The 72,089-nt window shown below is 42.5% G+C and overlaps 1 protein-coding gene across 1 annotated transcript; it reads left to right on the plus strand.

The window, feature by feature from the left end:
• The first annotated feature begins 9,235 nt into the window (after positions 1-9,235).
• On the plus strand, positions 9,236-56,192 carry LOC132866142 (ribose-phosphate pyrophosphokinase 2). Its single transcript, XM_060898737.1, has 7 exons — positions 9,236-9,540; positions 28,758-28,941; positions 29,606-29,704; positions 34,510-34,634; positions 40,176-40,349; positions 44,438-44,597; positions 54,494-56,192. Exons 1-7 carry the CDS (start codon positions 9,419-9,421, stop codon positions 54,584-54,586), a joined length of 957 nt encoding a protein of 318 aa, XP_060754720.1. The 5' UTR covers positions 9,236-9,418; the 3' UTR covers positions 54,587-56,192.
• Positions 56,193-72,089: the final 15,897 nt, after the last annotated feature.

The following is a 72,089-nucleotide window of genomic DNA, read 5'->3' on the forward strand; positions in this document are numbered from 1 at the left end:
TAAGTAACTGGGAATCAACTCTTTTTTTTTCCCCCAGTGGAAGTTTACGTAATTATTCATGCACAATTTACATATTGAAAGTCTTTTCGACTTTTGCAATGGCCAAAAGATCGTTAAGGTGTCGATAATTGTAGCCGCCGCTACATACATAATATTTATATTTCTATACACACACACACACACACACACACACAGTGGTGCTTGAAAGTTTGTGAACCCTTTAGAATTTTTTATATTTCTGCATAAATATGACCTAAAATATCATCAGATTTTCACTCAAGTCCTAAAAGTAGATAAAGAGAACCCAGTTAAACAAATGAGACAAAAATATTACACTTGGTCATTTATTTATTGACAAAAATGATCCAATATTACATATCTGTGAGTGGCAAAAGTATGTGAACCTTTGCTTTCAGTATCTGGTGTGACCCCCTTGTGCAGCAATAACTGCAACTAAATGTTTGCGGTAACTGTTGATCAGTCCTGCACACCGGCTTGGAGGAATTTTAGCCCGTTCCTCCGTACAGAACAGCTTCAACTCTGGGATGTTGGTGGGTTTCCTCACATGAACTGCTCGCTTCAGGTCCTTCCACAACATTTCGATTGGATGAAGGTCAGGACTTTGATTTGGCCATTCGAAAACATTAACTTTATTCTTCTTTAAAAGTTCTTTGGTAGAACGACTTTTGTGCTTAGGGTCGTCTTACTGCATGATCCACCTTCTCTTGAGATTCAGTTCATGGACAGATGTCCTGACATTTTCCTTTAGAATTCACTGGTATAATTCAGAATTCATTGTTCCATCAATGATGGCAAGCTGTCCTGGCCCAGATGCAGCAAAATAGGCCCAAACCATGATGCTACCACCACCATGTTTCACAGATGGGATAAGGTTCTTATGCTGGAATGCAGTGTTTTCCTTTCTCCAAACATAACGCTTCTCATTTAAACCAAAAAAATTCTATTTTGGTCTCATTCATCCACAAAACATTTTTACAATAGCCTTCTGGCTTGTCCACATGATCTTTAGCAAACTGCAGATGAGCACCAATGTTCTTTTTGGAGAGCAGTGGCTTTCTCCTTGCAACCCTGCCATGCACACCATTGTTGTTCAGTGTTCTCCTGATGGTGGACTCATGAACATTAACATTAGCCAATGTGAGAGAGGCCTTCAGTTGCTTAGAAGTTACCCTGGGGTCCTTTGTGACCTCACCGACTATTACACGCCTTGCTCTTGGAGTGATCTTTGTTGGTCGACCACTCCTGGGGAGGGTAACAATGGTCTTGAATTTCCTCCATTTGTACACAATCTGTCTGACTGTGGATTGGTGCAGTCCAAACTCTTTAGAGATGGTTTTGTAACCTTTTCCAGACTGATGAGCATCAACAACACTTTTTCTGAGGTCCTCAGGAATCTCCTTTGTTCGTGCCATGATACACTTCCACAAACATGTGTTGTGAAGATCAGACTTTGATAGATCCCTGTTCATCTCATTATCTCTAGCCACTTTATCCTGTTCTACAGGGTTGCAGGCAAGCTGGAGCCTATCCCAGCTGACTACGGGCGAAAGGCGGGGTACACCCTGGACAAGTCACCAGGTCATCACAGGGCTGACACATAGACACAGACAACCATTCACACTCACATTCACACCTACGGTCAATTTAGAGTCACCAGTTAACCTAACCTGCATGTCTTTGGACTGTGGGGGAAACCGGAGCACCCGGAGGAAACCCACGCGGACACGGGGAGAACATGCAAACTCCACACAGAAAGGCCCTCGCCGGCCACGGGGCCTGAACCCGGACCTTCTTGCTGTGAGGTGACAGTGCTAACCACTACACCACCATGCCACCCCACACAGATATGTAATATTGGATCATTTTCCTCAATAAATAAATGACCAAGTATAATATTTTTGTCTCATTTGTTTAACTGGGTTCTCTTTATCTACTTTGAGGACTTGTGTGAAAATCTGATCATATTTATGCAGAAATATAGAAAATTCTAAAGGGTTCACAAACTTTCAAGCACCACTGTGTGTGTGTATTATATATAAAGACTTTAAATACAAATTCTACAACTGAATTACAGTTTTTTGTTCAGAATTACAAACATGATCTTGTAGTAAATCATTTGATTTAAAGTTGTTTAAATCAGACAGTAGTAGTCCTACTATTTCTCATTTGGTTGTTTACATGTTTGTTTGCTGTTTATATCAGACCACACGTTGTCCGTAGAAAACATACAATCTTTTAATTTACAGTTAGGTCCATAAATATTTGGACAGAGACAACATTTTTCTAATTTTGGTTCTGTACATTACCAGGTGGATAAGGTGCCATACCATAAATCCGAGGACCCGGGTTCAATTCCGGCCCGAGGTCATTTCCCGATCCCTCCCCGTCTCTCTCCCGCTCATTTCCTGTCTCGACACTGTCCTATCCAATAAAGGTGCAAAAAGCCCAGAAAATATCTTAAAAAAAAAAAAACAATTCAGATGCAGTTGAAGTTCAGACTTTCAGCTTTAATTCAGTGGGTTGAACAAAATGATTGCATAAAAATGTGAGGAACTAAAGCATTTTTTAAACACAATCCCTTCATTTCAGGGGCTCAAAAGTAATTGGACAAATTAAATAATTGTAAATAAAATGTTCATTTCTAATACTTGGTTGAAAACCCTTTGTTGGGATAAAACTGCCTGAAGTCTTGAACTCATGGACATCACCAGACGCTGTGTTTCCTCCTTTTTAATGCTCTGCCAGGCCTTTACTGCAGCGGTTTTCAGTTGCTGTTTGTTTGTGGGCCTTTCTGTCTGAAGTTTAGTCTTTAACAAGTGAAATGCATGCTCAATTGGGTTGAGATCAGGTGACTGACTTGGCCATTCAAGAATATTCCACTTCTTTGCTTTAATAAACTCCTGGGTAGCTTTGGCTTTATGTTCTGGGTCACTGTCCATCTGTATTATGAAACGCCGACCAATCAGTTTGGCTGCATTTGGCTGGATCTGAGCACACAGTATGTCTCTGAATACCTCAGAATTCATCCGGCTGCTTCTGTCCTGTGTCACATCATCAATAAACACTAGTGACCCAGTGCCACTTGCAGCCATGCACGCCCAAGCCATCACACTGCCTCCGCCGTGTTTTACAGATGATGTGGTATGCTTTGGATCATGAGCTGTACCACGCCTTCACCATACTTTTTTCTTTCCATCATTCTGGTAGAGGTTGATATTGGTTTCATCTGTCCAAAGAATGTTCTTCCAGAACTGTGCAGGCTTTTTTAGATGTTTTTTAGCAAAGTCCAATCTAGCCTTTTTATTCTTGAGGCTTATGATTGGCTTGCACCATGCAGAGAACCCTCTGTATTTACTTTCATGCAGTCTTCTCTTTATGGGAGATTTCGATATTGATACGCCTACCTCCTGGAGAGTGTTGTTCACTTGGTTGGCTGTTGTGAAGTGGTTTCTCTTCACCATGGAAATTATTCTGCGATCATCCACTACTGTTGTCTTCTGTGGGCGTCCAGGTCTTTTTGCATTGAGTTCACCAGTGCTTTCTTTCTTTCTCAGGATGTACCAAACTGTAGATTTTGCCACTCCTAATATTGTAGCAATTTCTCGGATGGGTTTTTTCTGTTTTCGCAGCTTAAGGATGGCTTGTTTCACCTGCATGGAGAGCTCCTTTGACCGCATGTTTTCTTCACAGCAGAATCTTCCAAATGCAAGCACCACACCTCAAATCAACTCCAGGCCTTTTATCTGCTTAATTGAGAATGACATAACGAAGGAATTTCCCACACCTGCCCATGAAATAGCCTTTGAGTCTATTGTCCAATTACTTTTGGTCCCTTTAAAAACAGGGTGGCACATGTTAAGGAGCTGAAACTCCTAAACCCTTCATCCAGTTTTAATGTGGATACCCTCAAATGAAAGCTGAAAGTATGGACTTTATGTCCATGTCCATTATATAACTATAACTTGAATATGTTTCAGTAAGCAGGTAAAAAAAACAAAATTTGTGTCAGTGTCCAAATATATATGGACCTAACTGTATATTTAAGAATTATTTTGGGTAAAAACTGCTCTGGTGTGCTTTAATATGATGCTTTGTCGCATTATTAAAAGCTATTCTGACATTTCGAAATCTCTCACTCTGAGACAGTTAATTTTGGTTAGCATCATAGACATATAAACATAGATGCCGCCTTCTGCATAGAATCATACGTCATCCTCACCGCCATATTGGATGTGGCAAAGTGGAGATTCTTCAACCGTCTCTGGTATAGCATCTCGACAGTAGCCGAGAATAAAGAAGCCTCATTCATGTGCTGCGTTTAACTGTACCAACAGGTTTACCGTCCAAACGAGATCACATGGGATTACCTTTCATGGAAAAATACTTTTCATTGTATTTGGTCATTATAACGTAATTTTACAAACAGATTTTCCTGACTTTGTGGCTAATATGAAGTCTCGCGCATAATAGCCACTCGGTGAAACCTGTCTCCAAACAACTAAGTATTTCCTTCGTAACTACGCTGATTGTTGTTAGTTGCTTAGCTAACTTTTCACATACTATGTAGGTTTCCCAAAAATAAAGACATGAAAAAGCAGTGGGAGACAGCTGTGCGACGGGAAGGGTTTTCTGCTACTCCGTCATCCATGCTCTGCAGTGAACACTTCAGAACGGAGGATTTTGACAGAACAGGTCAGACAGTCAGGATCAGAGAGAGAGCTGTTCCTTCAGTCTTCAGTTTCCCAGCTCATCTAGGTCACACCTCCCACGGAATATAGACCTCTTGCAGTCATGTGACCGGAATGTAAACAGCCGCCATCTTGTCGGTAAAAAACACAGCTGAATACTGCTGCACTTGTGTACAAAATGGATCAATTTAAACCGACGGACTACACGGCTCATTTTTCTAATGAACAGATAACTAGATATATGTCTAAAATAAACAACCTACAGATTTGTGACCCTTATCGATTACCGGACATAGTTTTCATGACCATGTCAGTGGATATTGAACTGCCAGAGGTGGAATACCCAGATGTGTATAATTACCTCATTAACTTTCCCTCGCTGTTCAGTGGTGAAGCACTGCATGCCTATAAATCTCTGGACAGTTATCTTTACAGAAATTCAGGATTTGTCAGCCACCCTCAGATGTGGCATCTTGTAAACAAGAAAATAACAACCCTCATTGGACAGGTAAGTCACTTAAAGGTGGGGTATGAGATTTTTTTCAGGAGTATTTTTTACCATATTGCTTGAAAAGCTCCTCACACCCATGTTGCAAGCAATACAATAGAAGGTTTGACCCAAAAACGAAATATTTTAATCCAGTCTACAGTGTAAAATAAAGGAAAAACGCCATCCAATCCTATCGAGATACCACCTCAAAATGATTGGATACTGACACGTTAATCAGACTGAAGCCCGCGAGCAGCCCAGCCCTTCTGTGTGTGTGTGAGAGAGCGAGCAGCCCCTCCCCCAACCCACGCGCTGCGAGCAGAGTGTCACACAGAAACCGCAGGATTTTCTCAGTGCACCCTCCAAACAACGGGGATTTACACGAAAACGGAAGGACATATTCACAAAATTCTTTCACAGTGAGCGCCACAAGGCTCTCCTGAACACACTGATGTAATTTTTTTGTTGGTAGTGTAAAAAAATGAGGTCACTAGAGTGAGTTAAAAACGAATGGCTTTTCTGCCAAGTTTATAATGGCAGTCTATGAGGCTGCGCACCTGTCCTCTCCTCACTTTCAGGCTTCTCATTCAAAAAACTGCAAGTCCTATCGTGTAGGTAGACACATTGTGTGAATCAGGACAAGTGTGGCTACTACTTTTGAGAAAATTACGTGTCTGGAGTAGCCTGGCAAGCCAGACTAAATGTGAATATTTAGTCTGGCCTCGATCCGTAGATATTTCCGAAGCGGGTAGGAGGAACAAACCGCTGTCTTTCAAACTGTCTCTGTGCGTATAGGCCAACGCTCTGACCAATCAGCGCAACAGTGACTGTGACGTAGTCAGAGCGACAGAAAGCAGTGGGGGAGACCTTGAAATTAAATAATTTTTCAAAATGCGTATTAATTAATAAACAGGTTCTAGATATTAAGAAGTTTGGAGATAATGACCACAAGTTTGGAGTCTGTACCACATACACATTTTTTTCCAAGTGTTTTTCAAGGGTTTGCTTAAACTGTTTTTGAGAGTTTTTATTTAGTGGTGTTTGGTGAAATAATTTCCCTTAAATTTAAAATAACGGGAAAATAAGAAACAATCAAAAAGTAATGTTTCAAAGCTGTTTATTAATTCTTCGTACTGCACAAACTAGCCCATCCTTTTGGCTACGAGCGGAGCCAGCTGGTAGATCAGACTTTTGCCATAGCCGGTCGGCAAAACAGCGAAAACGTCCTTCTTGAAAAGGAATGAGCGGAGATCCTCTTCCTGCTCATGTTTCAACGAAAACTCCAAGTCTAATTCTTCTAAAACTGATTCCAAAGCGGAGTCAAACGCGCGCTGTTCACTAGCCCATAGCCATCTTTCCTGCTGTGCTTTCTCCAGCGTCGCGCAGCTTTGTCGTCACTCCTGCAAAAGCCCACCCAAAGAATCCAAACAAAAACCTTGCGTTGTGATTGGCGGGCACGATTTGATGCCCGGGGTGTTTTTGTTTATATGGTGCGAGGCTAGACCCATTCGCTAGGCAAAAAATATTTTTGGCCGCTAGGCGGTTGTGTCTAGTTTACTAGGCTATGTGTGGAGTGAAAATTGGGGCTGAAAACACAGTTTAAATGAGAAAGTTTGAGCTATTTTTCCAAGCTCTCTACACTCTCCACTGGTGTGTAATGCAATAGACACCCATTATAAAGGCTGATTTTCTCAGGCTTTATAAGGGGGAGGAGGGGTGGAGACGCGGGGGGTGGGAGCATGGCGAGGGCGGGCAGGTTTCTTTTCAAAATATGGCTTGCGGGAACCATTATTCCAAAATCTCATACCCCACCTTTAAGTATTGAGATATAAGTATATCCACTATTATGGTTGAATATTTTATATTATCAGTGAGATCAAGTATCAGTAGTCTATCACTATTACTGTATATATGGTATACCTGATAGCAGCAATCCATTTTGCACGCCTGTCAGGGTCCCGTGGCAGCCTACTGTCAAGTGTATGTGAGCATCATGGGTTTCCCACACTTGAAAGGGAAGGACTCGGACACAGGATTCCACTCGTCTTATGTTTTATTGATTTTCAGTGGAGTTGACGTTGTAGTAGAATTGTATATAGTAGGGTTTTCCAGAAGAAAAGGTAGAAGTAGAAGGCGGAAATATGGCGTTTGACCGACAAGGTGGCGTCTGTTTACAATCTGGATCGGATGTGACGTCACATGCAAGTGCTCCAATGACGGGTATTTCGCACACTATTTATAACCATCACATTAAAAGCAAGGCCGGATTAACTATATGGGCCTGCGGCACAGTGCCCAGGGGCACCAACCACTCACAGCCAGTGGGGGGGCACCACATGACAGAAACTTTAAAAATATTTTTCATGAATGTTTGTACACTTCAAATGGTTATACACTCGACATTGTTAAATAGTCATATATAATTCATTATGAACACTAATTTCATAAGAACAACAACAATAATCATAATTCTGAGCAAGAGTGGCCTATGTGACCATTAACCCCCCTTTCCTCAACCTGTCAGTTGAGCCAGTCCACCTACGGTGAAATGTATCAATTTTTTAAAAACCGCGGTAGAAATGAAAAATGGACAGACATCAATTGAGTGGTTGTGCGAAGAGAAAATTAAAAAAGAGAAAGACTCCAGGCGTGTAGCTGCAATTAAAAATGTTCCAGTGTTAGATCGTTTTTTTATAAAAACATCGACAACTGCTGTCACTACCAGCGCTGAAGCCGAAGCTAGTGAAATCAGCGATGCTAGTGAGGGAGATGGCCCTGCTAGCACTAGCCGGGGAGATGCTACAACCACAGCCAGTGTTAGCCGAGGGGTCGGCGACGACGAGGATTCCCTTGAGACATACAAATATATGCTGCTCATTTTTGAATAAGACATTTCAATATGGGCGGCACGGTGGTGTAGTGGTTAGCGCTGTCGCCTCACAGCAAGAAGGTCCTGGGTTCGAGCCCCGGGAAGATGCAGCATTTTCACCCTGCTGTCAGTGCAAAATATTACTCTACTTCACATTCATTGTGGAACATACTGTTAAATTTAGAAATTTGCAATGCTCACATAATAATAATAATGACATTATCAGAGTTAGGAACCTTTCCACACCCTGTTTATAACAATCAGCCTTTAGAAATTCACAGTATATTAAATAAATAAATTACTATTGGATGTTTAGTTGAGGGCGGCACGGTGGTGTAGTGGTTAGTGCTGTCGCCTCACAGCAAGAAGGTCCTGGGTTCGAGCCCCGTGGCCGGCGAGGGCCTTTCTGTCTGGAGTTTGCATGTTCTCCCCGTGTCCGCGTGGGTTTCCTCCGGGTGCTCCGGTTTCCCCCACAGTCCAAAGACATGCAGGTTAGGTTAACTGGTGACTCTAAATTGAGCGTAGGTGTGAGTGTGAATGGTTGTCTGTGTCTATGTGTCAGCCCTGTGATGACCTGGCGACTTGTCCAGGGTGTACCCCGCCTCTCGCCCGTAGTCAGCTGGGATAGGCTTCAGTTTGCCTGCGACCCTGTAGAAGGATAAAGCGGCTAGAGATAATGAGATGACGTTTCAATATGCCTACATGCATATCGTTGGTTGTTTTCAGTGAATTTGATGGGCTGATGTAGCCTACTTAATACATTTTCAATGAGGAAGAATGACCTTGTTTACTATTGTTTATGTATATGCTACTATTTTTGACAGCAAAGGGCAAGGTTTGTGAGTGTGTGCAGGTGCGCGCAGTGTGTGTGTGTGTGGGGGGCACTTGAGGTATAGTGCCCAGGGGCACCTTGGCTTAATACGGCACTGATTAAAAGTTATACATGTTGTTTTGATGCCTGTTTGTTTCCCAAATATATACGTGTGTGTCTTAATGGGTGAACAAAAGGCATCGAGTTAAATATTATTGTAGAAAGGGGCTTTATGAAGTTCGGTCCATTTACTTGCATTGGTTTACGAGGAAGATTTGCCACATCCAATATGGCGGACACTCTGACGTATCCCAGCAACTTCCGCTTCATGGTTTCGCTCTCTTTCGTCACTTCCTGTTTGCGCGTTTCGCTCTCCCCGCGCTTATCTAGCATGTAGCGGTGCTGTTTTTGTTCAGTTTAATCTGTTTCGGTCTGTGCATCGGAGATTTCTATCTATTTCTCTTCTTCTTTTTTTCCCTGAGCAAACTTTTCCGGTTTCGTCTGTCCACACGTGTATAAAGAGCGCGCGCGTTTCCGCCATGCCCAACATTGTGCTGTTCAGCGGGAGCTCCCACCATGACCTGTCCCAGAAAGTGGCCGACCGCCTCGGGCTCGACCTGGGCAAAGTCATCACCAAAAAATTCAGCAACCAGGAGACGTGGTGAGTTCTAAAACCGATTCGGGATCAGTGGGCAGTGTAGACTCTGGGGCGGCACGTGCACTTTAAATCACATCTGTTTACACAGCCGCGTTGTTCCTGCAGACAGTGCACGTGCTGATTGCTCTGAATGTAGTGTCAGGCTAATGGGAACTTTATTCCTGTGCAAAGCGCGCATGCGCACACACACACATTAGGGCTGTCAAACGATTAAAAAAATTAATCGCGATTAATCTCAGAATTTCATATAGTTAATCGCGATTAATCGCATTTTTTAAAAAAAACCTATGTAAATGAGTAAGGCTTTTAAAGTGAACTGTTACAATTAAAATGGTGAACACATTTTATGCTAAAAGTACTTGTTAAAAACTGCTGGGACAAGAGAAAATGGTAAGGGAGTTTATTCACTCACATACTAGGCAGGAGAGTAGAGTGGGGGGAAAAAAGCCCCCCTTAAGGAAAATTCAGTTTTTCTCCAAGTTGAAATGAACCATGCGTTGTTTTAATCATAGTTTTTGACAACAGTGACATGAACAATAATGCCACCTAAAGTTTGCCTAAAGTTAATACTTAAATTTTTTTTTTTTAACAAAAACAAACATTGTGCCAGCGGCACAGTGGTGTAGTGGTTAGCGCTGTCACCTCACAGCAAGAAGGTCCTGGGTTCGAGCCCCGGGGCCGGCGAGGGCCTTTCTGTGTGGAGTTTGCATGTTCTCCCCGTGTCCGCGTGGGTTTCCTCCGGGTGCTCCGGTTTCCCCCACAGTCCAAAGACATGCAGGTTAGGTTAACTGGTGACTCTAAATTGAGCGTAGGTGTGAATGTGAGTGTGAATGGTTGTCTGTGTCTATGTGTCAGCCCTGTGATGACCTGGCGACTTGTCCAGGGTGTACCCCGCCTTTCGCCCGTAGTCAGCTGGGATAGGCTCCAGCTTGCCTGCGACCCTGTAGAAGGATAAAGCGGCTAGAGATGAATGAATGAATGAAACATTGTGCCAAGGTGGCCTTTTACCCTGAGGTGGGGCAATAGGCCCCCTCACTCAAAAAAAAGCTGTTTGGATAGCAAAAGTGTTTACTTAAGCCTATAATGTGAAAGAAACAAGAAAATATCCCTGAATCATGCATGAAAATCCCTCACCTTTCGGCAAAATTCGCCGTTTTGAAACCAAAATGGGTGACCTACGTGAATCATGTAGATCCGATGAGAAAAAAAAATTGTGTGGGGGGGGTTGATATTGACCCAAAGGGCAAGGAGGTCGCTTCGCACCCATAGACAGTTCGTGCCGGTTTGCGCCTCCTCCTCCTGCTTTGATATTGACGCCATAGCGACGAGTACATCTCGCTGCAAAGGGCAAGCAGCATCATTTCGCGCCTCTTCTCCTGCTGGCCAGAGCGTGCACACATCAGTCAGAGTGCAGACCAGACCGCTGGAAGCTGGATTGAGTCCTCGGACTGAATTTCCTACTTTTTTCAAACTTTCCTGATTTGCCATCAAAACAAACAAAACTTCCGGCTTGATTACGTCAGCATTCGAAAGAGGGCGCGCACGTCTTTTGACAATCCCTGTGTCCAAAATTGCTCGCTACTCACTGTAGAGGGATTTCACTGACGTCACCCGAAACCGGAAGTAAACAGACCCAGCGCCATTTTGGAAGACCAACAAACTCGTGATTAGGGGGAAATAACGGCAGCGGTATGTGAACCCACGAGAATAAAGTGGAGTGGCAAACGACTTAAACAAATCTGAGCTGTTTTATTTATGATTTATTGGCCCAACAGTAGACTTGAAAGAAACCTGTGTGAGACTTGGCAAAAAACTGTGGATATAATGGATAAGTCTGTGCATGATCTGTGGACACTTTGAGGTAAGCAAACGCAAGAAATTCAGATTTAAAACATGCTAAATTGGCCCCAAGTTGATAACTGTATGAGGAGCAAGCCTCCCAGACTTCTACAATTTAATAATAATAATAAAGGATGGTTTGGGGCTTGCTCTCCCTCCTATTATATAAATAAAGCATAGTTGTTGTGTAGGCATAGATCATAAATACATATGTATAATTTGGATAAATTAACCTAAATTATGGATACCTTAATAGGAACAAAAAGTATTAATTTTTCAACTGAAAAGATATATTATTAAAAGATAAATATCAACAAGATTACCTTGGCCATAACTATGTGTAGGTTATTCTTAATAACAGCTGTAATATCACGAACCAAGCTGCTAACAACATAATTGTAAGCCTGTAGGCTTACAATTTGTAGGCCTTTGTAGGCCTTCAAGTCATCAGCAGTGTAGGCACTGGGTGTAAACAACAAATAGTTTAGTGTCTGGGTAGCAAACAGATGGCAGAATTGGTGTCCGGTCCTCCTTATGTTTCCATTCTCCCTTGCCGCGAGTCTTATCATATGGGTCAAACCCATCAATCACAGCCAGTTTCTCCACATACCGTGCCCTTTCTGCAGCTGGTAATGTACTCACATAACCAGAATTATCATCCATCGTGTCACTTTACTCTCGCTCGTACTTTGTTTTATATTGTGAGTGCATGTACTTGGTCTTCCAATATGGCGCCTAAGGCAGCTGGGCCATAGAAGGTTCACGCTGCACGCTGCATGCTGCACACTACACGCTACACGCGTGTAAAGAAAAGTGGACAAACGTAGCATGACTTGCTCTGGGCCATAGAACGGCGTTCACGTTGCACGCTGCACACTTCACGCGTGAAGCGTGAAATGAACATGCACACTTTTTTCTAGGCGTGAAGATGGAAATTCCAGTCAATGCATGCGGTCACCGCTGCGCCAGCCAATCAGAACGGGTCTAGGGAGATAACTCTATGCTTTCAGGGGAAAACTTCAGAAAAAATATAATTGAATGGTATAATTGAAAAATAGTTCTTCATCGGGATTGTCAAGCAGATTATAGAATGTTCGGTGAAATTCACCACGGGTTTCTCTCAGAAGGAAGTGTTCTCGGCTCCAAATTCTGTTCCTTTCTCTCTTCCTCTGTCTCAGTAAAAGCAGAATGAGGCAATCGTCGTCATCCGAAGAGTCCGTATTGTTGGTTACTCGGTCAAAGTAGAACAGACGCAACACGTGAACATCCAAGCATGAAGTTTAATGGCCCAGGGTCCGGTTCTTCATGTGAACGTGTAGCGTGCAGCATGCAGTGTGCAGCGTGAACCTTCTATGGCCCAGCAGCCTAACAAAATCTCGCGGCACGGTGACGTCATGCGGTAGCCCTCTATAGGGCACTGTATAGTGGAGACGCCATTTTGTAGTGCTGTCCGTGCTGAAAGAAATCAAATTAAAAGTCTTAAATTTGATTTAATAAAAGACAGCAGCAAAGAAGAAAGTATTCAGCCTTGATTTAAAAAGAACTGAAAGCTGCAGGTACTTCCATATCTCGGCAGGCTGAGTGGTATGCTGGGGCACCTCTTGCCAGCAGACCAGGATATCCAGAGGGAACTTGTGCGGTTCAGTGTTGACCTGACCATCCCCAGCTTCAAGGAGGGAGAAAGCATCGTGGAGTGGTGGAGTCATGTCTTCGACAAACCAGACAAGTACCCCTCCCTGGGTGCACTGGTTAAGTGTTGCCTCTCCATCTTTCATGGGCCTAGAGTCGAGTCCTCATTTAGTCTGATGAATGATGTAATTGATCAAAGGAGTGGCAACATGAACGTGGAAACATTTAATGCAATACAGACGGTCAAGTACACGCTGATGTCCAGGGGGAAGACAGCTATGCAGCTCTTTAGAAGGGAGGACGTGAAGTTTGGGGAAGTGGACAGAACATTGTGCAAGAACATTAACTCTGCAGCAGCCACATACAAACACCAGCAGAGGGTGAACAAGGAGGAAAAGCAGCAGAGCAAGTATGGCTCTCAAGCAACTTGCAGTGCTCAGCAGGCCAAGAAACCGACTGCTGAAGGAGAGAAGCGGGCAAGGCTGAAACATGTGGCAACTCGGCGAAAGCGGGCCATGGAGACACTGGTGGTCCAGGCAAATAAAAGGAAAAAATGATCACTATTCCTTGTGTGTTCCACTTTCTTCGTTCTATTATTCGCATTTTTTTCCAGGGCATAATTTCACTATAACTACATGTATTTGTACTGTATGTCCTTGTGCAAATGTCAATACAGTATACTTAGTAAGGAGGCTATAATATTTATTCTGGGGGAGGACCCCCCAAACAAAACAACACCAGAGGCCACGTCACCACTCGCGCACCCTTCTCACCTTTTTCACCCCGACCCGTTTTCATGCCTGCTGAATTAATGAATAGATGCATTATTTTATTATATTTCGCATTTTAAGTTCAATATAATTTTGTGTGGATTGAACATGAATTAACAAAGAACAAGCTATTCATTAATTCAGGGATATTTTCTTGTTTTTTTTGAGTGAGGGGGCCTATTGCCCCACCTCAGGGGGCCTTTTACCCCACTGGGGGGGTAAAAGGCCCCCTTGGCACAATGTTTTTGTTAAAAAAAAAAAAATTAAGTATTAACTTTAGGCAAACTTTAGGTGGCATTATTGTTCATGTCACTGTTGTCAAAAACTATGATTAAAACTAAACACATGGTTCATTTCAACTTGGAGAAAAACTGAATTTTCCTTAAGGGGGGGCTTTTCCCCCACTCTAATTATGATAAAAGGAAACGATGCCCCCTGGGGGCCATTTACCCCTCCATTAAGGGGGCGTTTTACCCCACAGACTACACTTTTACAAAAAAGGGTCTTACTTTCAAAATGTGATTCAACTTTTTATACCTAATGCATTTTTTTAACGTACTGACTTGTCTACTCATACCACATACACAGCTGTGATATCTGACGAAATAGCAGCTATCTAAATACAGTTTTACTGATATCTGAAAATTATATCACTTACCATGAAATTTGATTTCTCTCCACTGCGTTGCCGATATGCGATCCACAGTGGATATTTGTATATCCCCGTTGTCAAGCCAGTCCATAGCAACAATAGAAATGTAACTTTGCGCCATCTGGTGGTTATTTGGGGTAAAACAGGCCGGGGGCCTTTTACCCCACGGGGGCATATTACCCCACTCTACTCTACTGAACATACAAAACACAAAATTGGATTTTGTGATGGATTAGGGAGCTGTAGTCTCAAATATAAAACGTAGTCACATACTACTGTGTCTCAGTTCAGACATGTGTGACAAAAGAAAATAAAAATGAAATAAACTTCAATTGTGCTGGAGTTGTATTCAGTCACAGCCTATCGGACTTCACAGTGCTGTGCAAACAAAAATAAATTGCAGTTGGACTTCAAGAAAGACATTTAGTGTCATATCACAGTGCTACAGCGTACTGAAATCTCACTTGACAAAGTATTTTAGAACTGCAAAGTGCATACCAAAACCAACTCGCTCTCTTCTTTTGAAATGAAACTTTTGAAATGAAACTTCCTGTTTAACAGACCTTTCTCCATCAATCACACTTAGGGCCTCTGCATGCTCTTACGACAAGGCTTTCGCAGACAGCTTTTCGCAGACAGTTGTAATTTATCGTTGAGCGGGGAGTAATAGGCGTGCGTGATGTTATTCACCGCCACAACGCAAGGGGGCACGAAGTCGCGAAATCGCTAGGAGTAGTTGGTGGGTGTGGTTAGTGGAGTGTTTATCCTCCGGTTACTTATAATGACTAGAACTGGAGTCATATAGATGTACGTACTTCCTCACTTCCTCGATCAACCGCTCTTCGTGCTGCTCCATCTTTGCTCGTGTTTTTAAAAATGGCGGTCGTGAAAATAAACCAAACCGGGAAAGTAGGGAAGCGGAAGTGCGTGTACAGCGGATGTAGAGTGGACCAATCAGAGCCCTCTTGTCTGCGACGCTGTCTGCGAGGCTTCTGCGGTGGTCACAATTTTTGGGAGGTGCGCGCAGAGCGTCTGTGAAGGTGGGGGGGGGGCTACGCAGACGCCATCTGCGACGCCATCTGCGAGGACTGTGTTGTCAGCATAAATTGGCCTTTACTCTTATTGAAGCAGCGCGCGACAAGCCTCAACATGAACTACGGGTGACTCGCAGGGCCAAATTAGAATTTGCGTTAACGGCACTATTTTTTTTTTTTTTTTAATCGCGATAAATTGAGATCGCGTTAATGCGTTATTATCGCATTAACTTCGACAGTCCTAATATATACACACTACTGTTCAAAAGTTTGGGGTCACCCAGACAATTTTGTGTTTTCCATGAAAAGTCACACTTTTTTTTTTTTATTTACCACCATAAGTTGTAAAATGAATAGAAAATATAGTCAAGACATTTTTCTGGCCATTTTGAGCATTTAATCGACCCCACAAATGTGATGCTCCAGAAACTTAATCTGCCCATTTCCAGCAACTCTCACTCCAGTGTTCTAATGGTACAATGTGTTTGCTCATTGCCTCAGAAGGCTAATGGATGATTAGAAAACCCTTGTACAATCATGTTAGCACAGCTGAAAACAGTTTAGCTCTTTAGAGAAGCTATAAAACTGACCTTCCTTTGAGCAGATTGAGTTTCTGGAGCATCACATTTGTGGGGTCGATTAAATGCTCAAAATGGCCAGAAAAATGTCTTGACTATATTTTCTATTCATTTTACAACTTACGGTGGTAAATAAGTGTGACTTTTCATGGAAAACACAAAATTGTCTGGGTGACCCCAAACTTTTGAACGGTAGTGTATAAAAATGACTTACTGTGACGACAATCAAGACATTTTCTTAATATTATGACTTAATATCTCATTATGAGATAGCAAGTCATAATTGATGGGTGGCACTGTTGCCTCACAGCAAAAAGGTTCTGGGTTCGAGCCTAGTGCCTGGCGAGGGCCTTTCTGTTACCCCTTTTCCACCAAATCAGTTCCAGGGCTGGTTCGGGGCCAGTGCTGGTGCTGGTTCACAACTCATTCAACTTGCGAGCCAGCTGAGAACCAGTTTGCTTTTCCATAGCTCGCGGTGCTAAGGGGAGCCACGTCATTTACGTTGCTGTGTACGTCAGTTACGTCGCTGCGTTTGCATAAACCTTGGCGCGAACATCGACGCAACAACAACACGGAGAAGAAGCAGCAGCAACAATAATAATAATGGATGACTTTGCGTTTGTACAGCTGCTGCTTCTCGTCGCTTAAAAATGGCGACCTTTCGTGGTCTTGCTATTGTTGTTGGTCTTAACAAGGTTCTCTCCTCTGGCCTAGCAAAGAGCTGGTGCTAGCCTGGAACTGCTTTTTCTGGCCCCAGAGCCAGTTCTTTGTCAGTGGAAACAGAAAACCCGGTTCCAAACTAAGCACTGGCCCCGAACCAGCCCTGGAACTGCTTTGGTGGAAAAGGGACATGTGTGGAGTTTGCATGTTCTCCTTGTGTCTGCGTGGGTTTCCCCTACAGTCATGCAGGTTAGGTTAATTGGTGGCTCTAAATTGACCGTAGGTGTGAATGTGAGTACGAATGGTTCTTTATCTCTGTCAGTGTTTTTACATGCACATAAAAAAAATCGAATTTCTGCCGTTGCTCGACTGAAATCGAAGTTCTAAATGCCATGGAAACACCTTAGCTAGGCTGAAATTGAACCGAACTTGATTTCTCATAATCGAGCTACACGACCTAAATTATGCGATTGTAGCTGAGCTACTTAGTGCATGTAAACCCTATTGAGCTACGTAGTCGAGCTACTTACTTCAGCACTGCCCCTTCCGGAAGTGACGAGTGACGAGACCACAAGCGGGAAACACGACAGCCTCGGTCGGCATGACAACAGTAGTAGTGAGCAGCAGAAGAGGTCAGGAGGAACAAACGAAGAAGAGAAAATGGCGAGCAGAAACGTGCACTTCTGGAGCAATGAGGAGACAGAGTTCATGCTCATTCAGCTTAAGGAGTTGAATATATTAAAATTCATGGACAGGAGAAAAACGTGCAATGGAGAACACGGAACTGATAACTTTGTTTACACTCTTGAATAGCTCTTCATGACGACAACCGGAAGTGTACCAACACGATGGGGCGTGTAGCGCCACCTGTGGCTCGGGTGCACAATGTACCTCACACAATAGCTCGATTTCCTTGTGTGCATGTAGGATTGGATTTCTCTGGCACCCCTGCTGGGACCCTTTGCTCGATTACCGACAGCAGCTCGATTTGGATGTGCATGTAAACATACTGACTGTCAGCCCTGCGATAACCTGGCGACTTGTTCGGGGTGTACCCCGGCTCTCGCCCATAGTCAGCTGGGATAGGCTCCAGCTTGCCCACGACCCTGTAGAACAGGATAAGCAGCTACAGATGATGGATGGATATAAGTGAAGTTGTTACTGAGAGCAAATCATAATTGATGGGTGGCACGGTGGTGTCATGGTTAGCACTGCCTCACAGCAAGAAGGTTCTGGATTGGAGCCCAGTGCCTGGCAAGGGCCTTTCTGTGTGGAGTTTGCATGTTCTCCCTGTGTCTGCATGAGGTTCCTCCGGGTGCTCCGGTTTCCCCTACAGTCATGCAGGTTAGGTTAATCGGTAGGTGTGAATGTGAGTACGAATGGTTCTTTATCTCTCTGTGTCAGCCCTGCGATAACCTGGCGACTTGTCCAGAGTGTACCCCGGCTCTTGCCCATAGCCAGCTGGGATAGGCTCCAGCTTGCCCGCGACCCTGTAGAACAGGATGAGCGGCTACAGACGATGGATGGATGGATGGATGGATGGATGGATGGATGGATGGATGGATGGATATGAGTTAAGTTGTTACTGAGATAGCAAATCATAATTGATGGGTGGCACAGTGGTGTAGTGGTTAACACTCACCTCACAGCAAGAAGGTTCTGGGTTCAAGCCCAGCAGCCAGCAAGGGCCTTTCTGTGTGGAGTTTGCATGTTCTCCCAGTGTCTGCGTGGGTTTCCTCCAGGTGCTCCGGTTTCCTCCACAGTCCAAAGACATGCAGGTTAGGTTAACTGGTGACTCTAAATTGACCGTAGGTGTGAATGTGAGTGTGAATGGTTGTGTGTCTGTGTGTCAGCCCTGCGATGACCTGGTGACTTGTCCAGGGTGTACCCTGCCTCTTGCCCATAGTCAGCTGGGGTAGGCTCCAGCTTGCCCGCGACCCTGTAGAACAGGATAAAGCGGCTACAGATGATGGATGGATATAAGCTAAGTCGTTACTGAGATAGCAAATCATAATTGATGGGTGGCACGGTGGTTAGCACTGTCACCTCACAGCAAGAAGGTTCTGGGTTCGAGCCCAGTGGCCGACCAGGGCCTTTCTGTGTGGAGTTTGCATGTTCTCCGCATGTCTGTATGGGTTTCTTCTGGGTTTCCCCCACAGTCCAAAGACATGCAGGTTAGGCTAACTGGTGGCTGCAAATTGTCCATTGATCAAGCTTAGAGAGAGTTGGGCTCTGCCAAGTTTAAATGCCCTAGACACGCCAGTGACGGAGTGTTAAAATATCATCAGCAATGCCCGTACAGCCTTTGCCAGCCATGGGACAAAGAATAAGAAGCCATAATTATGAGAAGTTGTTACTGAGATAGGCTTTCCTTCTTATCGTAAGTCATAATTATGAGATCGTAATAAACCTTCTCATTATTATTGCGATGGAAACGAGCTTCTGTACTTCATGGCCTGGATCAGCCACGGAATTCGGTTGCTGCAAGGTTTTTCTGTAAACGACAACTGTCTATAGAAAAGTAAAACAGTCTGCATCTACAGAGGTTAATTGTTAATGTTTAGCTGGCAACCTACAAGTTAAATACTAATATTGTGCAACAGGATCATGGCTCTGCATTTGCACTTCTGTTCACCTTCCAGTTTATTCACGATGCCTTATTGCCATGTGACAAGGTTGCTGGTTTTGCTTAGGTTTGGATTGTAGTCCTTTGTGTACATTCAAATATAAATATCATAGTAATACACTCCAAGATGGAGATATAACTTCACCAAGCTGTATTTTTCCCTGTATTGCCAAGGCGACATTTGTACCTTTTTTTTTTAATATGCATGGTTTACCTGGCAACCTGTTAAAAATGTATCTAAAGCATACCACCCCAACAACAAGGAAGGGTACAGTGTGGTACCATTATTTCAGAGAGCGTTCAGTGGATTTAGGGATACACCAGTGTGTTAATGAGTGTTGATATCAGGGTCATGAAACTCAACCATGGATTGATGTCAGATCTAATTTCATGAATATTTTGACATAAATACATATCATGAGAATTTTATATGAACCTAGGACACAACCCACATCATGCTGCCGTGACGCCCAATGTATAAATCGCGTAGATCTGACTCAGTCACGATGTTTACATGGCGAAAATCGGAATATTTTGTGCCTTATTCGGAAAAAGACAATATTCCTATTCAGATATTTACATGGCCAGTGAATATTCTCCTAATAATCCTGTTTGCGTGCAGCCGTTCATCCTCTGATTGTCTAGTTGGTTTGTGTTCAATGCACAGAGCTGACCGTAAGGAAGTAAGAGGCAGTGTGTCGCAAACTGCCAGAAAAACCAAAATTGAGACGCATGTTCTAAATGCGATGTGTACGTGTCCTAAAACCCAAATAATAGCGACATATCCCACGTCTTGATCATAAAATGCTAAATAAGGCCAGATTTGGAACATCCAAATGGAATATTGTTTACATGCCCCATATGAAATTCAGAATAATAGCTGTATATTACAGGGATGAGAGTTTTCCGCTTTTTGGTGGATTTACGCTTTTTCTGAGCAAAAATCGATATTATGCCAGATCCTTTGAGATGTTTTTTTTCATTGAGGGGGGTTGGGGTATGTTCCTTTGTGATACTCAAGCGTACGACGATGTTACATGTTTCCATTTTCGCCATCTTTAGTCTCGCTAAGTCTCACAGTAGAATACGTGTTATCTACAATGTAATTGGCCAAAACATCGCTGGTGAGAGCATGATAGCCAATCATAACAGTTGTTAAAGAAGTGTGGGAGAGAACAAAAGCCAATCATAACAGTTCTTACAAAAGTACCCGCGTCGTTCTATTTTATCGAAACTTGCACATGTTCATTGTCGCTGCGCTTCAAAAATACGTTTCTCTTTCGTATCGGCTTTTTTACTCAAAATGCCAAATACAATTGACAAGCGAGACGAAGCGAAGGTACGTGAAATCGATGCTGGTATAAAAAACGGAGAGAGGACTGACAAGCTTTTGTCTTTGGCTAAAAGGCTGAAGAAGTCGAAATGATTAAATGAAAATGAGAAGTGACTGTGAACTATAAATAATTGTATAAAGTGTACATAGACATTATCCCATAAACTTAGCATTCGTTTGATTTAATACATTGAACATGTATATGATGGTCAGTAAATCTGAATTAATGCTGACAGTTTTGAAAACTTAAATATTTCAAAAGACTTTTTGAAGAAATCATATGCAACTAATGAGGACATAGGGTGACTGACCTTTTCTCCCTAAGAAATTTTATTTAATATATGAACATTTTGATAATTAATAAAACTTAAGTTTAATGTGAATTTAGTTTGTCGTTTTTGATCATAAATTATAACCATACCCTTGAATGTAGAATGTGATTTTTATTTTGAATTCAAACAATACTCCTATTGATTTGAAACACATTTTCATGTAAATATATAAAAAAGACAACAGATTTTTTTATCTACTACAGCTCAGATTGCAGGAAAAGTGGTTTGTAAGGCCTTATTTTTCAAAATTTTCTTGGGGGGGTATCCCTCCCAGACCACCGACTTCGGGCGCCATCTCGTTTTCTGCTTTTTTAGTGACCACCCACTCTCATCCCTGATATTAGTGTGCGTGTAAACGTACTATCAGCTGTTGACTGATACTTGGAAATTTAAAAGCAGCATTGTACCGAAAATGGAAAAAGTGGAATCCTGTTTTTACAGGGCCAGAAAAGACAAGACAGGTTATCAAGGGAGACATTCCTGCTGAAAAATCCAGCTTAGTCTATCCAGCTGCTGGCTGCCAAAACACAGGCCAAGTTGGTCAAACTGGTGGACCATCTTCATATGCTGGTAGAAGGGAAACCTGTTTCTGGATGACTTCTATTACCACGAGATTGTCCAATTCTACAAACATTTTATTGATCAATTTGGGTAAGTAATAGAGAAGCTGGAAAATAACTTGAGTTGGCAAAGGTTTGAATTTAATTGAAGGTGGTGTACTCGTTTGGCCTGTGTTTTAGCAACTGGTGACTGGTCTAACCAAGCCAGAGTTTTCATTTAAGAACATTAATACAAGAGGAATGGTGACCGCACTGTGCAACAGTTGATACGTCAAAATGACCTTGCTGTTAAGAGTTAAAGGAGATACATAGAACCATGGCCTCACTTTTTGTTTATAAATGCCTTGAGACCTCAAGAATGGTATAGGGGTAGTTTTAAGTGTTAACAATAAATCTAACGTCGTAATTTTTACTACTTAAAATGATTTATATAGGTAGCGGTCTGAGTGAATGACCTTGACATCTGTGACGTCACCGCAGGAAGGCTATCGGTCTCATCGCCATTTCCGCTCTCCTAAAACACAGAGCTGACTGCAATTCCGAGCTTCCATTTTGAGCTAATTTATCGCCATGCCACGTGGATGCATTGCTGGCAGGTGCAGCAACATGACAGAAGGTGGATTTACGTTGCATTCATGGCCCAAGAATATTCAAACTGCAAAGATTTGGACACGTTTTGTGAGAAGTTCATGGGCACGTTGGATGCCTACGAAGTGGTCTCTCCTATGCTCCGCACATTTTACTGAAGACTCGTACGAGACCTCTGATCTGTTGAGGAGTGTTGAAGGAGGGTGCCGTCCCAACAATTAAAGGAAAAGAAAACTACAAGAAAAGGAAAGTAAGTTCAGTTGCACCAGTTCTCCCGGAGTGTGAGCCGAGGGTTGTTGCTAAAACCCGGGATGGAATGGGACGGGACATATTATTGCTCGGGGAATGACCTCCAAGCAGTTGTTGCTGAAACTGGTGACGTCTCGGGTTTTAGTAATTGCCTCAGCCGAGCAGTAATGGCGGAGTACTCAGTATGGAGAAAATGGAGAATGAGTGGACCAGCCGTCTGATTTCTTTGCTGGATGCGCTCGTCTCAGCCGCAATGTCTCACCCTTGCATGGAAGAAGTGAATGAACGGAGAACTGAACAAACAACTGAAAGTCAGATTGTGTCAAAACAGTCGGCCTTCAAGAAGTGAGAACACAGACGGGTAAGATGCGACTCTCATTTGGATACAAAACAACAAAAGCAACACTCGTTGTTTACCTGCATTTAGATTAATACATGTAACTTGCATTGCGTGTTTAAGTTACCGGTATAAGATTATTTAATTTGCTTCAGAATGTGATTCTCAGTTCATCTGATTATTTAATTAGTCTTTTACGTTTTATCAGTGAAAATGCATGCATGTACATGTATGTTGCATAAGTTATAACACCTATCCTGTTTTAATGAGAGTCAACCCACAATCAATGAAGTCAAATCAGTCTTAGTTGAGCAAGTCGGTAACGGTATTTCTTACTTTCACCATAAATTTTTATTTATATGACTTTGGTCTATAGCTGTCAAAGGCCTCGGCCTTAAATCTGGTTACCACTGTGACGTCACGCACTCAGGGCTGGCTGGCTCAGCGGGGCAGCTCGAATGACAACTTTGCAGTTGATTTTTAACTCTCAAATAAAATTCCCATTTATGCAGCATACAAGAGTCAAGGATGGAGATACTATCCACTCAGAAATGTACTTGAAGGTTCTCAGACAGAAGTTCTGAAGACTGGAGCACATTGGAAAGTATTAAACATGTCTTAAGGACCTACAGTTAGGTCCATAAATATTTGGACAGAGGCAACATTTTTTTCTAATTTTGGTTCTGTACATAACCACAATGAATTTTGAACAAAACAATTCAGATGCAGTTGAAGTTCAGACTTTCAGCTTTAATTCAGTGGGTTGAACAAAATGATTGCATAAAAATGTGAGGAACTAAAGCATTTTTTAAACACAATCCCTTCATTTCAGGGGCTCAAAAGTAATTGGACAAATTAAATAATTGTAAATAAAATGTTCATTTCTAATACTTGGTTGAAAACCCTTTGTTGGCAATGACTGCCTGAAGTCTTGAACTCATGGACATCACCAGACGCTGTGTTTCCTCCTTTTTAATGCTCTGCCAGGCCTTTACTGCAGTGGTTTTCAGTTGCTGTTTGTTTGTGGGCTTTTCTGTCTGAAGTTTAGTCTTTAACAAGTGAAATGCATGCTCAACTGGGTTGAGATCAGGTGACTGACTTGGCCATTCAAGAATATTCCACTTCTTTGCTTTAATAAACTCCTGGGTAGCTTTGGCTTTGTTTTGGGTCATTGTCCATCTGTATTATGAAATGCCGACCAATCAGTTTGGCTGGATTTGAGCACACAGTATGTCTCTGAATACCTCAGAATTCATCCGGCTGCTTCTGTCCTGTGTCACATCATCAATAAACACTAGTGACCCAGTGCCACTGGCAGCCATGCATGCCCAAGCCATCACAGTGCCTCCGCCGTGTTTTACAGATGATGTGGTATGCTTTGGATCATGAGCTGTACCACGCCTTCACCATACTTTTTTCTTTCCATCATTCTGGTAGAGGTTGATCTTGGTTTCATCTGTCCAAAGAATGTTCTTCCAGAACTGTGCTGGCTTTTTTAGATGTTTTTTAGCAAAGTCCAATCTAGCCTTTTTATTCTTGAGGCTTATGATTGGCTTGCACCGTGCAGTGAACCCTCTGCATTTACTTTCATGCAGCCTTCTCTTTATGGTAGATTTGGATATTGATACGCCTACCTCCTGGAGAGTGTTGTTCACTTGGTTGGCTGTTGTGAAGGGGTTTCTCTTCACCATGGAAATTATTCTGCGATCATACACCACTGTTGACTTCTGTGAGTGTCCAGATCTTTTTGCATTGATGAGTTCACCAGTTCTTTCTTTCTCTCTCTCTCTCTCTCTCTCTCTCTTAGGATGTACCAAACTGTAGATTTTGCCACTCCTAATATTGTAGCAATTTCTCGGATGGGTTTTTTCTGTTTTCGCAGCTTAAGGATGGCTTGTTTCACCTGCATGAAGAGCTCCTTTGACCGCATGTTTTCTTCACAGCAAAATCTTCCAAATGCAAGCACCACACCTCAAATGAACTCCAGGCCTTTTATCTGCTTAATTGAGAATGACATAACGAAGGAATTGCCCACACCTGCCCATGAAATAGCCTTTGAGTCCATTGTCCAATTACTTTTGGTCCCTTTAAAAACAGGGTGGCACATGTTAAGGAGCTGAAACTCCTAAACCCTTCATCCAATTTTAATGTGGATACCCTCAAATGAAAGCTGAAAGTATGGACTTTATGTCCATTATATAACTATAACTTGAATATGTTTCAGTAAACAGGTAAAAAAAAACAAAATTTGTGTCAGTGTCCAAATATATATGGACCTAACTGTACGTTACTCCATTTCTTCATTAGCATTGTTAAATTGGATAAACAAGTTCTAGTTTTGTTTCAATAGCTTTAAATAACTGAAATAAAATGCCACTGTTCACTTGAAATTCCTTGCACGGGCTATCTTGTGATCATAGGTTAGCCGAACAGTGTTGAAATAACTAATCTATATGATTTGTCCACAAAGCTTTACCTACATTTCACGAATTACCCTATTGCCCCGAGTGTGGCGCAAGAACCATTATCTCTGAATACAGTTATGTAGTTCTCACGGTGCAGGTTGGGTGAACCAGTGTTTTTGGGACTCCTGGTCAATGGGTTCAAGTTGAACGTGGCCATGTTTGCTTTTAGACTGGTGTGTGTGTGTTGTGTGGGATTTTTTTTTTTTTCTTTTTGCCGATGATTGAAGGATTATCATTTGAAGAAGATCTACCTGTGTTTCAAACACTTTTTACCTCAGTAAAACTAAGGGAGACGTTGTGCTGTTAGCACTTGCCCATTTGGTACAGAAACATGGACATTACGTGTAGTAATGTTTCCCAGAACATAGGGATTTGGAGCCTTGATTTACTGCTAATATACATGAAAACTTTTATAGATGTGTGGTAGCAAAAGTCGCTTGCTTTTCCCTCAGATCATGAAAGAACCAAGGGAGACCGTGTTTGTTGGCAAGCACTTCTTGTACATAATCTTAGTGAACATTATAATATATTAAAATATGGTTTTTATATGCAAGTTTAGTTAAACTGCTCACTTTAGCCCCTTTTCCACCAAAGCAGTTCCAGGGCTGGTTCGGGGCCAGTGCTTAGTTTGGAACCGGGTTTTCTGTTTCCACTGACAAAGAACTGGCTCTGGGGCCAGAAAAACCGGTTCCAGGCTAGCACCAACTCTCTGCTGGGCCAGAGGAAAGAACCGCTTGCGTCAGCGGGGGGGCGGAGTTGTTAAGACCAACAACAGTAACAAGACCGCGAAAGATCGCCATTTTTAAGTGATGAGAAGCAGCAGCTGTACAAACGCAAAGTCATTTATTATTGCTGTTGTTGTTGCTGCTGCTTCTTCCGTGTTTTTGCTTCGATATTTGCGCCAAGGTTTATGCAAACGTAGAGATGTAACTGACGTATACAGCGACGTAATGACGTGGCTTCCCTTAGCACCGCGAGCTATGGAAAAGCAAACTGGTTCTCAGCTGGCTCGCAAGTTGAACGAGTTGTGAACCAGCACCAGCGCTGGCCCCGAACCAGCCCTGGAACTGATTTGGTGGAAAAGGGGTATTTGACTACTAGACATGCTGTAGTAATAAGCTAGGTGACTAGGTGGGTCCTAAAAACTAGCATTGCTAACTCTTCCCTCAGGTCATGAGAACTTTTAAGAATGTCGTGCGTTTTGCCTCCCAATCTCACGTGTCAAGCCTTGTTTTTGTTCCTAATAGATTTGTCATGGTCCATTTTTCTTGTCCTCTCACATGACATGGTTGGAGACGGATAACAGTAGGAGGCCAATCTCCGATCAGGAATTTTTCACCCAAGTGCTGACTTTCCTCACACATCTCAGACTCCCGCTGTGCAAAATGTGTGAATGCTAGCTTGGTCTGTAGCTAGGTTATGTTTTTTTCTTTAATGTAGAATATTTTCTTCAGAATATCGCTTAAGGTCATTCCAAGCTGAAAATATTTACTTTTAAAGAGCCGCAGACTTGTAGATCAGGTTATAAAATGTTCCCTGGAAGATGATTGATTTAAAAAAGAAAAAGAAAAACTTTCACAACTGAATAGAAAATTCTGCCTCATGACTTGGCTATGATGCTAATCCATCTTCAGTTTTCTTTATAAGGACATGATCAACTCTGTTTACAGTTTTGTTTAATAAGTTTGATGATAAAGGAATGATTTGGGGGGGGGGGGGAGCTTTCACCCACAGTTAGCCTGTTTGATTAGCCAGGAATTTCTAAGTGTCCAAATCTTGTTCCTGCCGCCAACTTTGTTGAAGACGGTTATGTTTTTGCCTCCGTTTGTTCGTTTGTCTGTTCCCAGTGTAACTCAAAGTAGTGAACGGATTTTGATGAAATTTGGAGGAAAGGTGGGCTATGGGCCAAGGAACAGTTGATTAAATTTTGATGCAAATCCGGATACGTATGTTGATCCTGGCTCCATTCTATGTATGCGGATTCAGGATTTTTTTTTTTCCCCTGTTCCCAACGTGGCTCAAAAAGTAGTGAACGAATTTTGATGAAATTTAGTGTACAGCTTTAGGATTCTCCAAGGTTCAAGTGATTTTGATGTTATGTGGCTTGGTGGAGGTATTGACTCTACTTTGTGCCCTTCTAGTTCTTTTATTTTTCTACCCCATCTATGAGGCTAAGAAGTAACGTAAGCTTATGGCTGTGATAATATGCATCATAAACTGTTTATAAATCAAGGTATTCTTGCTTGACGTTATACTAGCAAAGAAATGCATTTATGTTAACATTTACTTTTGTAGAATCTCGTACACACTACTAGGTTCATCGGTTTTGATTTAATTTGGAGTTTGAAAGAATTTATCATTTGAAGATGAGATTTTGAGAGTAGGACTAGGTTATGAGGCAATGATTTCATATTTGGCTCTTTGTTACGATGTTTGATACATGATTACATGTTTTGCTAACAAAACTTAGTAGCCGTGTTTTGCTTCTGTTGAATTCGTTTTAACATGGTCATGTAATGATTCAGCCAGTTCATGATTTGATTTGATTCCCAATCTTGGGTTTATGATTCAATTTTCACAAGATATTTTTTTTTTTTTGGGGGGGGGGAGTAATGAAGAAAATTTTATGACTAAATAAATGCACCATATATTCCTATTCTTTATTAATTTAAATATTCCTGTTTTTAAAATAAAAAAATTCTTAATAACCAACAATAATTATTTGCCGACATTTGTAAAAGCTGGAATAAAAATATAATGGCCGGTTAACTAAAATATTCCTTTGATTAAAAGTTAAGAAACGGACAATTTGTAATTAATAAAGTTTTATGAAGACACTGTACTACCTCCATTTGCTTCTCTTTTCTTTAGCTTTTGGCAGCCTTTGTAAAAAGGGAGCTTTTTTTTTTTTTTTGTATAGTCAGTTGCATAACATCTGTTTCCCATTTTAGATCTGTCTTGTGTTTTCGAGGCACTAGCGCTGTGCTACTTCTGCCTTGGGTGAAGTCACCTGCATTACCGTTATTGCGCATACTGCTGTCTAAACAATGCAATTACAAGTAGGAAAACCGAAGAGATTATGCAGCCTAATAATAATCGCAATACGTTTATTTTATCCATTTTGAATGGTCATAAATTTGTACTGCGATTTATTGTTGCACTATGTTTCGTTGCATGCCTATTTTAACAACAAAAATGTCGCGTTTAAATATGAAAAAAGGTTTACGAAACATTTATGCTATAGGAAGTGAGTATTAACGTTTTGATGATGGGCAGCAATGCTCCGAAGTGTGCCATGGTGTTAATGTCATCATACCCCTTGGTCTATAATATGATTGAAGGCATATGTTTAATTTTTGACTGCATAATGAAAAATTGGTGATGAGCCATTATTTTCCTTAACCAGAAATAACACACACACAACTTTTTGTGAATTGCCTGCTAATGCAATACACACTGCTCCGATTAAAACAAACTGATAAGTCCATGATATGTCACAGCCCTCTTTTTTTAAATGTTGGTCATTTAATTTTAATGATGCTGATGTTGATCATGTCGTCCTTTGCAGTGTGGAAATAGGTGAGAGCGTTCGAGGCGAGGATGTGTACATCATACAGAGTGGCTGTGGAGAAATTAACGATAATCTCATGGAGCTGCTGATCATGATCAATGCATGCAAGATCGCTTCATCGTCACGTGTCACCGCCGTCATCCCGTGCTTCCCCTACGCCCGACAGGACAAAAAGGACAAAGTATGCCAACGCTTTCGTTTCCCTGCATTCAGTCACAAATGTAGCCGTATAGATTAAATTAATCTTTGCCCTATTTTATGCCTTGCTGAGCATGAGACCTAATAGACCACAGGTTTGGACTGATAAATAATTATCAGTAGATTAGAGAACATTCCAATGAACGTGTAGTTAAGTTGTTGAGGGGGGAGTCTGACTTGTTAAGCCTTTCTGTAATCCTTGAGAAGGGGATATGCTTACATTATAGCATGGATTCATTCACAGTGACACTAAATTTCTATTGGGGGGGGGTTGTTTACAGCCAGGGCGAAGGTCAAGGTTTAAAGGCTTAAAACATGGTTTGTGTGAACTTGAACACTGACCATGTGAGTGCACTTTGTTCCAAGTTTTGCAGACTTCTTGGAACACTTATCATATATTGCAGAGAAAAATAATCTATATTATTTGAAGGTGCATTAGGCTTAAAAACTCTGCACCTCACCCCCTTTAACGTTACCAAATGTCACTCGTGTCCAAAAATTCTTCGCACTCAGTTGATTTTGAAACTCATGCTTGAGCTATATGTCCTGTTTCGTTTCAGATAATTGCTGTAATGGTGCAAAATAAGAATAAAAGCAATGCATTAGCTCAGTGTTTTGAGGTGAAGGAGAAATGTTTTTCCTTTCAGAGCCGTGCTCCGATTTCTGCTAAACTGGTGGCTAACATGCTGTCAGTAGCCGGAGCGGATCACATAATCACCATGGACCTTCATGCGTCGCAGATTCAGGTAACGACTTGATGGCCAAAACCCACTTTTTTTTAATCCATTCCCCCTCATATTGGCCCTTATTTATCAAAGTCATGTACAGATCTGATTGTAATTGATTTAAAAGGTTGCTTATATCCGCATAGTGTTGAAGCTTCTCAGGAAAATGCATGATGGAGAAGAGTGTGTGTGACTTTTTTTTTAATTAAAAAAAAAATCTCAAAGAATTCTGACCAATCCCGGCCACTCCGACAGACATTTCTGTATGCGCCTGCTTACAATAGTTCAAACGAGTTTAGGCGCTTCTGTATCCCAAAATATAAACCAATTAATAATTTCAAAGCCTTGACTAAAGATGAATGAATTAGGGTTAGGCCATGTCCTGTTGATAAACGAGTTTCATATCTGACAGTGTGGCAGGGAAAAGGTGCACGCTTTTTTTATTCCTCACAATCCTAGTTGTAGTGCGAGTAACATTAACTCAAGGTCAGGCCCGTTTGAGCTCCACTGCGGGCTGGAAAAACAACTTAACCACTGACCAAACTAGTTTGTTTCTGCACTCAAAAATGTTCGAGCTGCTCAAAAAGAGTGTTTCATTTATCAGGTATTAGTGAATAAAACGAAGGGTAAGCACAACAGCCTGTACAAACACCTAATGAAAAGAACCTGAAACAGGAAGTAATTAGAAAATGTGTGTAGAAGTAGGGATTAGTGTACAACCCCGATTCCAAAAAAGTTGGGACAAAGTACAAATTGTAAATAAAAACAGAATGCAATAATTTACAATTCTCAAAAACTGATATTGTATTCACAGTAGAACATAGACAACATATCAAATGTCGAAAGTGAGACATTTTGAAATTTCATGCCAAATATTGGCTCATTTGAAATTTCATGACAGCAACACATCTCAAAAAAGTTGGGACAGGGGCAATAAGAGGCTGGAAAAGTTAAAGGTACAAAAAAGGAACAGCTGGAGGACCAAATTGCAACTCATTAGGTCAATGGAGCACTTGCATGTGACATCACAGCCGATCCAGATTGTGACAGATGCCATCTTGTCGGTCAAACGCCATTTTCCGCCTTCTACTTCTACCTTTTCTTCTGGAAAACCCTACTATATACAATTCTACTACGATGGCTGCGGCTACAAGCTCTCCCTACCTGTGCACGTTTTTTGTGTGTATTTTTGCGTGTTGTTCGTCTGTACCGGACTTCAATATCCACTACAACCGTATGGACTTACTGGACATTGGTTTCCAGCAGAAAATGACAGTTTGTAGCGATTTCCATTGCATGCACAACATTCCGGACGAGAAAAAAAAAACATTCCGGACGAGATAGCGAGACCAGCGGGGTCTCCGTGGATTGTTATCGGAAGCAAAGCGAAGGAGGCGGCATCGGGAGTGGAAGCAAAAGCGAGGCTGCAGGCAGAGCCGGCCTGTTGACTAAGCTCAGAAAACAGCCACTCAAATCTCCACTGCTAAGCCTCTACCTCTCCAACGCCAGAGACGGACGATTTGGAATTACAGCTGGAATTACCTTATTCTATAATCGGCTGGTCAGTGCTATACTCAATACTTAAGTGACTTACCCGTCCAATGAGGATTATTTTCTTGTTTACAAGATGCCATGGCTGACAAATCCTGAATTTCTGTAAAGATAACTGTCCAGAGATTTATAAGCACGCAGTGCTTCACCACTGAACAGCGAGGGAAAGTTAATGAGGTAATTATACACGTCTGGGTATTCCACCTCTGGCAGTTCAATATCCACTGACACGGTCGTGAAAACTCCGTCCGGTAAGCCATAAGGGTCACTAATCTGTAGATCGTTTATTTTAGACATATATCTAGTTATCTGTTCATTAGAAAAATGAGCCGTGTAGTCCGTCGGTTAAAATTGATCCATTCTGTACACGAGTGCAGCAGTATTCAGCTGTGTTTTTTACCGACAAGATGGCGGCTGTGTACTTTCCAGTCACGTGACTGCAAGATCTCTATTGGCAATAGGTCATTAACATGACTGGGTATAAAAAGAGCATCTTGGAGTTAGGGATGTTAACCGATGACCGTTTGACCGGTGGTTGACCGAATCAACGTCAACTGGTTGGTTTTTTTTTTTTTTTTTTTTTTTTGGTTGTCGGTTAAAAAAAAAATCAATCATTTGAAGCTGCCGATTTTGGAGCGGAGAACCTGGAATTCTGTGTTGTAAACGCTTGGGGCATGCCATGCGGTGTAAAGGCCAATTTATGCTGACAACCCAGTCCTCGCAGATAGCGTCGCAGACGGTGTCTGCGTAGCCCCCCCACCTTCGCAGATGCTCTGCGCGCACCTCCCAAAAATTGTGACCACCGCAGAAGCCTCGCAGACAGCGCCGCAGACAAGAGGGCTCTGATTGGTCCACTCTACATCCGCTGTACATGCACTTCCGCTTCCCTACTTTCCCGGTTTGGTTTGTTTTCACGACCGGCATTTTTAAAAACACGAGCGAAGATGGAGCAGCATGAAGAGCGGTTGATTGAGGAAGTACGTACATCTATACGACTCCAGTTCTAGTCATTATAAGTAACCGGAGGATAAACACTCCACTAGCCACACCCACCAACTACTCCTAGCGACTTCGCGCCCCCTTGCGTTGTGCCGGTGAATAACATCGCGCACGCCTATTATCCCCGCTCAACAATAAATTACAACTGTCTGCGAAAAGCTATCTGCGAAAGCCTTGTCACACGAGCATGCAGAGGCCTTGAGGATGACAGCTGACAAATCAGAAACACCCATTCAGTCATGTCCCGCCCCAGTTGAAAACAGCTGCCACTCGGCGAGAGAAAAGTGTAGACACAGGCTTTTTAGCTTACAAATTACTTTTTTTTATTATTATTATTATTAGAAGGCACATCGAGTTTAGTCCTGCTTTGGCCAGTGCATTCTGAAAGTATGTTTCGGTCTGTAGCCAACAATGCATGTTATTGCAGATCATATCTCTCCACACAAACTAAAGGTGCAGATGCCAACGGCGTGCCTTTTGGCGGATGCCGCCTTTTTCACGGCTGAATCGTGCATACCCGAATTTTTTTTTTTTTTTGGGGGGGGGCGTTGGAGTGTCTGAATAATTTCATCAGAGTAAATTCTGTATTAAAATTACTCAATAAGCAAATGCCGTTTGAAATTATTCAGACACTCCAACGCTCCCTCCCCCCCCCCCAAAAAAAAAATCGGACCGGCACGATTCAGCCGTGAAAAAGGCGGCATCCGCCAAAAGGCACGCCGTTTGCATCCCTGTTAAACTCATAGGTTAACCAACTTTAACCGGCTAATGAGGCTTGGAGTGGCAGCGGCTCTCAGAAGTAAAGATGGGAAGAGGATCACCAATCCCCCTAATTCTGCGCCGACAAATAGTGGAGCAATATCAGAAAGGAGTTCGACAGTGTAAAATTGCAAAGAGTTTGAACATATCATCATCTACAGTGCATAATATCATCAAAAGATTCAGAGAATCCGGAAGAATCTCTGTGCGTAAGGGTCAAGGCCGGAAAACCATACTGGGTGCCCGTGATCTTCGGGCCCTTAGACGGCACTGCATCACATACAGGCATGCTTCTGTATTGGAGATCACAAAATGGGCTCAGGAATATTTCCAGAGAACATTCTGTGAACACAATTCACCGTGCCATCCGCCGTTGCCAGCTAAAACTCTATAGTTCAAAGAAGAAGCCGTATCTAAACACGATCCAGAAGCGCAGACGTCTTCTCTTGGCCAAGGCTCATTTAAAATGGACTGTGGCAAAGTGGAAAACTGTTCTGTGGTCAGACGAATCAAAATTTGAAGTTCTTTATGGAAATCAGGGACGCCGTGTCATTCAGACTAAAGAGGAGAAGGACGACCCAAGTTGTTATCAGTGCTCGGTTCAGAAGCCTGCATCTCTGATGGTATGGGGTTGCATTAGTGCATGTGGCATGGGCAGCTTACACATCTGGAAAGGCACCATCAATGCTGAAAGGTATATCCAGGTTCTAGAGCAACATATGCTCCCATCCAGATGCCGTCTCTTTCAGGGAAGACCTTGCATTTTCCAACATGGCAATGTCAAACCACATACTGCATCAAGTACAGCATCATGGCTGCGTAGAAGAAGGGTCCGGTTACTGAACTGGCCAGCTTGCAGTCCAGATCTTTCACCCATAGAAAACATTTGACGCATCATAAAACGGAAGATACGACAAAAAAGACCTAAGACAGTTGAGCAACTAGAATCCTACATTAGACAAGAATGGGTTAACATTCCTATCCCTAAACTTGAGCAACTTGTCTCCTCAGTCCCCAGACGTTTACAGACTGTTGTAAAGAGAAAAGGGGATGTCTCACAGTGGTAAACATGGCCTTCTCCCAACTTTTTTGAGATGTGGTGTTGTCATGAAATTTAAAATCACCTAATTGTTCTCTTTAAATGATACATTTTCTCACTTTAAACATTTGATATGTCATCTATGTTCTATTCTGAATAAAATATGGAATTTTGAAACTTCCACATCATTGTATTCTGTTTTTATTTACTATTTGTACTTTGTCCCAACTTTTCTGGAATCGGGGTTGTAAAATGTGTGCTAAACTCCTCCATGTTGAAGACTAATATAATTTTTCTGTTCTCAAACAGCATTTATTTGAGATTTGGGGTCTCTGTGTGGGTTTTGTTAGATCTTTTGGAAGGATGTTTTTTTTTTTTAAATTTCTAGCAAAAATGACTTTTTTGTTTTAAAGCAATTAAAAATTAGGTTCTCTTTCAGTCATCTGATTGGTGCTTTGTGCTGTCTTTGGGCCTCCAGGGATTTTTCGACATTGCTGTAGACAACCTGTACGCAGAACCCGCGGTTCTCCAGTGGATCCGAGAGAACATTCCCGAATGGAAAAACTGCATTATTGTATCGCCTGATGCTGGTGGTGCGAAAAGGTAAGCTTTTGCCCCTTTTGATCCTGGCTAGGTTCAGGGGTCGAGCACTCGAGGCTGACCTGAGGAAGTTTACCAGGTCGACTTTGACCTAAGAGACTAAGGTTTTGCTTTGGTGTTCAAGAAGTGCATTTTTGTTCTCTGATGGTTTGAAAAGACCTACAAGAATGCAGTTGTTTTGAAGGTTGTCTGTGTGCACGGTCAGTGAAGTTGATAATACGACCCCAATTCTATAAATTGGGGACACCTGTAAAAAAATTTTTTTTTTTAAATTGTGTGTGAGATATAAAATATGATTTGCAAATCTTGAAAACCGTATATCTCATTGAAAATGGTACAAAGACAACATATCAGATGTTGAAACTGAGAAATTTTATTGTTTTTATCCCCCCTGGCCGAAAGGCCCAAAGGGGGATTATGTCATGGTGATGTCCATCCGTCCCGGGAAGGGCGCTCACCTTCTGAAATCAACTCCTCTCTCAAGTTTTGGAGGAATTTCACGAAACTTGGCAGGATTCTTTGTTATGTCAGTAATATGCATATTTTAATTTTGTTAAATTCGGTTACATTTTCCCAGAGTTACAGCCCTTGATTAACAAAATTATACTTGGACAATTTCATGAGTGTGTGTTTCCCTTCTGAAATCAACTCCTCTCACAATTTGTGGAGGAATTTCACCAAACTTGGCAAAAGGCTTTGTTGCATGTTGGTAGTATGCATTTTGTTCAATTCAGTCGCATTTTACCAGAGTTACAGCCCTTGATTAACAACCTTGTACTTTCACAATTTCATGAATGTGTGTTTGCCTTCTGACATCAACTCCTCTCACGATCTTTGGACAAATTTCTCGAAGCTTGGCAAAAGGCTTCGTTATATGACGGTTATACGCATATTGAAATTTCATTTAATTTGGGCAAATTTTACCAGAGTTATGCCCTTGATTATTAACAAACTTGTACTTCGGCAATTTCATCAAGGTGTGCTCACTTTCTGAAATCAACTTCCCTTACAATTTTTATCCCCCACTGACTGAAAAGCCCGAAGGGGGATTATGTCGTGGCGATGTCTGTCCGTCCTGAGAAGGGTACTCACCTTCTGAAATCAACTCCTCTCTCAATTTTTGGAGGAATTTCACGAAACTCAACCAGATTCTTTGTTATATTTTTGGTAATATGCATATTGCAATTTTGCTCAATTCAGTCGCATTTTCCCAGAGTTGCCAGCGGGGTATATTGTGCTCTTGGAGCACTCTTGTTTGAATTTGATGTCTGCAACATGTTTCAAAAAAGTTGGGACAGGAGCATGTTTACCACTGTGTTTCATCACCTCTACTTTTAACAACACTCTGTAAATGTTTGGGAACCAAGGAGACCAATTGCTGTACTTTTGAAAGAGAAATGTTGTTGTCCCATTTTTGCCTGATATACAATTTCAGTTACTCAATAGTTTGGGGCTGCCTTTATTGTATTTTGCGCTTCATAATGCCCCAAATGTTTTGAATGGGAGACAGGTCTGGACTGTAGGCAGGCCAGTTTAGCACCTGGACTTTTTTTTTTCTTTTTTTTTTAAATGGAGCCATGCAGTATGTTAATATATGCAGAAAGCGGTTTGGCATTGTCTTGCTGAAAGAAGGAAGGCCTTCCCTGGAAAAGATTTTGTCTGGATGGCAGCATATTGCTCTGAAACGTAAATATCATTCAGCATTTGTGATGCCTTCCCAGATGTACAAGCTACCCATGTCATGTGCACTAATGCACCCTCATACCATCACAGATGCCGGCTTTTGAACTGTGCACTGATAACAAGCCGGATGGTCCCTCTCCTCTTTAGCCTGGAGGACATGGTGTCCATGATTTTCTAAAAATAATTTCTACTTTTGATTCGTCAGACCTCAGGACAATTTTCCACTTCGCCTCAGTCCATCGTAAAAGAGCTCGGGCCAAGAGAAGGTGTTGGTGTTTCTGGATATTGTTTATATCTGGTTTTAACTTGCGTTTGTGGATGCAGTAATGAACTGTTTTCACAGACGATGGTTTTCTGAAGTGTTCCTGACCCCATACGGTGATTTCCACTACAGACCCGTGTCTGCTTTTAATGCAGTGTCTCCTGAGGGCCTGAAGATCACAGGCATCCAGTGTCAGTTTTCAGCCTTGTCTCTGGCATACAGAGATTTCTCCAGATTCTCTGAATCTTTTAACGATATTATGTACCATAGACGTGATCCCCAAATTCTTTGCCATTTTTACATTGAGGAATGTTTTTCTTAAATTGTTGTACTGTTTGCCCACGCAGTCTCTCACAGAGCAGTGAACCCCTCCCCATCTTTACTTCTGAGAGACTCCGCCTCTCTGGGATGCTCTTTTTATACCCAATCATGTAACTGACCTGCTGCCAATCAACCAACTTTGGTGTTTTTTTTAAAGCATTACGCAACTTTTAGTCTTTTGTTGCCCCATTCCAACTTTTCTGAAATGTGTTGCTAACATCAAATTCAAAATGAGCATGTAATTTTTTTTTTTTTTTTAAATTAAATCAGTTTCTACATTTGATATGTTGTCTTTTGTCCTACTTTCAATGAAATATAGGGTTTCCATGATTTTGCAAATCATTGTTCTGTTTTTCATTTACATTTTACACGTTGTCCCAAATTTATGGAATTGGGGTTTTAAATCACTTTCCTGTATGTGACTGTCATTGCTTCGGATTATGCAGGTCTCAAACTACATAATCGTGTTTCATCTATTAATCATTTAGTTTTCTTCTTCTGCCTTAAATTTCAGAAATTGGTAATGTAATTTTTTTATAATTTATTTAGCTTTTGCCATAGGAAGATATATATATATATATATATATATATATATATATAATACACACACACACACACACACACACACACACACACACACATATATATATATATATATATATATATATATATATATATATATATATATATGCGCACACACACATACAGACATATATATGTGTACGTACGTGTGTGTGTGTGTACATGCATCATGGCATGGGAAACCACAACAGCTTGCGCCAATTACAGTGGCCCCATTGTACCGAATCTGCATGTCTTTGGACTGTGGGGGAAACCGGAGCACCCGGAGGAAACCCACGCGGACACGGGGAGAACATGCAAACTCCACACAGAAAGGCCCCTGTCGGCCGTGAGGTTCGAACCCGGAACCTTCTTGCTGTGAGGCAACAGTGCTAACCACTACACCACCGTGCCACCCTAATGTTGGACTCAAAGTGCAGCTGAGTTACACTAGTGACTTGGCTCAGCTAGTTAATCATCTACGAGAAATGCAGTGGTGTTGATGGTGGTTTTAGCATGAAAGTTGAAGCTTTGGATCTGTGTTTGAGCAGAGTGTATCGGTGAGGAGGTGAACGAGCTGGACACATTAAAGGACTAAAGTGCTGCTGCAGCTCTCTGCCATTAGGTAGAGATGAAATGAGGGGACAATCCCACTGATCGCTGAACTGCATTGTGGGAAATGTAGGAAGCCAATAATGTCAGTGAATGAAGTTTCAACTTTTAAAAAAATAAAATCAACTTGGACATCATTGGTGTTTACATGCAAAACATTCAGGGTGGATTTGCCCATTTGCCCTTTAACGGAGCTGGAGCTAGCTTACGTGTGGCTCTTAAGATGATGTTTGGGAAAGTTTGAGAGTATTCTGTATAGGGCTGGGTAAAAAAAATCGATTTTGGATCGATTTCATTTAAATTTCGCACTATCGATTCACAGGGCATGAGATCAAGGTTTGTTTGTTTTTTTCCCCACAACACAATCTCGTGTGTTGTGATTGTCCTCCCTCAGCCATCTCGTGCGTGATGACGCAGCTGTGCAGTCGTACGTCGTGACGTTCAAGCACGCACACAAAATGGCTGAGGCCAGAGCCATGACTGAGGCAGGGAAAACACCGCTCGGCAAGCCGTCTCAAATGAAATCAGACGTGTGGAATCATTTCAAATTTAAAACGACAAAGAGCTTGATAAAACCAAGGTATTGTATGGAGATATTTTCATTATTTAAGAGCAGATTGAATCGAATCGTGATTAATCAATTTAAAACCCTAAGAATCGAAATTGAATCAATCTAGGAAATTGACGGTGATACCCAGCCCTAATTCTGTAGTCAAAATGGGAGCAACCGAGCCACGAAACATCTTTTTGTTATTCTTGGACATCTTTCTGTACTAATGGAGATCTTTTCATTTTAAAGGCCTCTAAAATGACCAAGAAAACCAAATATAAGCAGTCAGGAAAATGCAAAAGTCTTCAGAAGATGAGGGCTAAACCTTGACCTTAATATTTGATATGCATGGCATTATTCTATTCACATTCACGGGATATGAGCAATCGTGCAAAAAAAAAAAAGCGACAGTTGTTCTATACAGAGTAGATGGTATTTCTGCTGGGCTCTGGGCCTGTCGCACCTCCACCGGTGCCCATGGCAGACTGTGCATGGTAGGGGCGTCCACTTCCTGAGTCTGGCCTAGGCCGAAATCAGACAAAATATGGAATAAAAGTATTTGATGGTAAAAAAAGAAATATATTTCCCCCCCCCCCCCCCCCCCCCCAGGAGGAGGAGGAGTTGTTAGCTTTTTTTTTTTTTTTAAACAAATTGTTCCTGTCATTTCGCCAGCTTGTTTACATTCTAAGCAGAAATTTTGTCGGATGTTTTGTATGAAGGTTTTTTTTTTATTGAATTTGCAAAAAATAAAAATGCTCCGTTCTTCTCAAAATCCAGTGAATGTGGATAGAATAAAACAGTTGTTCCATTCAATCTCGTCGTACATGGCTTGTAGCCAACTCAGCACTATGCGTCTCCTCAGCTATCAGCTCATGTACGACTCCATTTCATGGAATAACTGTTAAATACTTCCACAGTCTGCCATTGTGGCTTCTGAAGTATCGAAGTTTCAGTAAACCTTAGAGCTGTGTCTAATATATAATCTGTTTCAGAGAGTAATATTTGTACCCAGTGTAATTTCACTGAAGCAAACGTTAGATGTTGCTGTTGCCGCAGCTACGGTTTAACTCTTTATTTATACCCCCACTCCGGGGGGGGGGGGGAATACTGGTTTACCTCTGTCTGTCCGTCCGTATTTCCGTCTGTCTGAAACACCCTTTTTCTCAGTAACCACAAATCATAGCTGCTTGGTACCAAACTTCAGCTTGGGGTTCTATACTGAGTAGACCGTTTTCAGGTCTGTCCCACATCGACTTCCTGTTTACCGACTGAGTGTATTTGCAAAACGTATAGCGTGGATTTTGACGCCATTTCAAAATGACAGTTTACCAGGATGCTATGTGAAATCCCTGGGGAGAACACTGCTCTTTTACTTACTTGTTTCAGGGTTAATTATTTGTTGAAGTCAACATTTCATAATAAGTGTCCTATTCTTTTGATTGCTCACATTCTGATATAAGTGAGAGCGGGGGGGGGGATACGTAAGCGAGCAGTAGCTCACAGTTGATGATCTTTAAACATGATTGTGAGTTTAAGCCTGTAAATGTGTTTTCAGGGTGACCTCCATCGCCGACAGGCTGAATGTAGAGTTTGCACTCATTCACAAAGAGCGCAAAAAAGCGAACGAGGTGGACCGGATGGTGCTAGTCGGGGACGTAAAGGACAGAGTGGCCATTCTGGTGGACGACATGGCTGACACGTGTGGAACCATCTGCCACGCTGCTGATAAGTACGTCAAAAGAAAACACACATTCCAAATGCAAAAAAAAAAAAAAAGCAACTGTAAACATGAACAAATGAGAGGTTTGTAACACAGCTATAAGATTTTATAAAACATGAGAAATGCTATGTTCATTTCAGCAAGTGGCAATTCACTCACGTTGCTTGTTGGTGTGGGCTGTCTTTTTTTTTTTTAAGTTCTAATATGAGGTGATGGTAGCCAAAGTGTATATAATCGAATGAAAAATTCATATAAATGACTGTATTTTGTTATTGTAGTTAACCCTTGGGAAATGGAGGACCATGGCTTTTCTTCCACTGTTGAGGCTCGAATGAGGGCAGGTTTCTGGGGACAGTGTACAAGTCTCACTGTAGGATTCGTCTGAGGAATTCAGTCTGGATGGATTTAGCATTTTACTGCATCGCTTAATTTGTCTATAATTGACCATCTCAATTTAGATGTAAAGAGGTGTACATACAGGAAGAGTCTAGCAGCGATGTGGCGATGACTGACTGACTGACTGACTGACTGGTGAAGTAACCGTCGGTGACGTGAAGTGGGTGGATAGCAAGTTAAACTAATCTCGCCATCGAGGCGACTACCAATGGGTGTGAAGGATATCTTTGACTGACAGATGACCCCAACACGGAGTTATAAATAAATATACAAGACCGATACCTAGGCATCCAGAGCCTGGAATGTCCACCAGTTACCAACCATCAGCTGCAAAGTGATGGGGGACGAGTGAGATCGCTTTGTCACTCACGCTCACTAGTCGGCTTGCTCCTGCAGGAGCGTGGCGCCTCTGCACAAGGTTCTCTAGTCTGTCCTGTTCTGGGCTACCTCCCAGGCTGATGTTAGGTCAAGACTCTGGTCCCTCAGGTCAGCAGACAGCTGGTCGGTCCACTTACTCCGGGGTCCATTCAGGGGCTGGTTCTCGAAGTAGCCTGACTGGTTCCAGTGGTGGTGTCAGTCTGGCTAGGTGACCAAATATGCGGAGACGGGCTGCTTGAATTTTGCTAGTGACAGGTTGGCACGCTGATGCAGGGTGATGTTTGAGACACAGTCTTGCCAGTGGAGACCAAAAATCCTACGTATATACTTGTTGTCGAGGGCATCGAGGTGCTGTTTGTGTCTGTCAGGGTCCAGCACTCAGCTCCGTACAGTAAGATTGGTTGGACCAGGCTATTGTAGAGCTTGAACTTGGTGCTGGTTGAGAGGTGTTTGTCTGACCAGATATTCTGTAGGCTGACCATGGCTGCTGCTGCAGCATGCCCAATTCAGATCTGAATGTCCACTGTATTCCTACAGTCCGAGGTAATTGTGCTACCAAGATAGAACCTGTCCGCTACTTCCACTGTATGGCCCTTGATCACCGGGCATGCTGGGGGAGGGATATGTGGACGGCCCTTAAAGCTAGACTGCCTTTCAGATTTTTCAAGTGTAGGTCATAAAAAGAATTTTCCCTGACACCCAATTATTTTTGTTCAGTGGACCAAAAGCTACTGAATTCGAATCAAAGACTTCCAATTTTATTTATTTTTGTTTGTTTTTTAATAGAACAATTAATGAATTTACAGCCACGTGGCCCTCAATTCTCCGCTGTTTTTTTTCCCGCTTCACCATGACCCAATTCAAGATACTACATCATGCCTTACAACCCCGATTACAAAAAAGTTGGGACAAAGAACAAATTGTAAATAAAAATGTAATGCAATGATGTGGAAGTTTCAAAATTCCGTACTTTATTCAGAATAGAACATAGATGACATATCAAATGTTTAAACTGAGAAAATGTATCATTTAAAGAGAAATTAGGTGATTTTAAATTTCATAACACATCTCAAAAAAGTTGGGACAAGGCCATGTTTACCACTGTGAGACATCCCCTTTTCTCTTTACAACAGTCTGTAAACGTCTGGGGACTGAGGAGACAAGTTGCTCAAGTTTAGGGATAGGAATGTTAACCCATTCTTGTCTAATGTAGGATTCTAGTTGCTCAACTGTCTTCGGTCTTTTTTTGTTGTATCTTCCGTTTTATGATGCGCCAAATGTTTTCTATGGGTGAAAGATCTGGACTGCAGGCTGGCCAGTTCAGTACCCGGACCCTTCTTCTACGCAGCCATGATGCTGTAATTGATGCAGTATGTGGTTTGGCATTGTCATGTTGGAAAATGCAAGGTCTTCCCTGAAAGAGACGTCGTCTGGATGGGAGCATATGTTGCTCTAGAACCTGGATATACCTTTCAGCATTGATGGTGTCTGTCCAGATGTGTAAGCTGCCCATGCCACACGCACTAATGCAACCCCATACCATCAGAGATGCAGGCTTCTGAACTGAGCGCTGATAACAACTTGGGTCGTCCTTCTCCTCTTTAGTCCGAATGACACGGCGTCCCTGATTTCCATAAAGAACTTCAAATTTTGATTCGTCTGACCACAGAACAGTTTTCCACTTTGCCACAGTCCATTTTAAATGAGCCTTGGCCCAGAGAAGACGTCTGCGCTTCTGAATCATGTTTAGATACGGCTTCTTCTTTGAACTATAGAGTTTTAGCTGGCAACGGCGGATGGCACGGTGAATTGTGTTCACGGATAATGTTCTCTGGAAATATTCCTGAGCCCATTTTGTGATTTCCAATACAGAAGCATGCCTGTATGTGATGCAGTGCCGTCTAAGGGCCCGAAGATCACGGGCACCCAGTATGGTTTTCCGGCCTTGACCCTTACGCACAGAGATTCTTCCAGATTCTCTGAATCTTTTGATGATATTATGCACTGTAGATGATGATATGTTCAAACTCTTTCCAATTTTACACTGTCGAACTCCTTTCTGATATTGCTCCACTATTTGTCGGCGCAGAATTAGGGGGATTGGTGATCCTCTTCCCATCTTTACTTCTGAGAGCCGCTGCCACTCCAAGATGCTCTTTTTATACCCAGTCATGTTAATGACCTATTGCCAATTGACCTAATGAGTTGCAATTTGGTCCTCCAGCTGTTCCTTTTTTGTACCTTTAACTTTTCCAGCCTCTTATTGCCCCTGTCCCAACTTTTTTGAGATGTGTTGCTGTCATGAAATTTCAAATGAGCCAATATTTGGCATGAAATTTCAAAATGTCTCACTTTCGACATTTGATATGTTGTCTATGTTCTATTGTGAATACAATATCAGTTTGAGATTTGTAAATTATTGCATTCCGTTTTTATTTACAATTTGTAATTTGTCCCAACTTTTTTGGAATCGGGGTTGTACATGGTGGGCTTTCCCCGTTCACGCAAGGCATTGTGGGATGCAAATTAGAAACGGGAAAGAAAAATGGCGGACGTGAGCGTGTGAATGAAACGTGAAAAACTGACTCCAGTAACGGAAAGCGAGAAGAAAAGACGTTATGTTGCGAAGGAAAGGAAATGCAGGACCAAACTAATAACTATCGGCGGTCAGAGAGCACCTCGGTGTGATCAGCTGTTCGTTTAGCGACAGAATGATGGAACTGTCCGTGCACGGTCAAAGTAAACCTGTAGATGCCAGCTGCTGGAAAATCAAAAAGAAGAAGCAGGTCTGTCTGACTGCGTGAAGCGAGTGATTTCATGCACGTTATTTACTCGGGAATCCCCTCAAATTAAATAACATTTGTTATATTGCAGAAATAAACATCACAATGACCAAATTTCAGAGGGAACTAAATTTCACCGATTTTACGAAATCAAAAGGCCGTCTCGCTTTAAATGTTATTTTGTCCCCTTATTATAAACACAGTGACGCTTGTTATGGTGTAACAAAATGGTGTATCCATTTAGTGGGCGTGGCATATGCAGCGTAGTTGGTTCTGTTTCCCAAAAGGAAATGAATGAAGGCTATAAATGAATCCCTCCCCCGAAATATTGGATGCCAGTCCCAATGCTCACCTCGAGACTAACGGCCCAGCGAACTGCAGTAGCCAGAACAACCTGGAGGGGGAAAAAAGTGGTTGAATTTGTGTTGGGTCCATCATCAGATTCTTTCAGTCTTTCTTTCTCTGTGGCCCTTCATTTTTCTCCATCTGTCCTGCTGTTCTATCTTTTAATACCTGCCCTGTTTCTCACTCTGTTGTCAGGTTAATCTCTGCCGGTGCTATAAAGGTCTATGCAATTCTTACCCATGGCATCTTCTCGGGTCCCGCGATTTCACGTATCAACAACGCTCCCTTCGAGGCCGTCGTCGTCACCAACACCATTCCACAGGAGGAGAAGATGAAACAGTGCCCCAAAATTCAGGTACTCTCAAACTAAAATGACCACTCTTCCTGAGATCCTGAATTATCAGCTCACAGCATATTGTGAACTCACACCGTGGACTTTTTTTTGGGCGGGAAGAAAAATTATTATAGATTGTATTCAGTGACTGGTGCATTTTACATGTGATCTTGTACATGGAAGCAGCTCACAGTGGAGTACTTTTATCTCCCGACCAATCAGGTTGCAAGTTGGAGGGCAGCTGAAGGGGGGGGGATGGACAATGGAACAATTCACCTTGTTAAAGGAGATACGCAGAACCTTTATTTTTAAATGCATTTCTGAGTGGATAGTATCTCCATCCTTGACTCTTGTACGCTGCATAAATGGGAATTTAAAAAAAAATATTTTTGAGAGTTAAAATCGACCGCAAAGTTGGCATTCGAGCTGCCCCGCTGAGCCAGCCAGCCCTGAGTGCGTGACATCACAGCGGTAACCGGTTTTAAGGCCGAGGCCTTTGACAGCTATAGACCAAAGTCATATAAATAAACATTTATGGTGAAAGTAAGAAATCCTGTTACCAACTTACTCAACTAAGACTGATTTGACTTCACTGATTGCGGGTTGGCGCTCATTAAAACAGGATAACTTGTGCAACAGACATGTACATGCATGTATTTTCACTGATAAAACGTAAAAGGCTAATTAAATAATCAGATGAACTGAGACAATCACATTCTGAAGCAAATTAAATAATCTTATACCGGTAACTTAAACACACAATACAAGTTACATGTATTAATCTAAATGCAGGTAAACAACGTGGTGTTTTTTAATCCAAATAAGAGTCGGAGCTTACCCGTCTGTGTTCTCGCTTCTTGAAGGCTGAGCTTGTGGCCGATTTGTTTTGAAACAATCTGACTTTCAGTTGTTCATTCAGTTCTCCGTTCATTCGCTTCTTCCATGTAAGGGCGAGATGGCAGCGATATCCAGTGGAGAAAATCAGACGGCTGGTCCACTCATTCTCTCCATACTATGTACTCCGCCATTACTGCTCGGCTCAGGCAATTACTAAAACCCGGGACGGAACGGGATGTCACCGGTTTTAGCAACAACCGTGGGGAGGTCACTGCCCAAGCGGTATGTCCCATCCTGTTCCATCCCGGGTTTTACCAACAACCCTCAGCTCACGCTCTGGGAGAACTGGTGCAACTGAACTCACTTTAAAAAAAATAATAAAATAATACTTTCCTTTTGTTTTCTTTTCCTTTAATTGTTGGTACTGCACCCTCTTTCAATACAGGCTTATAGCCAACGCTCCTCAACAGATCAGAGGTCTCGTACGAGTCTTCAGTAAAATGTGCAGAGCAGAGGAGAGACCACTTCGTAGGCGCCCAATGTGCCCGTGAACTTCTCGCAAAACGCGTCCAAGTCTTTGCAGTTTGAACATTCTTGGGCCATGAATGCAACGTAAATCCACCTTCTGTCATGTTGCTGCACCCACCAGCAGCACATCTGTGTGGCATGGCGATAAATTAGCTCAAAATGGAGGATCGGAGTTGCAGTCAGCTCTGTGTTTTAGTATAGCGGAAATGGCGATGAGACTGATAGACTTCCTGCGGTGACGTTATGGACGTCAACGTCATTCACTCAGACCACTACCTGTATAAATCACTTTAATCGTAAAAATGGCTATATTAGATTTATTGTTAACACTTAAAACTATTCCTGTGCCATTCTTGGGGTCTCAAGGCATTTATAAACGAAAGTGAGGCCATGATTCTGCGTATATGCTTTTAATGAACGAGTATATGGAGGTCTTTTGACATGGTGAATCAAAATATTTCACAGCCTGTGTTGCAAGGTAACAAGTTGGTTGTAGCTGATATTAGCTTGAAGTAGTATGAGTGTTGCTATGGTTAGCGTGCATCACAGGAGACGCTTTCTCTCTCTCACTCACTCACTCACACACACACACACACACACACACACACACACACACCAGTAAAAAGGTGCTCTGCCAGCAGTTTTTATGAATCAGGGAATCGTTTGTTTATTCTATTGATGGGATTGCAAGTAAACAACATACAATAAGTCAGTGTTTCTCAACCACTGGGCCAGTGCCATCTAGTGGGCTATGAATCTCTCTTCCCCCCCCCCCAAGTTGAAGCTAATTTTTCCCCATAGTCTGGTACAATTGCTGGGTTGCATCCAACATCATATCCATCTCATTAAGCTACAGTCACACTAACTACAGCTCGTGATGCTTTGCAAAGGGTTATAAATGAAAATGAGGCATTTTGGTGGCGATATACACGTGAGCTAAAAGTTGCGGCCACACAGCAGGTGAACGCTTGACTCTGGCGCAGCTCGAGTGGCCATGCACACGCTCTGAGCATGTTGTGCATGTGCTCGGGACCCAGTCGTTATAGGAAACGCCTGATACTGATTTCAACACAAATCAGCATGCACAGATACAGAAGCTGTTTTCACAGAGGCTTTGCGAAGCGTTATCACAGTCACATTTGTTTCTAGCCATATTTTATAACGCTGTTAAAATATTCTGCTTTTTGTTTAAAAAAAAAAAACACTTGGAAGACAGATCTGGACACTTCGAGTAATGCTTTTATGTCTGAGGACTACAGTTAACTTGCGAACTTTAGGACTGCAGTTGTCATGAACAGTTTTGCACTCAAGTTTCCATCAATGAACAGTTTATAACTTGGTTATGAAAGTGTTCCGGAATTTCCCGGAATTCCGGGTTTTTAGATTTTCCGCCGGATTTTTTCTGCTAATGACCCGGAAATCCGGATATTTGACACAACTCTTGAAAATCTCCAGTTTTCCGAATGGAGAAATTAATTTTTTGGATTTTTCACGTTCCTAGATGCGGCGTAATACTTCACATCGTCCTTACCTGGGTGCGGTCCTTAAATAGCCCAAACACAGTTCATTGATTAAAGACAGGTGTTCTTTGTTAACGGCGCGCGTGCCGGAGCTCGTTAGGCGCGCATGCCAAGGCAACGTGCTAAGGCGTGCAGGACTGACACCGTTCTGTGCAAGCGCAACACAATCACATTAGAAAGCATGTTCAAGCTGCCAGTGTAGCTGCAGTCTTTTCAGTTGCGAATTATGAGTATTTCCTCTTCTGTTAATGATTCGCCGTGTTAAAACAAGCAAAACTTTCCTGCTCCTTTCGACGTGAAGAGAGGTAAGCAATTTATTATATATTTTTTTTCCATCAAAGTTGTATTTTGTGGCTTTGAAGCTAAGTTTTAGTGCCGTTTCTAGAACACATCATCAAGAAAACGTGGAAGAAACAGCAATAATGGAAGAGCCGGTTTCTAAGCTGCCTAAAACTAGCAGTGGTAATTTATTTTCTGTTACATAATGCACTCAGCTGCCAGTCAGTGTGTGACACACACACACACACACACACACACACACCCCTGAAAACTCCTAGCTACGCCCCTGATTTACATGAGAAATGTGGTCTTCATTGGTGTGTTTAAATTTACAGACAATACGAACTAATGTAAACAATTGGCTTCAACTCGCATAAATGTGAATTGGAAATGTTTCCTTCACTTTAGCTTCTGCAAACGCACAACTCTACTAAAAGATTGATAAACGAGGCTCAGTGTCCCCAACATTGAAACCTGAAGGCTTTAGAAACTCTAACAGACCTTTACTTTTTAACAGCACTGTTTTGGGATTTTGCTGAGTTTACCTTCAACTGTCTGATTTTTTTCAAAGTAATGAACTGTGTAGCAGGAAAATCACCGCGTTTTCTAAATGCATAGCTGCCAACTACTACGAATAAATCGTGCTTATTACGATTTGTCGTTTTGATTACGAAAATACGAATTAACTACAATAAAATACGATTTTGCCAATTTTCATGGGTCATTTTCAAAGTCTATCACCGGTGGGATTCGTGTTTGATAAAACACCGCTTCGTTCCAAGCGGCAGATACTACGCCAAATTTTATTGGCTATTGCTTGTTCTCTCAGCCAATCAATGATGCTATTAGATCATCCATGGCACGCTATCGTCTGGCCTTTGTTCACGAAGTTTCTGAACAAAGCATGGCATTTCAAGCTTTTGTTATGAAGATGTAGCGTAGTACTAATCTCTAAAGAAAGCATGGCTAAGGGCCAGCGCTTCAAGGACTCGTTCCGAGAGGAGTTTCCCTTCATTTTTAAGTCAAGTAAGGGCAATCACTACACGTTTTGTGCTCCATGTCGGCGAGACATTTCTATCAGTCATGGCGGGCGTTCTGATATCGTAACACATGTGAAAACCTCCCTTCACAAGGAAAGCACGGACAATATTTCAAAGACTGCAAAACTAACGAGATGGGTGGCCACTTCGAATGAACTGTCAACAATCTGGGCCGAATGTTTGTTCACGTCTTTTTTTCATTGAACACAACATTCCCCTAGCCGTTGCTAGTCATGTTGGGCCCTTGCTCTGACCGAGTAATGCCGCTTTTCCACTACAAACGCGGCTGAGCCGTGCCGTGCTGAGTTGGGCTGAGTCAAACTGAGTGGGGCTGTTGGAGTTGCATTTTGACTACAACCGCGCTGAACCGTGCTGGCTGGAAGTGGGTGGATACATTGGGTGGAGTTAGCGAAAGTGGGTGGACGTCACGTGATGTCGTTACACGGCGCAAACAGTGACATCAGTGACCTTTTTAAGCGGTAGTCTCACGACCCGGATAGTAAACAATAAACATGGAGGACATGGAGTCGTTAGTGTTGCTGGTCTTGGTGCTGTGGCTTGTTGTCACCAACAACGCCAACAGATACTGGCAAGAGCGTATAGATGAGGCGAGGCGCATAAGGCTTCAGAAATTCTCGTAATTCGTAATTCTTCTTCTTCCGGGTTTGCGGTGTTTACAGATCCCAGCGTGCTCGCGGGGCGTGTGTGGGCATGTGAGGACACTCCTCCTAACCAATCAGTGCACAGGGGAGTGTCTCCTCACGCCCCTAGCCCCACTCGGCTCGGTTTGGCTCGCTTCAGCCCCACTCCAAAACCGTGCGAGTTTTGGGTGCTAAGCAGGGCTGAAGCGAGCGGAGTCGTGCTGTCCTTCGGTAGTCGAAACACGAGCCATGTCGGGCTGAAGTGAGCTGAAGCGAGCTGAAGTGAGCTGGAAAAGGGTAGTGGAAAAGGGCCATAAGCTCTAGTCTATTTCTCTAATGTGTACTTTGTCAAAAGTTATATGTGCCAATTGCATTGTTTGAAGTTTTTGCCTGATTCACTGACTATTTTCATACATTGTTGAAAAGAACTTTGCAAATTAATGTAAGATAGTTTAGTTTGTAGAATAAATTTTGTCAAACTATTTTGTTTTAGTGTGATTTTTTTTTTTTTTTTTTTCAGGGTAGTTTTGCTAGAAAGCTTTGGTGGCGGGGGGGCCCCCCTGACCCCCCACCAAGACTCGGTACCCAACCTTGTATTACTATTTACAATTTCGGAATGTTGGCAGCTATGTAAATGCACTCCTGAAAATTACTCATTAACTAGGGGAATTAAATTTGATATTTTTGACGTTAATTATTAATGTACATGAAAAAGGCTTAAAAGTTATAACTTTTATTGAAAATAAGTATTAAAATGCACTAGAATGCAGGATTTTGCGTGTTATGTTGTTAAAATATTTTCGGGGGATGTTGCCCCGCCCTGCCCGTTGCCCCGCCCCCCCATTTCAGGGTTTTTTCCTTTGCTCCACTTTCGTCTCTAACTTCAAACAGACTTCATGTTAAAACTGAGTTTCCTGGTTTCACAGTTATACTTTGACTCTATAGGACAGTTACAGAAGCAAGTTATTTATGATCACGTTGTCTGTTATCACCCAAATGAGGATGGGTTCCCTTTTGAGTCTGGTTCCTCTCCAGGTTTCTTTCTCATGTCGTCTGAGGGAGTTTTTCCTTGCCACCGTCACCACAGGCTTGTTCATTGAGGATAGAGTAGTGATTAAAATTGGCTCATGTTTAAAGACTTTAATTCTTTGTAAAGCTGCTTTGCGACAATGTCCTATTGTTAAAAGCGCTATACAAATAAACTTAACTTAAATATCACGCCTGCTAATAAACACTCTTCCTACACTTGGATCTGTCTACCGCCGTCCATCTTGTAGTGTCCTGATCCCCAGATCTTTAACCCAGCCACGTATAAAAAGTTGTACTCCTCCATGCTCTTCCAGGTTTTCATCTGTGTGTCCGTGTAGAACGATGTCTGCAGCACCAGGTAGTTTGAGATGTCGGGGAACTCAATGGCTGGATAATTTTCCAACTCTTAGGAAAAATCCTTCTTTGTTAGCGTGTAAGGATCTATCCCACTGAGTGGTTTCTATATCCACTTCTTGGTTTTAATAACTTGCTTGTTTTCTGTACACAAACATGGCAATAAGTTCGTGTTAATGGACCAGACTCCATTTTTGGATCATTAATCCCTTTTGACTGAGAACGACCTGCATGCATGGTTTTATGTTGGCTTCTGGCGCATCCATACAGTTTTAAACACGATGCCTACAATTAAAAATAGTTTTTTATTGTATTTAATTCATTCCTGGGCTCCCATCTGTAACAGGGAGTGATGTTGCATCCCATTAATACACTTTACAATAGATTATTCATACATGAAAATCCCTCACCTTTCGGCAAAATTCGCCGTTTTGAAACCAAAATGGGTGACCTACGTGAATCGTGTAGATCCGATGAGAAAAAAAAATTGGGGGGGTTGATATTGACCCAAAGGGCAAGGAGGTCGCTTCGCACCCATAGACAGCTCGTGCCGGTTTGCGCCTCCACCTCCTGCTTTGATATTGACGCCATAGCGACGAGTACATCTCGCTGCAAAGGGCAAGCAGCATCATTTCGCGCCTCTTCTCCTGCTGGCCAGACCGTGCACACATCAGTCAGAGTGCAGACCAGACCACCAGAAGCTGGAAGCTGGATTGAGTCATCAGACTGAATTTCCTACTTTTTTCAAACTTTCCTGATTGCTATCAAAACAAACAAAACTTCCGGCTTGATGACATCAGCATTCGAAAGAGGGCGCGCGCGTCTTTTGACAATCCCTGTGTCCGAAATTGCTCGCTACTCACTATATAGGGCACTGTATAGTGGAGACGCCATTTTGTAGTGCTGTCCGTGCTGAAAGAAATCAAATTAAAAGTCTCAAATTTGATTTAATAAAAGACAGCAGCAAAGAAGAAAGTATTCAGCCTTGATTTAAAAAGAACTGAAAGCTGCAGGTACTTCCATATCTCGGCAGGCTGAGTGGTATGCTGGGGCACCTCTTGCCAGCAGACCAGGATATCCAGAGGGAACTTGTGCGGTTCAGTGTTGACCTGACCATCCCCAGCTTCAAGGAGGGAGAAAGCATCGTGGAGTGGTGGAGTCATGTCTTCGACAAACCAGACAAGTACCCCTCCCTGGGTGCACTGGTTAAGTGTTGCCTCTCCATCTTTCATGGGCCTAGAGTCGAGTCCTCATTTAGTCTGATGAATGATGTAATTGATCAAAGGAGTGGCAACATGAACATGGAAACATTTAATGCAATACAGACGGTCAAGTACACGCTGATGTCCAGGGGGAAGACAGCTATGCAGCTCTTTAGAAGGGAGGACGTGAAGTTTGGGGAAGTGGACAGAACATTGTGCAAGAACATTAACTCTGCAGCAGCCACATACAAACACCAGCAGAGGGTGAACAAGGAGGAAAAGCAGCAGAGCAAGTATGGCTCTCAAGCAACTTGCAGTGCTCAGCAGGCCAAGAAACCGACTGCTGAAGGAGAGAAGCGGGCAAGGCTGAAACATGTGGCAACTCGGCGAAAGCGGGCCATGGAGACACTGGTGGTCCAGGCAAATAAAAGGAAAAATGATCACTATTCCTTGTGTGTTCCACTTTCTTCGTTCTATTATTCGCATTTTTTTCCAGGGCATAATTTCACTATAACTACATGTATTTGTACTGTATGTCCTTGTGCAAATGTCAATACAGTATACTTAGTAAGGAGGCTATAATATTTATTCTGGGGGAGGACCCCCCCCAAACAAAATAAAACAACACCAGAGGCCACGTCACCACTCGCGCACCCTTCTCACCTTTTTCACCCCTGACCCGTTTTCATGCCTGATTATTAGATTCTAACAGAATAGATGAGCCAAAATAATTGGGGATCTTTTTAATGGGCCCGACTCGTTACAAGTATGACTAGGTGGGCCTTAAAGCAGAAAAGGCTGAGAACCCCTGCAATAAGTAATGAGCCAATAAATAAAGAAAAATGTAAATAAAATGTAGGAGAAATAAATGCATTACATAAATGTAAAAAAAAAAGAGAATTTAATAAATAGAATACAATTAATTAAAACATTGAAACTAATGTTTTAAATGGGGGGGGGTGTCAAAATGCATGAATTGGCTGTTTTTAATGATGTATTTAAAATCTTTATTTATTTACTTAAATCTCCTATAATAAGCGTTGTTTCACCAAATTTGGCAACTAGGTCGGGGATTATGGAATCAATTTTGTGCCAAAATGTTCACACAATACTTTTGAAATATCAAACAAAAACGACAAATCAAAATACAAAAAAAGTCAATTTTTTTTTAGACTGGCAAACAAATTATTCGTGTAATCGTGCAAAATCTCAGTCTATTACTCTTCAGAAACCTTTTATTTTTGTTCCGCGTCTTTCTCAGTTTTGTTTGATGTAATTTATTTTGGTTGCGATTCCAGCTTTCTCGTTTGCGCTCCCTGACTTTTTGCTTGCAGTTTTGGCACAAACTTCACGTGTGGGCGGGCTGTCCAGGCATGCATTCCCATTGGGTAACTTGTGTTTGACCGACAGCTACGCTCAGCCATTCCCTACTCGGATTCTGGCGGACTGTTTGACGAGTGACCGATCCATTGACGGTAAACAAGGATCGAGTGGACTTCAGTGGCGACTATGATATTGAATTAATTCAAATTACGTTAAGCAAAACTGAGAAAGACGCGGAACAAAAATAAAAGGTTTCTGAAGAGTAATAGACTGATATTTTGCACGATTACACGAATAATTTGTTTGCCAGTCTAAAAAAAATTGACTTTTTTTGTATTTTGATTTGTCGTTTTTGTTTGATATTTCAAAAGTATTGTGTGAACATTTTGGCACAAAATTGATTCCATAGGGAATGACCCGGAATTTTGCAGATATAAACAAAATTCATGTATGGGCCCCTGGGAGGTCCCTGGGGGGCACAACATCCACCCACCCCCTCCCTCAATGCCTTTCACATGAGATTTATCAACACAAACTCTCGTCAGATCTTCACTAAACTTGGTACGTAGGTACAGGAGATGGCCACAATTTGGCAGAACTCAGAAATTCCATATTTGGGCCCCAGGAGGTCCCCAGTGGGCCCCTGGATGGTGGATGTTTGGATTTTTGTTTGTCATGGGTTAACATCACCATTTCCTGACAGATCTTCACCAAATTTGACATGGAAGTCTGGGGGCAGCCCAAAATTTTGCAAAACCCGGGCAGCACCGGGTAACCTGCTAGTATTCACATAAAGGGTCAATTTAATATTCACTTTTATTGTTGAAAATCGCTCTTTCTACATCCTGATATTTTTGTGGCTATAAAGTGAAAATAATTCAAGATGGTCTTTTCTAATTTGATGTGAATCTGCTGAAATGAATCACATGAGCTAAACTGTGGTGAATTAAATCAAAATTAGAATTAGTGACTCTTTTTCCTGTTCATGATGTGACAGTGACGCTCTGATTCTTGAATCCTGTTCATGTTTTTCATGATGCAGTTGCCTGAGTGGAAACGTGGCGTGTGCTTCCTAATCACTTTTAATTTGCAGCTTGCTGTTCTCTGTTAGTGCTCATGGGCTGCTCGTGGTTGTTGATTTTTATTTGTACGGCTCTTTTCTAGGTCATCGACATCTCCATGATCTTAGCCGAGGCCATCCGGAGAACCCACAACGGCGAATCCGTCTCGTACCTTTTCAGTCACGTTCCATTGTAAGAGAGAAAGGCAGTTACACCTTCTTCTTCTTCATCTTGTTCATCCTCCTCCTCCTCCATCACCAGTTCCAGTATCGTCCCCATACGGGAGTCCTGAGAGTCCGTCACGTCCTGTAACCAACAGCAAGCGGGCGGCTCGTTGATCCTGCCCACATGAGTGTCTCATTAGCATTCCGTTCACGGGAACAAACTTTGGGACGATTTACAGTGGTTCTGCTTTTAATTTCCATCTTGTTTCTGATTTAACCAAATATTTCTTGCTGGTTTTAATTCCATTATGTGCCTCGGTACGTTGGTTTGTTTGTGTGGGTTGGGGTTTTTTTGTTTAATGAACCATTTTCCCCCTAAAGTGCATGCGTGTGTAGTTTCCATGCAAGCAGAAATTGCAATTTATACTTTTTTTGGGGGGGGGGGCAGGTATGTAGTTCAGTCCTAAATGTTCCCACATCTGAGGTTTGTAAAATGAACTCAAGATTAAACAGATGATGAGATGTCCGTCTATAGAGACACTCTCTTAATCTCTCTCTCTCTCTCTCTCTCTCTCTCTCTCGGTTTTGTTTATTTTATGTGCTTTATTCTTAGACCTGTTTTAACATTTAATCGGATGATGCGCATTAAAACCAGATGACCATTGTGGTCTTTAACGCAGCACAATTTATTGCAAACAAACGATAAAAAGAATATAATGCACAATCTGTGGTCACATAGTGAATATACTGAACTGCAGCTAATCTCCGATTAGTTATTAAACATAGAGCTCGGAGCAGGCGCTCCTTTTAAAAGCTGCTTATCTTCATCAAAATGGCTACCAGACTGTTTGAGGCCACGCTGGCTTGCGAATCTGGAGCTTTGTCTCGTTCTCGAGTGCTGGACTGCATGGAAGAAGAAATAGTTGTGGATGATGCAGGAAGTTAATACTGTATGTAGTTTCTAACCGAATCCTAGCTGTCCTTGTGTTGTACTGTTCATCCTTGTTTAAGCACATCATTATACACTGGGACTAAACTTATTCTTAGAAATCAGGTGTTGTCCAGGACTGGTGATATCCAGCATTACAAACACGATTAACCTTTTAAATTAGACTTTTGGCTTTTCGTTATGGTTCAAAGCTGTGTTCAATGGTCACACAATTAATGCAGCTAGCTTAAGTAACACTAAAGTTATTAAATGGATGGATGGATAGTCTGCTAGAAGCTTCATTAAGTGTTCAGTACCTTTTGGAATAGACACCCCCCCCCCCCCCCCCCCCCCGAAGTAGATTAGCTGCTTTGCACTAGTACACAAAAGCGTCTTAAGAGAACAGTAACCGTTTTCTCCAAGACATTCTTGCTGTACATCAGTAGATTCCAGTTCTGAATCGGGAAACGGCAGAGTAAGGTGGTGGTGGTGATGGCGGAATCCAAATTTTACAACACTGGAACGTTCCTGCTTGTTACAGCATCCTTTTAATACATATTTCACAATTTAATTATAATAATAATGCAAGTTCTTGTTTTTTCTTCAGTATCAGTAGAGTATTAGGGAAGACATTCCAGCCTTTGTACGCGAGACCTGGATCAAGTGTGATGTCTTGAAGTGAAGATGAAAATAAAAGTATGCTTTGACAACGTGTTGTGGTGTTCTCTTTTGGCCTAGAGGTGTGAATTAATCATTAATCATTTACGATTATGATCATGTCACCAATGTAGCATCTTGATAATGTTATGGGGAAGTGTATGAGCATTTGTTCGATAGTTATTACAAAAATTAATGCTTCTCTTCTTTGGATTGGAGTATATCTCATCTCATCTCATTATCTCTAGCCGCTTTATCCTGTTCTACAGGGTCACAGGCAAGCTGGAGCCTATCCCAGCTGACTACGGGCGAAGGGCGGGGTACACCCTGGACAAGTCGCCAGGTCATCACAGGGCTGACACGTAGACACGGACAACCATTCACACCTACGGTCAATTTAGAGTCACCAGTTAACCTAACCTGCATGTCTTTGGACTGTGGGGGAAACCGGAGCACCCGGAGGAAACCCACGGGGAGAACATGCAAACTCCGCACAGAAAGGCCCTCGTCGGCCACAGGGCTCGAACCCGGACCTTCTTGCTGTGAGGCAACAGCACTAACCACTACACCACCGTGCCGCCCTTGGAGTATATCAATATGAATAAATGCAAGTCTTGTATGTTGGATTACAATTAAGTTTTGGCAAAGCTATATATTTTTTTAAAGACTTATTTATGCCTGTAAGATTATAATATTGCTGAATGGTGTTTGGAAGTCTCTTGACCACATGAGGGCGCCACTCAATTATGTTAATCATATTTACCAAAATGACCACTAAATAACTACTAATATTACATTAGGGAATGTACTAGTGGACTTAGTGGGGTTTTTTTTATTACTATTATTTGTTAGTTACTGGTATTGAAATGCCTTCACATACTTGGTCCAAAATTTCCCATCACTGTTCAACTGGATCAAAATTTGGTGATTGTGAAGGCCGTAGCATATGATTTAACTCATTGAATTCTTCATCACGGCGGCACGGTGGTGTAGTGGTTAGCACTGTCGCCTCACAGCAAGAAAGTCCTGGGTTCAAGCCTGGGTGGAGTTTGCATGTTCTCCCCGTGTCCGCGTGGGTTTCCCCACAGTCCAAAGACATGCAGGTTAGGTTAACTGGTGCTCGAAATTGACCGTAGGTGTGAATGGTTGTTTGTTTCTGTGTGTTGGCCCTGCGATGACCTGGCGACTTGTCCAGGGTGTACCCCGCCTTTCGCCCGTCGTCAGCTGGGAGAGGCTCCAGCTTGCCTGCGACCCTGTAGAACAGAATAAGCGGCTACAGATAATGGATGGAATTCATCAAACCTTTCAAACAGGGTCCTTATTCCCTGTGAATGTGGACATTGTCATCCTTGAAGAGACCACTGTATAGAAATGTTTCATCATGACATTGTAAAGGTGCGCAGTGTGGGAAGTCATGGCCTAATGGTTAGAGAAGCAGCTTTGGGACCAAAAGGTCACTGGTTCAATTCCAGCAGGAATGGCTGAAATGCACATGAGCAAGGCACTTAACCTCGTACTGCCCCCCAGGCTGCTCTGGGTATGTTGTACATTGCTCTGGATAAGAGTGTCTGTTAAATGCCTGGAATGTAATGATCAGTAAGAATAACTGTTTTACACTGATGCTTCCAGGTAGACGAACACCATGCCAGGAAATTTCCCCCAGAGCATCACGATCACACTCAACAACACAGTGGCGGGTCCTGAAAATTTTCTCAGGAGGGGCAAATTATCCAATAATGTCATAAGGTGACTCATTCAACAGGTACATTATAGGTAGCCAGACATTATTGACTCCATTTTCTCTCTGCATATCACAGTTCCATGCCACTTCAGCCCACTAGATGGCAGCACATTACAGAAATCTTTTCCCTGTAGCTACCTAAGCTATAGGCTGTGGTATAAAGTTGCAAACAACATTCACAATCGAAGAATAGTTTGGCTCCACGATGACCAATTACGCCCTATTCACTATTCACATTATTTCAATATTGTATGATGTGAATGATATCTTTATAAAAGATATGTCCAACAACTAAATAAGAAAGGAAACCATATTTTTAAAAAATAATACATATTTATTTGCCAATCTTGAAAGTACTGTTCTACAGAATGTTCTGTAAATAGATTTTGTACTTCAAACTCCATGACCAGCAAGAATTTTACAGACTGTGCAACTTAAGGACAACAGGAAAGTGCACTTACTGTCACAAAACATTGTAAATAATTGGCTAACATAACAATAGCAGTTGAATAAATCGATGAGTGGATCTTTAGATCTTGCAATTACTGGTATTTACCAAGGATATTACCAAAGTGCTAACTCTCAGAGCAAAGTGTGGCAAATATAAAAATGCACATTGAAAACATCAAAAGTGAACGGATTCTGTGACTGTGTGTGAGTGAGTCACGAAGTCAACCAAACCCAGAAAAACACCACGGTGACTGGAGCCCTCAGTTTCGCCTTTGCCTCGTAGAGCTAACTCGAACACTCCACAAAATTTCACGCATTGGGTGAGCTGGTTTAATATGTGCCTGTTCTTGCTCACCTCATCGTTGTGGCGATGAACTGCTAGCCTGTAGCCCTCATCTGGTTGTGTAGCGATGTTCATTCTCCCAAAAGCCAGAAATTTCAGGCAGCTGCCCATGTGAATCTTTGATGACTCATGTTTTTTTTATTTTCTCCGACAAATGATGCATGTCCGAAACTCCAGTGACCGTCCAAGCAGTGTTGTCCGTGGAGCCACCTCCAGGGTGGGAAAGTAAGCAGGGGGAGCAGAAAACCGCTGAGGCGTCCTTGCAACCAGCTTGCCAGGATTTGCACTGGGACCATGTTGAAGTAAAACCTTGAGTATATCAGGGGCGATTTCTCAGAGACAACAAGGGAAGCCGAACTTCCCCTAAAATTCTCTCCCCAAACTGCGGCGTCTACGATGTTGAATTCTCATTAAAACAATAACTTGCATAACATAATATATGCCCAAGATTGTATTTACATTCATAACTATCCCTATGTCATCCTGTAACTTATTTGAGTGATGTCTGATGAACTTGCAGTTCGCTACGAGAATCACCTTTGCTGGCAGCCGGGTATCCGTTGTAGTCTACGAGACGGCTCTGAACAGCCAATTTCGGCTAGTTGTTATTGGTTAAAATCGACAAAATCGTCACTTCCGGGGAAGCCGGGTATCTCTGGGGGTAAACGGGACATGGGCGGGCCAAGAAGCCGGGCTGATAAAGGATTATTGGAGGTGGTGTTTGAAAGACATGAGGAGGGTGGTTGCTGTACTTCGGCGTCGGCGAGGAACACGGTAAGCATGATCAGTCAGTCCCTAGCGGATGTCGAGAAAGTGTAGTCGTGTGCCAAAGTGCTGTCCAAATTTCTTTTCATATAAATGTTTCTTCTCATTGATGTCTCTGTACATTACTCTGTAAATAAATGTAAATATTACTCATTGTGCTCCGTTAACTTTCATCCATTCTGTCAGTTTGATCATTCGTGAATTCACTCGTTTATTTCATTTGTAGTTCAATCAACGTGGTTGTAGGCTAGCTTGAGCCTTATTGGGATCTGCAGTGCTAGCTGCTAACAGCTGGTATCTATCTGCTATAATGGCAAACCTCGTGGACATGCTTTTGTCAAAACGTTTTGACACTCTGCCATATGAGGAGAAAGTGAGAATTAAAGAGCAAGGCAGACCAAAGCCCAAGCTTAATCTCATTCAAAAATCAGCAGGTCATAACAGGTCTTTTCAGGTGTCTTGGTATGAAAATGTGAACTGGGTGACTGGGTCTCTTGTGACTAATAAAATGTACTGTTGACCATGTCTTTTGATGAAGCCCTCTCAGGGAAATTTAGTTTGGTCAAAAGATGGGTTTGGTGACCTGGTGAATTTCAAAAGGGCTTGCAAAAGGCATGAAACAAGCAATGAGCATGTCACTTCATGTGCAAGACTTAGCTGTCTGGGGAGGGTCAGGGTGGAACATGCCATCGATGAAGGTGCTCGTATAAGCACAACCAGCTGGTATGACAGGGTCACAGACCATTTTCTGGAAAAGGAGCGGAGGGCAGAATTTGTGTATAAATAGTGTGCATCATATAATGTTCATGAATCTGAAGTGTGTATATTGTTCAGTAATGTTAAGAGAATGGTGGGCTCTGTGTTATAGGTTATACCTGGGTATAATATTCAAGGTTCTGTGTGTTGCATAGCCTACCTGGTTATGAATTTCCAGACTGTGTTGCAGAAGATGTTCAAGGATGTGTTGCACAGCTGGGTGTTGTGTTAAAGACTCTGTGTTGCATATCAGGGTATGATGTTCAAGGCTCTTCGTTGAATAGCCAGTGATTTTTGGATGTTTGATATTTTTGATTAAGGATATGAGGCACTAACCTGGCAAGCCAGACTATAACATGAAATGTACAAGCAAAAATACTTTCTGCCACTAGGTGGGGTTGTCTAGTTCACTATGCTAATGGGGCACACCTTTCTATGCTTTGATATCCGGCCTACAGGTTTTACGATGAAGGCGTAAAATGGGCCTCCCCTGTTTTAAAAACCAGCAGCCGCCACTGGAGTATATGATTTCCCCCCCTTTGTCGAAATTTGTTTTCTGTTTAGATTTGGTCAAGGGGGTCCAGCTTGTTTTGTTGCCAATTTAGCTCGATTTGATCGCTGACTTATGGCCCTTTTCCACTACCCTTTTTCAGCTCACTTCAGCTCACTTCAGCCCGACACGGCTCGCGTTTCGACTATCTCAGAGCAGCATGACTCAGCTCGCTTCAGCCCTGCTTAGCACCCAAAACTCGCACGGTTTTGGAGTGGGGCTGAAGCGAGCCAAACCGAGCTGAGTGAGGCTGGGGGCGTGAGCAGACACTCCCCTGTGCACTGATTGGTGAAGAGGAGTGTCCTCACATGCCCACACACGCCCCGCGAGCACGCTGGGATCTGTAAACCCGGAAGAAGAAGAATTACGAATTACGAGAATTTCTGAAGCCTTATGCACCTCGCCTCATCTATACGCTCTTGCCAGTATCTGTTGGTGTTGTCGGTGACAACAAGCCACAGCACCAAGACCAGCAACACTAACGACTCCATGTCCTCCATGTTTATTGTTTACAGTGCCTTGAAAAAGTATTCATACCCCTTGAACTTTTTCACATTTTTCCACCTTACAACCACGAACTTAAAAAGTTTTTTATTGACATTTTATGTGATAGACCAACACAGAGTAGCACATAATTGTGAAGTGAAACGAAAATAATAAATGGTCTTCAAAATTTTAAACAAATAAAAATCTGAAAAATGTGATGTGCATTAGTATTCAGCCCCCTGCATCAATACTTTGTAGAGCCACCTTTTGCTGCAATTACAGCTGCAAGTCTTTTGTGGTATGTCTCTACCAGCTTTGCACATCTAGACACTGAAATTTTTGCCCATTCTTCTTTGCAAAATAGCTCAAGCTCAGCCAGATTGGATGGAGAGTGTCTGTGAACAGCAATTTTCAAGTCTTGCCACAGATGCTCAATGGGATTTAGGTCTGGACTTTGACTGGGCCATTCTAACACATGAATATTCTTTTATCTAAACCATTCCATTGTAGCTCTGGCTGTATGTTTAGGGTCATTGTCTTGCTGGAAGGTGAATCTCCTTCCCAGTCTCAAGTCTTTTGCAGCCTCCAACAGGTTATCTTCCAGGATTGCCCTGTATTTAGCTCCATCCATCTTCCCATCAACTCTGACCAGCTTCCCTGTCCCTGCTGAAGAAAAACATCCCCATAGCATGATGCTGCCACCACCATGTTTCACAGTGGGGATGGTGTGTGCAGGATGATGAGCAGTGTTAGTTTTCCGCCACACATAGTGCTTTGCATTTAGGCCAAAAAGTTCAACTTTGGTCTCATCTGACCAAAGCACCTTCTTCCACATGTTTGCTGTGTCCCCTACATGGCTTCTGGCAAACTGCAAATGGGACTTCTTATGCCTGTCTTTCAACAATGGCTTTCTTCTTGCCACTCTTCCAAAACAGCCAGATTTGTGGAGTGTACGACTTATAGTTGTCCTGTGCACAGATTCTCCCACCTGAGCTGTGGATTTCTGCAGCTCCTCCAGAGTGATCATGGGCCTCTTGGCTGCTTCTCTGACCAGTGCTCTCCTTGCTCGCTCTGTCAGTTTAGGTGGACGGCCATGTCTTGGTAGGTTTGCAGTTGTGCCATACTTTTTCCATTTTTGAATGATGGATTGAACAGTGCTTCTTGAGACGTTCAGAGCTTGGGATATTTTTTTATAACCTAACCCTGCTTTAAACTTCTCCAGAACTTTATCCCTGACCTGTCTGGTGAGTTCTTGGGTCTTCATGATGCTGTTTGTTCTTCAGTGTTCTCTAACAAACCACTGAGGCCTTCACAGAACAGGTGTATTTATGCTGAGAGTAAATTACACACAGTAGGACTCTATTATCTAATTCGATGACTTCTGAAGGCAATTGATTGCACTGGATTGTATTTAGAGGTATCAGAGTACAGGGGGCTGAATACTAATGCACACCACATTTTTCAGATTTTTATTTGTTTAAAATTTTGAAGACCATTTATCATTTTCATTTCATGTCACAATTATGTGCTACTCTGTGTCGGTCTATCACATAAAATCTCAATAAAAAACTTTTAAGTTCATGGTTGTAAGGTGGAAAAATGTGAAAAAGTTCAAGGGGTATGAATACTTTTTCAAGGCACTGTACTATCCGGGTCGTGAGACTACCGCTTAAAAGGTCACTGATGTCACTGTTTGCGCCGCCTAACAACATCACGTGACGTCCACCCACTTTCGCTAACTCCACCCAATGTGTCCACCCACTTCCAGTCAGCACGGTTCAGCGCGGTTGTAGTCGAAATGCAACTCCAACAGCCGCACTCAGCTCGACTCAGCCCAACTCAGCACGGCACGGCTCAGCCTAACTCAGCCGCGTTGGTAGTGGAAAAGCGGCATAAATGGAACTTCTTTTAAGGACCGCACTGAATTGTTTTCCGCATCCATCTCACCTCAGAAACCGAGAGGATCGAACGCAACTTTGCCGCGCTTCGCAGTGACGTAAGCACGTTAGGGCAAGCCCCCCCGGAACCCATAGAGATTGCATTGAAGTGTCAGTTAGGAGAAAAAAAATATATTAACATGGGACTCTATCAGTGAACTCTTGGGCGATTTTCAACGTGACTGAAATCGCCCCAAAAGGGGCGGTACTCTAGAAGCAAGACCACCCTGATTGGACAATGATACCCAGAGACCGATTAAAACGGCCTAGAGCAGCACTGGTGAAAGTTTGTTTAAAAAAAAAAAACTTTTTTTTTTCGTTTTGGCAGTGCGTCGCCCTTATGCACCACCCGCCCTTGCAACAACAAGGAGTTTAATTGAGATCATTCCTTTCACCAATCCAAGGACGCCATACAGAGTAATGGCAGTATGGAAAGAGAAAGAAAACATATCATAATTTACATGCATTGTCAGAAACAGGGCTATAGTAGGAGTCCATTTCTGTCCCCTAAGGTACAGTCTATACTAATGTACACCCAGGGCTCATTATTGGACCTCAAGGTAACGATGTGTACCTTCATAGGGCCAAAAAGTTACATTTATGTTCCCAAGCAGTATATAAAGTGTACAGATAAGTACCTTACAGGGAACTGCCCCAGTGACAAGCCGTTGTACCCCTAAAGGTACAATAATCTGGCACAGATTTAAAGGGGGGTGCGTTCTGGCATGACACCACACCATGCTGTTATCAGCTGGGTAGGTTTACCACTAACGTTAAAATAAAATAGACTTGACAGTGATTCAAAATGGCGGCTCGGGGGATAGATGCGTAATAAATTGCTCCGTTCAGTCGATATCAAAAATACCCTCAAACTCGAAAACTTTAACGTGTAAACTCTGAAGGACAAGACATGAGTGGGGGGAAACAAAAAAGAGACGATACGACCCGGAGAGGGAAGGTAACTCAACAATTAAAACCCGACAAAAAACAAATGGAGCCGACTGACGAAGAAAATGTCGATCTGCTAGCAAGCAAAGACGGAGGTGAATCTACGGACAAGCTGTTTCGGGAACTGTCAACTATCTCGAACAATATCCGTGACTTCAAAAATGATGTCCACTTAGCCATCTCCGAACTCAAGGGAGACTTAAAGAAGGACTTCAAGGACGAGCTAACAATGCTAAAACACGAGCTAAACGAGAAGCTAACTGAAGTCGGTACCAGGCTCCAGGACCACGACCAGGCGATCACCGAGGCAGAGAAGCGCATTTCGAATGTAGAAACAAGCGGCGCTGCAACGAAAGACGCTCTGCTGAGCCTGCTGAGAGAGCAATCCAGGCTACGGGAAAAAGTGTGCGATTTGGAAAGTAGGTCCAGAAGAAACAACATCCGAGTTTACAGTGTACCGGAGGGCGCGGAGGGCGACTCGATGATAAAGTTTATGGAAAACCTGCTGACCACGGAGCTGACTCTCCCCGACGGTATGTCTCTGCAGATTCAGCGGGCTCATAGAGCTTTGTCCCGCAAGCCAGGACCCGACGCTACACCTCGGTCCATTGTGATAAACTTTCAGCAGTATGATGTCAAGGAAACGGTATTGACATTGGCCTGGAAAAAGAAAATTAATCTTAACAACAAACCGATTTTCTTTGGGCCCGTTTACACGAGGACGCTGTCGGGTAAAAACGACTAAATATTTTATCGGAAGTGCCTTTCATCTACACGGGGACAGCGTTTCCGAGGCTGAAAAACGGAAAAAATTGAAAACGCCTTCCAGAGTGGATAAGTTAAAAACAGCCCCTGTTGCATATCCGTCTAAACTACCCAATACGCGAAACTCTGCTCGGATCTGCTCACGTCGGGTACGCGTTTACATCATACATATGTCATATACTGTACATGCCAGCCCGGGAAGTAAGAAAGTAAGAGCATGTCTGATTACATCGATCCAACGGACCTTCAAGCTGCTCTGGCAGCTTTAATAAACGTCCAGGAGTCCTTCGCACATCTATACCGAATCTGCACATATTGAGGTATTTCACTCACGTGACCAAGTCATGTGATGCTGCCATTTTGGAGGTCACGGCTCGAATCAGTTTGAATGCGAGGAAGGCGACAAACGAAAAACATAAAAGAAAAAGGAGCGTGATGCAGAAAACACCTTCACTATCCAGCGACGTAGGGCATTTACAGGGCGAGCAGAGGGAGAGGTATTTGCAAAAATTGAGGTTAGCAGGCTTAGAGAACGACGTTTACCTGCTTCCACCAGGATTGTTCACTGACGTACGGAAGTACACCAAGCCCTCGTCTTTACCTGACTTCGGCCCACATGATCTGTATACCTATGTCGTTAAAAACCCATCGCCATGCACAGGTATTGATCTGAAAGCGTATAAGAGTTTGGATGCCTACAAATATTTTGTCAGGCTGGGTAACATGCCTACATCAGCGGGTCGTCCCTGGAGCCGGTGGTCGCCATCTTATTACAGCTAAGGTTTGTTCACATTTTCATTTACTTTCGGTCCTCAGGATAAACAAAATGTTATTAAATGTCATTGAAATAACTTCTTAGTCTGTTGAGACATGGCCCGTTATAAATTTGCTGTTACCAGGCAATGACCAAGAACTGTATTATTAGGGTCGGTGTAGTTGTAGCAGTGTATTAGCAACTAGCTGTTAGCACTAGCTAATGCCAACAACATCGTAGCTGGTATGTTACTGTAGCAATATTTACGTTCAGTCATTTGGATGACTGTTAAAACCTTTCAGTCTCAAGTTTTTCCTTTACTGGATTTACTAGTTTACTGAGCTAGCGCGCGCTAGCCGGCAAGCCAGGAGCCAGCGCGCACTAGCCGGCCAAGCCGGGAGCCATCGCGCGCTCGCCGGCCAAGCCGGGAGCCATCGCGCGCTCGCCGGCCAAGCCGGGAGCCATCGCGCGCTCGCCGGCCAAGCCGGGAGCCATCGCGCGCTCGCCGGCCAAGCCGGGAGCCATCGCGCGCTCGCCGGCCAAGCCGGGAGCCATCGCGCGCTCGCCGGCCAAGCCGGGAGCCATTGCGCGCTAGCCGGCCAAGCCGGGAGCCATCACGCGCTAGCTCAGTAAACTAGTAAATCCAGTAAAGGAAAAACTTGAGACTGAAAGGTTTTAACAGTCATCCAAATGACTGAACGTAAATATTGCTACAGTAACATACCAGCTACTGTTGTTGACATTAGCTAGCTTGCCGTCCAAAATGGTGGACACCGGGGTGTCACGTGACCCTGTGACATCAGGTGAAATACCTCAATACCGTTAATGAACAGAGGCGGGTATAATATGCTCTTACTTTTTTACTTATTTTCTTACTTACCATAGCCAGAGTAGTCAAAGTTTTCGCGGCGCAGATGTGCAGATCAGACAAGACGGAAGACGTTGCGCATGCGTGCAGACATAGCGGAGGTCTTTCACAGCACCACCTAGCCGTCTGGCATGCACATCCAATTGAATTCCACACATTTATGCGTCACCGTATAGACGCAGATTTCCTCTTTGAAAACGGTCGTGTAGACGCGGAAAAAAGTGAGAACGAAAACGGACTTTTGCGTTTTTGTTTCAGACCGTCCCCGTGTAAAGTGGGCCTTTGACCATGATTATGCACACGAAGTCATGGAAAAACGCAGAGCCTACGGGGGAATTAAAAAAGCGCTGAAAGAAAAGGGTATTCGTTTCCAAACTCCTTTCACGAGGATCCGGATCCACTGGAGCACCGGCCCACGGACCTACGAGGACGCACATCAAGCTACACGGGAGCTACGGGTACGGGGGACGGAGGTGCCCGCTGTCAGAGAGGACCCGTCCTCCAACTTAGAGGAGAGGATACTGAAGGCGTTCCCATGGCAACAAGCGGCCGACGGAGGAAAACAAATGGAGTTACGAGTGAAAGAAAAGCTCCAGGAGTTTAGAAGATAATCCCATTGCTGAAAGCACTAAAACATGTGCAGATCAGTATGTGTGAGGACTGGAAAATAAGGGAGGTGAATTGTTCTTTTTGCTCCCTCTCTTTACTTTAAAATACTATCGGTTGAAATTACTATAAATCATCGACTGAGCGGAAAAGTAATGTTGGACTTATTAGTGGACATGGAGCATACCAGCTGGTCAGCCACCACACCACTAAGACCCCGTCCACACGTAGCCGGGTATCTGCTAAATCGAAGATATTTTTCTACGTTTTGGCCTGTCATCCACATGAAAACACATCAAAAACGAATATTTAAAAAAACTCCGGGCAAAGTGAAGATTTTTGAAAACTCCGTGTATGCCTTTTCGTGTAGACAGAGATAACCGGAGTTTTGCGTTTTCGAACGTCACAATCTGCGCCAAAAAAATGACAACAAATCTGCCCTGACGTCAAACGTGCGACCTTTGTTTACTGCAGAAGCCAGATTAAGCATGGACTTAAGCTAGCCGCACACTACGGCGATCCACGCGGTACCGAACCGACCCATTTCAGAGCCGACTCCCGACAGGGCACGCACATATCCCCCGACTGTTGACGAGTGCAGTCGCGATTGAAGCGACACGTGACAACTTAATAGCTTTGTGATTGGCTATTGGATATAGTTACTGTTAAATCCAACACTTGAAGATGCTACAGGCTGAATTACAAATGACACAACACGGAATATGTAGCGCACTATCTAGGCTGCATGAGCTATTATTCCCAACCTTAAATAGTGCACTTATATACGGGAGTTAAAGCGATTTGGAATTCAGCCACACAACTTGAGCAGAGTGGCTTTCCAGCCCACTGTGTCTATGGATAAAGCTTCAGTCTGTGGAATTACAGTATATACCTGCATTAGGTGCTACCAACACGTATTTCTCGCGCTAGAAATTGTGTTTAATGATGTCACGTGTTATATGCGAAAGATATGATTGGCTATTGCTAGCGACTCTCGCCGATCAGTCTGGCTCCCGATTAGTTTTTCGAATCGGCTGTGAGATGAGTCGGTACCATCGAAAACTAGTCTTTACGCCTGACTCGCGACTTCAGTTGGCTCGGTACGCTGAAAATCGGCGTAGTGTGCGGCTAGCTAAAGAGTAATGGATCGGAGTAGTGCCTTGAAAGCGTTAATTATTGTGCAGGTGCTATTTACATGTTTAATTTTAGAAGCCCAACTACTGCTCCAAGAGCACAGGCGATGTGATTAGGGGGTAGGATTTGGGGAAATAATGCCATCTACAGGTTTGGAATGCTTATGAATGTGATTGAAAACGCAGATGTTCGGTTATGTGTGGAAGGGATTTTTTTCGAAGACGAGGTGGTGTGGATAAAACATTTTTATAAACGGAGGGGGGGAAAATGTTCGGTTTTAAAAATACCCGGCTACGTGTGTACATGGCCTAAGGAGGGCCCCAACCATCCAGGAGGAGTTTTTCCCTCCACCCACCAACAGGGACCCTAGAGGGACAACTGTTCCTCAGCTACAGGAAGTTCTTGCATTTAATATCTTTGTTATAATGAGTGTGAATGCTTGTTCTTGTTCTATGTTTAAAACAGGGGAGGATTCTTATTTCATTATTTCATTATTTCTACAAGGGAAATCTTTTTTTGTGGACGTTATGGCATCATACGAATCTAGATGTAAGTGGGTATGCACAGGGATCAGATAATGAAAGTAGTCTCTCTAAATGTGAATGGGCTTCGTAGCCCAGTCAAGCAGAGCAAAGTCCTTCTTAAACTAAAAAGAGAAAATATAGATATTGCTTTTTTACAGGAAACCCACCTAATGGAAGCAGAACATGAAAAACTCAAAAGACAGGGGTTTAAATATGTCTTCTCCTCCTCAAATAGATCTAAGCATACTAGGGGAGTAGTGATACTAATCTCAGGAAGGGTGACATATGAACATTTATCCTCTATCAAAGATAAGGAAGGTAGATTCATAATGATTCGTGGCAAAGTTGATGGAACTTTGTTTACTCTATACAACGTGTATATCCCTCCTGGTTCAGAACCAAATTTCTATAGGGGAGAGTGGGGTAAGATGAGCCACTTTTTACATTTTTCATCATAACTACATGTTAAAGCCATTTTTGCTTCCAGTCTACACACCATACCAAATTTCAAAGTGTACTGTTACTATCTGAGCAAAACATAATTGATAAGCTCTTATGGTTAGAGTGATATTACCTCTTGAAAAAAAAATGTCAAGTGGCTCAACTTACCCCATGCACGGGGTAAGATGAGCCACTGTGTGGGGTAAATTGAGCCAACACAAAACATGTTAGGTTAACAAAGTAAACAACTTTTATTATTAGAAATGCAATCAATGAATCAAGTCAAGTCAATCAAGTGGGGGATAGGGCTGTTGCATAGAGAAGGGGAGATGAAGAGAGAGGTGATAGAACGAGATGGGATAGGGAGGGATAGATAGATGGATAGAGAGAGAGATATGCATAGACAGATAGAAAGAGGGATGGTTAGAGAGGGAATGAGAGATATACTATATTATAGAAATTACTAAAACAGTAGAACAGTGCTAAAAAATCTTATTTCTTTCAGTAGGTTAAAACATTGCTAAAACATGCAGCAATCATTCCATCAATCATTCAATCATTTCATCATTATTCAGTGTTCCAAGTGTTCAAATTGCAAGGGAACACCATTTGCCTCTCCCTCCGTGCTGTCCCCCCAACAGTAAAGGGGCGGGGCAATTTTTTCACAATATCCTGTCTTGACAGGACAGCCTCATCTTTCTCTTTGAAGACAAAGGTTGGCTTTCTTGCAGAGCCATGGCATGACCGGCTTCTTTTGAGAAATCTTGCCTCTATTTCGAAGACATCCAATTTGATTATCTGGCCAATGAAGAAATGCACTTTCTTCTTCCCTGTGTATTTTGCCACAACATAATCCCCCACATCTAACAACTGGTCTTCCTCATCTGATGTCATATATATATATATATATATATATATATATATATATATATATATATATATATATATATATATATATATATATATATGTTGTTGTCATATATGACCAGTAAATGTGAAAACTTAAGTGTCATCCATATTGGGTAAGCTCAGCCACCAATGGGGTAAGTTGAGCCAGTGGCTCAACTTGCCCCACATCTAATGGCTCATCTTACCCCGTGGCCACCATTTTGTAGAAAAATGCTAATAAAGGGGATTAGGCTAATCAAAATTATTTTTATTAGCATTCATATCATAGCTTAGAAAGCCACTAACTTAACCCTAATGTGTCTAAATATTATTCTACTTTTGTCTTCTCTCAATCATCTTCACTGTGGACAAACATGGAATTGACTTAGAAAGCACAAAAACACATTTTTATAAATATGTCCCTCACCTAGTTTGACATGTGGTGCTCCTCTCCACAAGTGTAAGTAAATGGTCCCGCCCCCCTTTGAATGTGGTCACATGGTCACATTTGTTTACTGTTTCTTAGAAACAGGGGGTGGCTCATCTTACCCCCTGGCTCATCTTACCCCGCTCTCCCCTACCCAAGTAATTGAAAAGATTGCAATTGAAGCACAGGGGGTTTTAATATGTGCAGGTGATTTTAACACTGTGCTTAACCCAAACCTCGATTCAACTGGGATAAGAATATCTCGTCCCCAAAAAATAACAAAGAACATTAATTTACTATTATCAGAAATAGGACTAATTGATATCTGGAGACACCTAAATCCATCAGTCAAAGACTATACCTTTTATTCAGCCCCGCACCAAACATATTCCAGGATTGATTACTTTCTAATATTTGGAACAGACAGTAGCAAAGTACAAGACTGTCATATTGGAGCAATGGACCTTTCAGACCACTGCCCACTATATCTGTCCCTAAAAATGACCTGTAGGAGGAAGCTTCCACACTGGAAACTAAATCCTAGTGTACTCAACAACAGCAGGACAGAACAGTTTGCGAAAGAAATTAAAGAATATTTGGAGTTCAATGATAATGGAGAGGTTTCTCCACCCATACTTTGGGATGCCTGCAAGGCAGTAATGAGGGGGAGGGTGATTTCAGTGTCATCTTTTCTTAAGAAACAAAGAGAAACTAAAATTAAGACTCTCCAGACTGAACTCAAAAACTTAGAATCTGAACATAAAGAATCACCAGATCCAAAGGTTAAAATAGAAATAAAAAAGAAAAGAAACCAGATTGAAGAGTTATATTCTCAAGAGATCCAAAAGAAATTGATATACACAAAGCAAAAATATGACGAAGGGGGCAGTAAATATTCAAAATTATTGGCATATAAACTGAGAAAACAACAGACAGATAATGCAATATACAAGATAAGGGACCCGAAAACTAATACCATTTATTACCAAGTACAGGAAATTAAAAACTGTTTTAAAGCATACTATGAAAAACTATATTCGCAACCTCAAGTCAATACCGACCAGAAAATGGAATCACTACTCAAATCCTTAAGGCCCACTTTACACGGGGACGGTATAAAACAAAAATGCAAAAGTCCGTTTTCGTTCTCACTTTTTTCCGCGTCTACACGACCGTTTTCAAGGAGGAAATCTGCGTCTATACGGTGACGCATAAATGTCTCCGCTATGTCTGCACGCATGCGCAACGTCTTCCGTCTTGTCTGATCTGCACATCTGCGCCGCTGTTCTGTCAAGTTATCCTACCAAGCCTACTACGCATGCGCAAAATCCAGGAGGGTAGGAAAATTCAACAGTAGTTTTGTCCCACCGATCAGCTGGGCTGATAGAAAATCGGTGAGAATTTCACGCATTTGCCGATTTTTATGTTTTGTGCGTATTGGTCGAGTCTTTGGGCGAGTCAAATAATTTGTAATGACTTGTTTTGAATAATAAAACGGTCTGTATGAGAACTTGCTAGGATAACTTTACAGAACACCGGTCCGGCTGAGGTACTGTAGTGCTCGAGG

The sequence above is a fragment of the Neoarius graeffei genome, chromosome 18 (assembly GCF_027579695.1).
Source record: "Neoarius graeffei isolate fNeoGra1 chromosome 18, fNeoGra1.pri, whole genome shotgun sequence".
Classification (NCBI taxonomy): domain Eukaryota; kingdom Metazoa; phylum Chordata; class Actinopteri; order Siluriformes; family Ariidae; genus Neoarius; species Neoarius graeffei.

Coding starts and splice junctions, on each gene's coding strand:
- LOC132866142 (XM_060898737.1), top strand. CDS start 9,419: ATGCCCAACATTGTGCTGTTCAGCGGGAGCTCCCACCATGACCTGTCC. Junction 29,705..34,509: donor TTCATGCGTCGCAGATTCAG/GTAACGACTTGA, acceptor TTGGGCCTCCAG/GGATTTTTCGACATTGCTGT. Junction 44,598..54,493: donor AACAGTGCCCCAAAATTCAG/GTACTCTCAAAC, acceptor GCTCTTTTCTAG/GTCATCGACATCTCCATGAT.